Here is a 72089-nt window from a genome sequence, read left to right on the forward strand (position 1 = left end):
TGCTCATCTCCGCCTCACCACCTCTCATTTTCGTACACAAGTAGAGTGTGCTCATCTCCGCCTCACCACCTCTCATTTTCGTACAAGTAGAGTGTGCTCATCTCCGCCTCACCACCTCTCATTTTCGTACAAGTAGAGTGTGCTCATCTCCGCCTCACCACCTCATTTTCGTACAAGTAGAGTGTGCTCATCTCCGCCTCACCACCTCTCATTTTCGTACAAGTAGAGTGTGCTCATCTCCGCCTCACCACCTCTCATTTTCGTACACAAGTAGAGTGTGCTCATCTCCGCCTCACCACCTCTCATTTTCGTACAAGTAGAGTGTGCTCATCTCCGCCTCACCACCTCTCATTTTCGTACACAAGTAGAGTGTGCTCATCTCCGCCTCACCACCTCTCATTTTCGTACAAGTAGAGTGTGCTCATCTCCGCCTCACCACCTCACATTTTCGTACAAGTAGAGTGTGCTCATCTCCGCCTCACCACCTCTCATTTTCGTACAAGTAGAGTGTGCTCATCTCCGCCTCACCACCTCTCATTTTCGTACAAGTAGAGTGTGCTCATCTCCGCCTCACCACCTCTCATTTTCGTACACAAGTAGAGTGTGCTCATCTCCGCCTCACCACCTCTCATTTTCGTACAAGTAGAGTGTGCTCATCTCCGCCTCACCACCTCTCATTTTCGTACAAGTAGAGTGTGCTCATCTCCGCCTCACCACCTCTCATTTTCGTACAAGTAGAGTGTGCTCATCTCCGCCTCACCACCTCTCATTTTCGTACAAGTAGAGTGTGCTCATCTCCGCCTCACCACCTCTCATTTTCGTACAAGTAGAGTGTGCTCATCTCCGCCTCACCACCTCTCATTTTCGTACACAAGTAGAGTGTGCTCATCTCCGCCTCACCACCTCTCATTTTCGTACAAGTAGAGTGTGCTCATCTCCGCCTCACCACCTCTCATTTTCGTACAAGTAGAGTGTGCTCATCTCCGCCTCACCACCTCTCATTTTCGTACAAGTAGAGTGTGCTCATCTCCGCCTCACCACCTCTCATTTTCGTACAAGTAGAGTGTGCTCATCTCCGCCTCACCACCTCTCATTTTCGTACAAGTAGAGTGTGCTCATCTCCGCCTCACCACCTCACATTTTCGTACAAGTAGAGTGTGCTCATCTCCGCCTCACCACCTCTCATTTTCGTACAAGTAGAGTGTGCTCATCTCCGCCTCACCACCTCACATTTTCGTACACAAGTAGAGTGTGCTCATCTCCGCCTCACCACCTCTCATTTTCGTACACAAGTAGAGTGTGCTCATCTCCGCCTCACCACCTCTCATTTTCGTACAAGTAGAGTGTGCTCATCTCCGCCTCACCACCTCTCATTTTCGTACAAGTAGAGTGTGCTCATCTCCGCCTCACCACCTCTCATTTTCGTACAAGTAGAGTGTGCTCATCTCCGCCTCACCACCTCTCATTTTCGTACAAGTAGAGTGTGCTCATCTCCGCCTCACCACCTCTCATTTTCGTACACAAGTAGAGTGTGCTCATCTCCGCCTCACCACCTCTCATTTTCGTACACAAGTAGAGTGTGCTCATCTCCGCCTCACCACCTCTCATTTTCGTACAAGTAGAGTGTGCTCATCTCCGCCTCACCACCTCTCATTTTCGTACAAGTAGAGTGTGCTCATCTCCGCCTCACCACCTCTCATTTTCGTACACAAGTAGAGTGTGCTCATCTCCGCCTCACCACCTCTCATTTTCGTACAAGTAGAGTGTGCTCATCTCCGCCTCACCACCTCTCATTTTCGTACAAGTAGAGTGTGCTCATCTCCGCCTCACCACCTCTCATTTTCGTACACAAGTAGAGTGTGCTCATCTCCGCCTCACCACCTCTCATTTTCGTACAAGTAGAGTGTGCTCATCTCCGCCTCACCACCTCACATTTTCGTACAAGTAGAGTGTGCTCATCTCCGCCTCACCACCTCTCATTTTCGTACAAGTAGAGTGTGCTCATCTCCGCCTCACCACCTCTCATTTTCGTACACAAGTAGAGTGTGCTCATCTCCGCCTCACCACCTCTCATTTTCGTACACAAGTAGAGTGTGCTCATCTCCGCCTCACCACCTCTCATTTTCGTACAAGTAGAGTGTGCTCATCTCCGCCTCACCACCTCTCATTTTCGTACAAGTAGAGTGTGCTCATCTCCGCCTCACCACCTCTCATTTTCGTACAAGTAGAGTGTGCTCATCTCCGCCTCACCACCTCTCATTTTCGTACAAGTAGAGTGTGCTCATCTCCGCCTCACCACCTCTCATTTTCGTACAAGTAGAGTGTGCTCATCTCCGCCTCACCACCTCTCATTTTCGTACACGAGTAGAGTGTGCTCTCTCCGCCTCACCACCTCTCATTTTCGTACAAGTAGAGTGTGCTCATCTCCGCCTCACCACCTCACATTTTCGTACAAGTAGAGTGTGCTCATCTCCGCCTCACCACCTCACATTTTCGTACAAGTAGAGTGTGCTCATCTCCGCCTCACCACCTCTCATTTTCGTACACAAGTAGAGTGTGCTCATCTCCGCCTCACCACCTCTCATTTTCGTACAAGTAGAGTGTGCTCATCTCCGCCTCACCACCTCTCATTTTCGTACAAGTAGAGTGTGCTCATCTCCGCCTCACCACCTCACATTTTCGTACAAGTAGAGTGTGCTCATCTCCGCCTCACCACCTCTCATTTTCGTACACAAGTAGAGTGTGCTCATCTCCGCCTCACCACCTCTCATTTTCGTACACAAGTAGAGTGTGCTCATCTCCGCCTCACCACCTCTCATTTTCGTACACAAGTAGAGTGTGCTCATCTCCGCCTCACCACCTCTCATTTTCGTACAAGTAGAGTGTGCTCATCTCCGCCTCACCACCTCTCATTTTCGTACAAGTAGAGTGTGCTCATCTCCGCCTCACCACCTCTCATTTTCGTACACAAGTAGAGTGTGCTCATCTCCGCCTCACCACCTCTCATTTTCGTACAAGTAGAGTGTGCTCATCTCCGCCTCACCACCTCTCATTTTCGTACACAAGTAGAGTGTGCTCTCCTCCGCCTCACCACCTCACATTTTCGTACACAAGTAGAGTGTGCTCATCTCCGCCTCACCACCTCTCATTTTCGTACACAAGTAGAGTGTGCTCATCTCCGCCTCACCACCTCTCATTTTCGTACAAGTAGAGTGTGCTCATCTCCGCCTCACCACCTCACATTTTCGTACAAGTAGAGTGTGCTCATCTCCGCCTCACCACCTCTCATTTTCGTACAAGTAGAGTGTGCTCATCTCCGCCTCACCACCTCTCATTTTCGTACACAAGTAGAGTGTGCTCATCTCCGCCTCACCACCTCTCATTTTCGTACACAAGTAGAGTGTGCTCATCTCCGCCTCACCACCTCTCATTTTCGTACAAGTAGAGTGTGCTCATCTCCGCCTCACCACCTCTCATTTTCGTACAAGTAGAGTGTGCTCATCTCCGCCTCACCACCTCTCATTTTCGTACAAGTAGAGTGTGCTCATCTCCGCCTCACCACCTCTCATTTTCGTACACAAGTAGAGTGTGCTCATCTCCGCCTCACCACCTCTCATTTTCGTACAAGTAGAGTGTGCTCATCTCCGCCTCACCACCTCACATTTTCGTACAAGTAGAGTGTGCTCATCTCCGCCTCACCACCTCTCATTTTCGTACAAGTAGAGTGTGCTCATCTCCGCCTCACCACCTCTCATTTTCGTACACAAGTAGAGTGTGCTCATCTCCGCCTCACCACCTCTCATTTTCGTACACAAGTAGAGTGTGCTCATCTCCGCCTCACCACCTCTCATTTTCGTACAAGTAGAGTGTGCTCATCTCCGCCTCACCACCTCTCATTTTCGTACAAGTAGAGTGTGCTCATCTCCGCCTCACCACCTCTCATTTTCGTACAAGTAGAGTGTGCTCATCTCCGCCTCACCACCTCTCATTTTCGTACAAGTAGAGTGTGCTCATCTCCGCCTCACCACCTCTCATTTTCGTACACAAGTAGAGTGTGCTCATCTCCGCCTCACCACCTCACATTTTCGTACAAGTAGAGTGCGCTCATCTCCACCTCACCACCTCACATTTTCGTACAAGTAGTGTGCGCTCATCTCCGCCTCACCACCTCACATTTTCGTACAAGTAGAGTGCGCTCATCTCCACCTCACCACCTCACATTTTCGTACAAGTAGAGTGTGCTCATCTCCGCCTCACCACCTCTCATTTTCGTACACAAGTAGAGTGTGCTCATCTCCGCCTCACCACCTCTCATTTTCGTACAAGTAGAGTGTGCTCATCTCCGCCTCACCACCTCTCATTTTCGTACAAGTAGAGTGTGCTCATCTCCGCCTCACCACCTCTCATTTTCGTACAAGTAGAGTGTGCTCATCTCCGCCTCACCACCTCTCATTTTCGTACACAAGTAGAGTGTGCTCATCTCCGCCTCACCACCTCTCATTTTCGTACACAAGTAGAGTGTGCTCATCTCCGCCTCACCACCTCTCATTTTCGTACAAGTAGAGTGTGCTCATCTCCGCCTCACCACCTCTCATTTTCGTACAAGTAGAGTGTGCTCATCTCCGCCTCACCACCTCTCATTTTCGTACAAGTAGAGTGTGCTCATCTCCGCCTCACCACCTCTCATTTTCGTACAAGTAGAGTGTGCTCATCTCCGCCTCACCACCTCTCATTTTCGTACACAAGTAGAGTGTGCTCATCTCCGCCTCACCACCTCACATTTTCGTACAAGTAGAGTGCGCTCATCTCCACCTCACCACCTCACATTTTCGTACAAGTAGTGTGCGCTCATCTCCGCCTCACCACCTCACATTTTCGTACAAGTAGAGTGCGCTCATCTCCACCTCACCACCTCACATTTTCGTACAAGTAGTGTGCGCTCATCTCCGCCTCACCACCTCTCATTTTCGTACAAGTAGAGTGTAGAGTTTACCCGGGGGTTGGAAACAGCATATGCGCTGCAGAGGGGCAGCTCTCCTGCTGCAACATGCAGCTTATATGTTGCATGGCCATATGGGCTGTTTTTCTTTGTTTATTTCAACAAAACTCTCACTGGCCTATGTTTCTCAACCTTTTAGTCTCTCATTTTATGCACTTTTATTGATTTTTGTCATTTTTGTCATTTTTGCAGTTTTGTGCAGCACATATGCTGCACAAACCTGTCACAAATGCTGCTGCGCCCACTGCTCTTATTTTCCAGAGGATTGAACGTTGTGCTTATTTTCACATTATTCAATATTCCGTTAGTCTCTAATAAATGTAAATTGAGGACATATTTTTCATATTTCATCCCATGGCCTCAACCAGGTGCAGCATATGTGCAGCGGGCCTCCCTTTTAGGGTAATGTTTTCGTATTAAAGGGTGAGCTCTCTCTCATCTTCCTTGTCAACACGTTAGTCTGCGAACGTGTGCACCGCTGTGATACAAAATGGCATGCACTAGTCCGACCACTGCACGTGCAGCGCATATGCTGCGGTGTCTTTTCAACCGTATTTTTTTTGGTTGGAACCTGGATAAAACTATTAATCAAACCCGGACAAAACGGAAAATGTTATTCTAAAGACTAATCTGAAGACTAATAAGGGAAAATGTCCCTTATATAAAAAAATAAGGAATAAAATAAATGGGCAGTAAGGTGGTATGCTATTTATACTTTACAACTGGTTGATACCAAGGCAAACAGGGTATCACCTAACTGCCCATTCCTTTTATTCTTTATTTTATTTTATTTTTTAAAAGGGACAAATGCACATTTGCCTTTATTAGTCTTCAGATAGGTCTTTAGATTAACTTTAAAATAAACTGTGTAAAACACCTCTCATTACAATATGATTTTAGACTTTAGATAGGATCAATGTGGTGAAAATTAAGAAAATGAGTATGAAAAGATTCCATTGCTTTTCTTTTTAAGTTATTTTGTAGGTTTATATGTGTTCAGGTTAGTATTTGGTGTGTGGATAAACAACCAGAGCCTGCAAACATATACCTGTCCACCGTATGGCGATGTTGAGCTAGAATCCTAAAAGACCATGGAGGGAGTGGGGGGATGTTTTTAATTAGCATTTCCATTGTTTCTCTGTGTGTGTGTGTGTGTGTGTGTGTGTGTGTGTGTGTGTGTGTGTGTGTGTGTGTGTGGGGGTGTGTGTAGGTGTGAAAGAGAGATTAAGTTGGTTAGAGGTCAAGGCTCAAAATACATCTTTTTTACTTTACAGATGTATAACAGATGAAGTGATCCTGATTCTTGCGTATAAATCAAGTAATCTGTGAAATGATAAAGCAGAGGATAATTGCAATGGTAGGCTACTAATAAAAGAAAAAATGATATTATTTGGTTAAGAGAAATTGCATTTTATTAACAAGATTAATCAAAGGTTATATTACAAAACATGGAGAATTATACAAAACTAAAGCAGAAATAGCAAATACATGGTTAAACAAAGGATTCTTTTAATATTTAAATTTTAATTTTCATTAAACTTGTTTCTCAAAGTGAACAAAGGCGGTGGAAAAATTGAATACCAGTATAACAATGTTAAATATACATTCAAGTTAATAAAGTTTGTGTGTCTTTGAACAGTTAGAAAACATTTTGACACTGATCTCTGCCACCGATGTCCTAAAGGTTTTTTTTATATATTTATTTATTTATTTATTTATGTAGGAAATACATGGTACACGGATCTGTATAGGCACTTAGAATAGTACAGCTCCAAGCACTATGAAAAAACACCAAAGAGTTATTAAATGTAAAACAATGCTGGTAAGCTTCACAACAATCAGGCCTGAGATCATTCAGGTAGGAAAAACTCTGCAATAATTTTGTCTCGTCGTCCAGCGTGATGTTCACAGTGTCTTGTGTGACGTGAAAAAAAAACTGTCACCCAGCTCAGTCCTTCTCACCCACTCTGCATCCTGGAAAATATTGAAAAGGAGTTATTTACTAATGCATACGTGTGAAAATATGTGTAAACTCGTTAAAATAGATGAACGTACTGTCAAACCTAAATACACACATGTTACATGTACTTAGAACCTATTAATGACAGTAAATTAACTAAACTTAAATGCAAATAAACCTCAACCAATCCTACCCTTGTAACCTATTTTTTTCTTCAAAATGTATTGATTTGTTTTTCTCTGTATGTTTATGTGTGTGTGTGTGTGTGTGTGTGTGTGTGTGTGTGTGTGTGTGTGTGAGAGAGAGAGAGAGAGAGAGAGAGAGAGAGAGAGAGAGAGAGAGAGAATTAATTCACATTTTATTGTTACAAATGACTTATTACAGGAGATCTACAAAAAACAAACAAAAATTAAAATAATTACTTCCCCCTTTTTGTTTTTAAAACCTTAATATCAAATCATTATCATGCAGTGTACATAATACTTCATTTATTCCCCATATTTCTCTAAACTTTGGTAGAGAATCCACCATCTTGTAATATGCATACTCCACCCTAATTCGAGAAGCTACCAAACCTAAAAACATAGGCACAACGCTTATTGACCTTTGCCCCAGCAGTCTGTTTTTTCTTGTCTTCCAAATAGCCAATTTTGCAGTGCCAGATAAAAAATTAATTAAAACAGTCACATTTTTCTTTTGAACTGAATACTTTGGCCCAAAAATGAACAATTGAAAAGAAAAAACTACACCCAGGGACAAAAAACAACTGCTTAAAAAATCAAAAAGATTAACCAATCGTGAACACTGCACAAAGAGATGAAAAACTGACTCAGTCTCAGAACAAAAAGGGCAACCCACCCCAACACTAGGATTGAGGTGTACCACATGTCTGTTTGTAGCTATTGCCTCAAACCTCATATAAGTCTTGTCCAATAAAATTCCAAAAATGCTTGTAAAATTCAGAAGGCAACCCATCAATACCGGGAGATCGTCCAATACCAAGCTGACCAACTGCAGTAGTGAGCTCCTGAAGGGAAAGTTCAGTGTCCAAATCAGTCTTAGAGTCCGAGTCTATTTGAGGCAAGTCTTGAATTAGCTGTTCGGCACAGTCAGTATCACATTGTTCAGCAGCATAGAGGTTGGAATAAAAATCCACTGCATGATGCCTCATCTCTGTAATATTACTGGTCACCCTCCCATCAGGAAGGCGAAGACATGACATCTGTTTCTGTTGTGCCACTTTGTGCTCCAAATTAAAAAAATAAGCACTAGGAGCATCCATGTCATTAATAGAGACAAACCGAGACCTCACAAGAGCTCCCTTAACCCTTTCATTCAAAAACAAACCCAGTTCTCTTTTTTTTTCTTGCAGATTGTTAAACAGATTAGAATCATATCTATTAATTAGATCCACCTCCATATTTGATATGTCCTTTTCAATTGACTGAATAATTCCTCTTAATTTAATAGTGGAATTAGCAGTATGTTGCAAACAAAACATTTTAATGTTTGTTTTCCCTATTTCCCACCACTGTTTTAAATTTTCAAAAGTGCCTTTACACAATCTCCACTGTTGCCAAAAAATCTCAAAATGTTTACAAAAATTAAGATCCTGAAGTAATTTAGTGTTAAAATGCCAATAAGACGACTTCTTTATACACTTGGACATATTTATAATAAGAGAAACCAAATGATGATCTGTGTACCCTACTGGAGTGATAAAACAATCAATACTCCGACTACTAAGATGATTAGACATATATATCCTATCCAATCGAGCAGCACTGACTCTATTATCTGTCATTTTAATCCAAGTATATTGTCTCACTTGTGGGTGTTTGATCCGCCACATATCTAAAAGGTCTACTTCTCTAACTATTTTTGATAATTGAGATGAAGACTGAAGGTGAGGTTCTTCATTTGTGCGATCAATAGTGAAATTCTCAGTACAATTCCAATCGCCTCCCATGATTATATTTCCATCATCACAGAACATTAAAGCATTTCTTAACATGCTGAAAAAAATTAGTCGTTCATGTCCCACATTAGGTGCATATGCATTTACAAAGTAAAAAATAACTCCATCAATATCAGCCTTTACTACTACTAGTCTTCCATTTACAGGTTCCTCTTTTCTTAAAACATTAACTCTTAGATCTGGAGAAAATAAGATTGCCAGCCCAGCACTCACATTAGTTTTATGACTAAGTATGTATTGGCCTTTCCACCATAATCCCCACTCTAATTCATTAGCAATATCGCTATGAGTTTCTTGAAGGAAAATCACATTTAGTTTTTTTTGCTCTATTGTTTCAAACACAAGAGCACGCTTACATCCATCCCTTCCACCATTAATGTTAAGTGAGCCAACCCTCAAGACTTCCATAAAAAATACTGGAAGAAAGAGCAGACAGGCAGAAAAAAACAGAAATAAAGAAAAAGACACCATGTGATGCATGAAAAGATCAATAACTAAAGTACTTTTAACGTTCTCTTTTTCTCCATTTTCCGATTCTTTCTAACTGTAGTTAAGTGCTTCTTTAAACGAAACCGCTTCTTTTCGCTCAGGAGATCAACCCCCACATTCTTCTGAAGAAAAGTAACTGATTTTACGAATTTTTCTACATCAGGAAAGAATTCCTTCACATCAACCTGCTTTCCAAAAGTATTATCTAGAAACTGATCAATTTCCTCTAAAGTATATAGAGAGAGCTCCTTCTGGGGATCTTGAGAGCTCTCTTCAAAACCACCCTGTGAGCAAGAGTCCATATCCAGCACAGAAGCAGACTCATCTGACAGACCATCCTCTGCTGCTGTCACTGAGTCTGTTCGACTCTTCTCTGCACCACACTGAGCAGAACTAGTACTTGGAAACACATTCTCATCACATTTATTGTCCTGTTCAACAACTAAATGCGCTTTACTCTTAACCGCATCATCATCATCAGCAGCAGCAGCAGCATTTGAACTTGTTGCCGCTATCACCAGCATCTCTGAGGTATTCACTGCTACATTTAAAGCTATATTTACCTCTGCCTGCCTTACCTCCGTGAGGCCTGTATTCTCCTCCTGACCCGTCTGTATGGATGAAAACTGAGCAGCAGTCTCTATCACATTCACTGGGCCAACGTTATCCTGTTCGCGATCTTTATGCGGACACATCTGCCGTTTATGGCCAACATCACCGCATACAAAGCAGCATAAACTTCCGGTAGTCGCATAAATCATATATGCTCCCCCTTCATGTTTTATACGAAAAGAAACATTAAGTGTACGATCTGGTGATTCTAAAAACATGTAAACCTGTCTCCTAAAAGACATGACATGCTTCAATGCAGGGTTCTTACACCCCAAAGAAATCGCTCTGAACGGACTCGCAATCTTACCAAACCGCACTAGTTCACGCTCTAACACGTCATCAGAGATGAACGGCGGCACGTTCGAAATCACAACTTTACTAGATGCGTTATGCAGCGGTGTAACTTGCACTAATTCATCTTTAATGATAAGCCCACTTTCGATCACTTGATTTACAAGTTGTTGTTGTTTCAAGAAAACTACTACAGCTCTATTCATTCTGGACGCAGAGGAAATATTCTCGTGTCCTACCTTCTCTCCTACAGCGACTAAAACATCCTCCACCGTCACTCCGTCCTCCGGCATACACCTGAAACCATTGCGCAGAGAGATGGATGGCGTCTCCACGTGGAACGCCATCCTCCTCTCACACGAATCCCACTTTCCACAAAAAATACACTAATACCAAAAAATAAAAAATAAAAATAGGGGAAAAAGAAAAAAGGTAGGAGAAAAAAAAAAAAAAAAAAACAAAGAAACAGGTGAAACTTTCACAACTTCACTCCCGCCCAACACCACTCTCACCCACAACCTCCCAACATGCACCACGAGAGAGAGAGAGAGAGAGAGAGAGAGAGAGAAAAATTTAAGGTATCTTTTTTTTCTTATCTCAAAATCATGTCCAATTTCTGCATATGCTTTCTGTGAAGGATGATGTGACACTTTATCTCTAATAGGACTCACCAGAGCACTTTCCAGATGCTGGCTCCGTTTCTGGCTCAAAATGTGGCTTGCTCTCAGCATCTCGAGGAGCTCTGAGGAAGAGAAGATGCTGCAGGAAGGAGTGAAGGTATGTTTCTCACCACCAAGCCCATCCTAATCTTTTCCACTAACAACAGAAGAAAAGAAAAAGTGAATACACACACACTTGATGGAATTTTGAGTATTGTACGGCAACTGGAAATGACAAAGCAGTGAGGCACACACCTGACAATTGGATCATCAGCCTCCAAAAATGGGCTGAATCTTCTTCCACACATGCAGACACGTTCTCAGATGCCCAGGAAGAGAGCTCGGCGGCTTCCTGCAGTGAGGCCAGAGGGTGTAATTCCTGCTGTTAAAGATTCTAAATGAAAAATATATAAAAAAAATATGGTTAGTGTAATACATACTTTTCAAAAAACAACCACAAAAATGTTTTACAAACTAATCCCTCCAATATGAACTTTTACTAAATTGTGCAGGCAGGATGGATACATACACACACACACACACACACAAACACTGACTAGGAGGACTGTCAAATTAAAGAGCTTTTGGCATTGGCTACCCCTGTCATCATGTGTCGTCTTCACTGTTATTATCATCATCAGCATCTGTATCACCTAGATGTTTTCAGTTATTAATGTTCGTTACAAATGAAAAAAAAAGGCACTCACCTTCTCCCTAAACAAACCCTCCCGTGGGTTAGGCGCTGAAAGCAGGCTTCTGGCTCGGCGAAATATCTCGGCGGAAACACGACGTATCTGTCTTAGCTCTTTGTAAACGTCTCGTCTTGCTGAAAAGAACGGTACCTTGGTCATGGTTTTTGGTGCTGTTTTCGCGGAGATATTTGCCGAAAACCATCGGGTCCGATTAAAAATGGCGGCCGCGCTTCAGAACGCGAGAGTGTTGCTTCTCTATGTATTATTTCTAATCCAACAGAAATATCACCTAGAACGCCGCACACCTGAACGTGCATGGTTCTTCTTTCTGGAGTTTTTCTTGGCGGTTGGCACACAACTTGCTTAGTAGTATTCATTTATTCCAAAAATGAAATAAAAACAATGACTCACCACAAAATTCTGAATGATAGTGTTGATAAACTTTGATCCTCAGTACAGGCTGACTTTAGAGTGCACACCATTTAGAGGTGGCTGGTGGGGGCAGGGGTAATTTGCAGGTCAACTCTTGAAAATGTGTGAAACTGTGTGTCTTATAACAAAGGAGCATCTTTATGACAACATGAAGTATAAAAATGTTAACTATATATCTCGCCAGGGGATGCATTGTTATCCTGGTCTCAACAAATTTTACATAGTTTATTTTAGAACTATTTTATTTTCTAACTACCTATTCTTTTTTTATTATTATTTATTTTAAAAGGGGCAATGCACATTTTCTTTATTAGTCTTCAAAATAATTAATATAATTAGTATAATTTATTAGTCTTCAAATCTAGAAATTCTAATCTAGATTAGAAATATTACATAGAAAGGGTAATCTTTAAATGTGTGTACCATTGTCTCAGACCAAGAAGCTTCAAAGAAATGATTAGCTGTTTTTGTGCATAGAATAGAATCTTTATTGTCTGTTATGTACATAATACAATTGAAAACGGTGTAAAAAAATGTGCAAACAACATGTATATATTTTTTAAGAGTGCAAATATGTTTGTGGTCCGTATGGTCCATCAGTCTTGGCCTTGGACTTGAACTGGTGAATGAATGGCCTGATGTGTTCACTTATCCAGCCAGTCGAGGTTTGTTGCTTCTCCTCGAAAAGATTTGCGTTTGACGCCGTAATCAAATAGCAGCTCCTCACATAAATTAATGTCTCTTTTTGCCTGGAACAGGATGACATCCCTCTGTCCTTCAGGGAAGTTCATCACGCAGTGGACTGGCCTCAGGTTTGCTCTCTTGGAGGAATGATTGATCCTCCGGCCCATGGTGTTTTCTGTAGGGTGACACTCACAGGGGAAAGTCTCAGCATCCACACAGAGGTCCCGACCAGCAGCGTGGAAAAAGACGAGGTAGGCCATGTCACCCTTGATGGACTCGACCAACTTCCGGCCCTCTGCTCCTGTGATTACCTTGCCATGGTAATCACAAACGATGGAGCCCATGGCAAAGGGTTTGGTGGCAACAACTCCTGTGGTCAAAAGAAGGTGCAATTAGTATTCACTCCAGGAGTACAAATATCTGCTTACAAGACAAAAAGGGTATGTATTTTTATGTATTATGTCTACATACCATGTCCTTTTGTGCCAAAGTCCTTGAGGGCCAGGCCTGTCCACTTTTGGTTCTGGATAGCGGTGATGATCCATGGATCTGACTCCACCTGCACCCTAGTGACGGGCCTCCACTTTGCCACTACATCCTCGGGGCGAGGACAGTTGCCGGTCCAACCCTCTTTTTGGATCAGCAGTGACACCTTGCTGACAGAGGGGGGCCGTCTTGAACACTGGGCTGTCAAAGACAAATGTTAAATTAAAATTCTTGTCCATAATGTGAATTGTTACTTTGATTATAGAAATGTGTATTATTTTTTTTATAATAAAGCACACCAACTTACACAAGAGGAGCTCCTCCCGCTTGGCCAACTGCACAGACCTCCACCTGTCATAAAACATTCTGTCAGGTGGAAACCCCGCAGCGGTCCGCTTCTTCTTTGTGGGCGGGGTGCTACTCGCCTCCGCTGGAAACTTCAGGAGAAAAGCTCCAAAGTCCCGGTCATCCTGGATCAGCTGGGCCTCTTCCTCTCTTCTGCTTCCGCACCCCCCTCTCATCGGCCGGCTCATCAGAAGAAGAGCTGAAAGTTTGAGAAGATTTCATGTCAGCTACTTACAAGGTCTGTCTAGCTTTCTGTCAGAGTTTGAACAAACAGAAACTATATGGATGTTGTGCGTTTTGGATGATGACACATACCATGCCGTAGTAATTTGGGCTCTTCTGGCTTGCTGGCTCGAAAAGCTCGGTAAATCATACCTGCAATGAAGAACAAATCTCAGATTAATCCTCAATTCTTTCAGTGTATTTTTCTTACAGAGAATAATATTATTTGAACTTTATGTAGTACATAAGCCAGACTATCATCTTAATTATTTTATATTTCTCGGTACAGTGCGTATAAATGCATACACTATTATATATGATTCTGCTAAAACTCACTGTTCATGCAGACGCCTGAGGTCACTCGTGATGTTGCCAACTGGCAGCCCTTGTTTGGACAGGAAAAATCTGCCCTGGTCGTCCTGACTGTCCTGCAGACATCCTGGACGAATCTTCTGGAAGTATGCGTCCAGCATCTGTGGAGATCAGATATGAAGTTAATGCATACCGAAAACTTTAAGAGATCTGACCTCTGACCCTGATAAGATTCTCCCTATGTGTTGCATCCTTATCCTGCTCTCACCAAATTTGACCTAGTATAAATTGCATTCAGTCTGTAAATGAATTAATTAGTATAGTTTATTAGTATAATTTACTGGGTAAGCTTTAAACGTGTGCATCATTAACCATATATTTGAAAATGCTGGGCAGAAATCCTGTTAGAGAACTTACAGCGGAGTCTTCCTCTGTGAGGGAAAATTTTGCACTCTGCTTTGTGGACTGCACCTCCATGTCAATTCGTCCATCAACATTTGTCTTGTTGATCCAGTCTGAAGCCTGGAAAACAAAGAACACAGTGACTGACTTTATACACACTGAGGAAACACTGTATAGTTTTTTTTGTCTTGTTTCTAGTCAAAATATCTTAAAGTTCCTAATTAAAGAGGCATTTTCTTGACAAGTAAAAATTGTTGTTTTCAGAAAAAAATAAGTCAAAACTGAGTTTTTCCTTAAAACAAGCAAAATAATCTGCCAGTGGGGTTAGCAAAATAATCTTATATCAAACCAAAAATAAACTATATAATGTAGTTTATTATAAAATAATCTGACAGATTATTTTGCTTGTTTTAAGGAAAAACTCACTTAATTGAGTTATTTTTCCTAAAAACAAGAGAATAATTTGTACTTGTCAAGAAAATGCTTCTTGATCTAAGAATTTTTAGATATTTGGATTGGAAACAAGACAAACTCTAAGAACAGCATTTTTTGCAGTGTAAAAGTACTTACTTTAAATGCCCTCACTGCTTCTGGTCGCTGGAAGTATCTCAGGACCAGGATGGCTTCGCAGAAGTACCGGAACAGCGTCATCTGGTCCTCTTCCACATGCTGCTGATCCAGGAGCTTCCTGTGGATGATCAGCATGTCCGCCTCTGACACTCTGAGGACTCTCTGGCAGTCGTGGAGAGTCGGCTGAGCAGGCCTAGAATGATTAGATGGAACAAAAAACAAATAAGGATGCGAGTTAGAGATGTTTCTGTATGTGTGTCTGGCAGCGTTCCAATATTAAATTTACTCTGCATTAAATGAAAAGTAATACTAGTGAATAACAACTCACTTTTTGTTGTGCGTTTCCACTGCAGCGCCTGGTGAACTGGATTCAGCCTGTGCGTCCTTGGGGTCGTTAAGGATTAAAAAATGCCTTTCACGAAGGTCTTCCAGAAGAGCCTGTCTGCAAGCCTCATCGGGGTACCGCTTGACCATGGCGTTGTAGTCCCAGGTTCTGCCTCGGAGGGTCCAGGCCTTCATGGACTTTTTGGCTCTCTCCAGCTCTGCATTCCTCTCCTCAGAAGTCCGGTCCTTCATGCAGACCCTTAAGAGGTGGTTGGGCAGCATCTCCTGTGGCCTGAAACACTGCAGACAGGAAATGATGCGACGATCCTTGTCACTGAAAGCAAAAGAATACAGAGTTGACTTGTGAAAAATATACTTGATATTTGTTGACTTTGGTCCCACTTAACAAGTGGTAGTTACACAAACATTATAGCTGTAGATGCTATGTAAGCATACATGCCACTTAATATAAAGTGGGACCCTTTTTCTCACTTATCATGAACATGCATGCAAAGTTTCAACACTGCAAAAAAATGCTGTTCTTGGAGTTTGTCTTGTTTCCAGTCTAAATATCTAAACATTCTTAGATCAAGAAGCATTTTCTTGACAAGTAAAAATTATTCTCTTGTTTTTAGGAAAAAGAAGTCAAAATTAGGTAAGTTTTACTTTAAAACGAGCTAAATAATCTGCCAGTGGGGTAAGTAAAATGATCTTAATCCAAACTGAAAAAACTATATAATCTTGTTTTCAGTTTGGACTAAGGTTATTTTATTTACCCCACTGGCAGATTATTTTGCTTGTTTTAAAGAGAAACTCACCTAATTGACTTATTTTTCCTAAAAACAAGAGAATTTACTTGTCAAGAAAATGCTTCTTGATCTAAGAATTCAGATATTTAGACTGGAAACAAGACAAACTCTAAGTAAGATCAGCAGTTTTTGCAGTGAACATGCTGTTGTGTTTTGACATGCATACAAAATGAATATTACCTTCGTAGAATTAAATCAAATGTTTAAGGTTAATTCTGTAAGGTATATCAAATGATCTGAACTTACCACTTGGGAGGCATTCTTCAGATGAAAAAGCTGTTTTATCAAGCAGGAGGAATCTTCAGTGTTGGCTTCACCCTTTGTCTTGAAGAACTGACTAACTGGTTCCTCTGAGGCTCACCTTTATTGGCCACCTTGGAGAGTTTTAAACCTTGACCTGATTGGTAGATGGTTTAAGGTTGGGTGATCGGGCTATGAACAGGCTGAAAATGGGGCCCATTTTAAACACAACAACTCACTCCTAACTTCTGATTGACCTTCACACCTTTCCAAGATGGTGGGCAATGAGATTAGACCTTACCCCCACCATCCTGGAAAGGTGTGAAGGTCAATTACCCCCACCATCCTGGAAAGGTGTGAAGGTCAATTACCCCCACCATCCTGGAAAGGTGTGATGGTCAATCAGAAGTTAGGAGTGAGTTGTTGTTTAAAATGGGCCCCATTTTCAGCCTGTTCACCAATCAGGTCAAGGTTTAAAACTCTGCAAAGTGGCCAATTAAAGTGAGCCTCAGAGGAACCAGTTACTCAGTTCTTCAAGACAAAGGGTGAAGAAGATTCCTCCTGCTTGATAAACCAGTTTTCTCATCTGTGAAGAATGCCTCCCAAGTGGTAAGTTCAGATCATTTGATATACCTTACAGAATTAACCTTAAACATTTGATTTAATTCTACGAAGGTAATATTCATTTTGTATGTATGTCAAAGGTCTCACCCAAAAAATGAACTTTGTACTTGGTGACCTTTGATTAATCTTGTTAATAAAATAGTATAAAGTCAAATTATTAACACTTTCCCCACCAGCAGTTTATACACGATACCTTACAAAATTATCAAATTGAATATATAGTTAATGTTTTTATACTTCAAGAAAAAATAAATAAAAAAGGTTAAACCATAAATAAATAAAATAAAAACTTTCTCATTTGTCATAAAGATTCTCCTAGTTTGTTATAAAACACAGTTAACAATGGTCATTGCAGGTCAACTTTTGAAACTTTTAAGTAGGTATTCAAATGAGATAATTAGACCTTACCTGAATACCTACTTAAAAGTTTCAAAAGTTGACCTGCAATGACCATTGTTAACTGTGTTTTATAACAAACTAGGAGAATCTTTATGACAAATGAGATGTCCTAAAGTTTTTATTCTATTTATGGTTTAACCTTTTCTTTTTTTCTTGATGAAGTCAAGTCAATTGAAAATCAATACAAGTATATAAACGTTAACTATATATTCAATTTGATAATTTAAGGTATCATGTATAAACTGCTGGTGGGGAAAGTGTTAATTTGACTTTATACTATTTTATTAACAAGATTAATCAAAGGTTACCTCAAGTATAAAGTTCATTTTTTTGGGTCAGACCAGGATAAAATTCTCCCCAGGGGAGCATTCCTAAAATATTTTATACATTTAATAAATATATTCTTATTTATTGTTTTTTGTTTTATTTTTGACTTTAAATCTGACAGTGTGGTAAGTAAAACTACCTTAGTCCAAACGGAAAACAAGAGAATATAGTTTATTTTTGGTTTGAGAAAATAATTTTATTTACCCCACTGGGAGATTATTTTGCTTGTTTTAAAGTAAAACTAACCTAATTTTGACTTATTTAAGTTTTACTTTAAAACCAGCAAAATAATCTGACAGTGTGGTAAGTAAAATTACCTTAGTCCAAACTGAAAACAAGATTATCTAATTTATTTTTGGTTTGAGAAGATAATTTCCAGATGCTGGGTCCTGATAGGGCCCTTGATAAACAATAGCAATCAACCTGATTGGTCTGCTTGACGATGACATCACACAACTGGGGGTCTATACATACTGCAGGTAGTGAATCACACATTCACTCTGTTTTTAAATCAGACTACGGATACCACCTTTTGACCTCTGCAAGGACATCTTGGACTTGAAAATGGCATCAGAATCCAACATGTAAGTTCAAATTTCTTTTCTCTAGTTGATTTTTCCTTTATTTGTGTTGTGTCTGATCCAAACTTTTTTCCAGGTTATTGCCATGTTCTTGTTATATGCGGTTATTTGCCTATTTGTTTGTTATTGCCTATTTATTGTTATATGCCAGTTGACATAGTATGGATAAAAACATGATAAAACTAATCTTGAGCAAATTGTGAAAAACTAAAGGATAGGTTTCCCTCTTTGTTTTTCTACACTGTAAAAAAAAAAAAAATTGACTTAACCTACAATTATAAGGCACCTTACTGCAGTTTTTTTTTTTTTTTTTGAGTTTACTCAACTATAACATCAGTTAAATAAACTCTATACTTGAGTAAACTCAAAAAAGCTGTGCATCAAGTTGCCTTATAATTTTAAGTTAAGTCAACTTTTCTTTTCTTAGTAAGACTTGTTTCTCATCCCTAAAACTAAAACAGGTCAAGGGTTAGGTGTGAATTGGTCAGCCACTTTAGCACACACAATGGGCCTCTGTGGTAAGAAGGCTGAAAAACTGGTTCTGGTAGTATTACAGTAGCTTTATATGATAAGTTTTGCTGGTTAAGGGTCACATCAGGCCTCTGTGTTAAGAATGCTCTGTCTTCATTCATTTTCACATTTGTAATCTTTGGTGTGTCTGCTTTGTCTCACAGCCAGAAATCTGACCGTCGCATTGTGCACTGCCTGCTGTGTGAAAAACCACAGGACATGCTGACGACGCACCTGAGCAGGGTCTGCATGAAACACAGCACGCCCGAAGAACGGCTGGCGGAGGCGAACAGGGCCAAGGAGTCCGCCAAGTCGTGGACACGGGAAGCCAGAAACTGGGACTACAAAGAGATGGTGAAACGTTACCCCCACAGACCATCTAGGCTGGCTCTTCTGGAAGAGCTGCGCCAGAGAAAGTTCTTCGTGGCCAACGCTCCTAACCAGGCAGACCTGGAACCTGAAGAGCCGTCCAGCAGCACAGCTGTTGTTCCCACAGCCGGTGGCAGCTCTCAAGCGGCCGGTGGTGTCCTGGTTTCGGAGGACAGCAGCTCTGAAGGCAGCACCACCGATCCAAGTGACCGAACATGGCAAGGGTACGTTCTAAACCTCACACACATCAGTGCAAAAACTGTGAACAAAATGTAAGGTTGCTTTGAGCTCATTTTCTTCTGTCTGTATTTTTTTTTTCAGAGATCAAGCGCAGCCGAGCGCAGGAGTCCGGGTCAAGATGTTGAGCATGGGGCTCTATCAAAAATTCCCTGCGGAAGAGCCCATGTTGACAGACTTCAAGGGCTACCTGATCAACACCCTGCAGGTCACAAACTGCCAGCAAGTGGTAAGATACATCCCATTTCTGTTTCTTTTTAGTCTGTTCCGTATTGCTCTCGGGTGTGTGTGTGTGGCTTTTCTTCTCACTGCATCATCTCACACTTATCTTTTTCCTTATCACAGATAGACAACGTCTCCAGGATGCTGAGATACATCCAGCCGAGTGGGGATGTAGTCACCTTAGACTTCCTGCTGAAGTCCACTGAGACCAAGGACTTCCTCACACAACTCCGGCGCGCTGACATGGGCCCATCCACCATACTGAACTACATCAAGAACATGATCCGGTTCGTTCAGTATCTGAAGACCCACCTCAACTTGGTTGCAGCAGATGCTGACTTCTACAGGAAGTGCCAAGCATACATCGACCTCCTCACTTCCCTCAGAAAGCCAGTTTCCAAGTCGAACAGCAAGGTCACTTGTAAAATCAGGTCAGTTGCTAATCTGCCTTCCATTTTGTTTTCTTTCATGACTTCCTCCATGTTGATAGTACTTATGTGCTGGCTGTACATCTGGGGTTATGTGCTACAGACGTGTGTAATTCATTGTTGTCTTGTATGTCATTCTAGGTATGAACGGTTCCTTGAGGGTGAGAAGAGCCTTCAGGAGTGCCAGGCAGTCCTCCGGAAGGCCCATAAAGACATGCTGTCCGTTTATGGGAGGATGCTGGAAGGTGACCATGTGGCTTCAGAGGAAAAGACCATGTTCCGTTACTACTGTGAAGCAATCCTGATCCTCGCTCACTTCCAGAGACCAGGAGCGGTGGAGGGATTAACTGTAAGTGGTTTAGACCTCAGTTTTTGTGGGGGCATCAGCCTAAACAGATTGTATTAGGTAGTCTGCAAAGTTTATGTCAGTTATTCACTCTGTGAGTGTTTTTTTTTTCTTTTTTCAGACAACAGAGTGGGATGAGAGAAAAAATCATAGGGGAAAGGTGTGTGTGGCTGTCAGCGAACAGACTGCAGCAATGCAGATCGCCGTGTTTGCCCTATCAATGGAGGAGGCAGCAGTAAGTACACTTTATACAGGCTAAATTGCCTTACCATAAAATACAGTAACACCAGCAATGAACCAACAGATATTAACAGATTTTTTTTTGTTTGTCTCTGCAGATGCTGGACGCATACTACACCTGGATCCGCCCTGACTGCATCCGGCCGGATGTAGAACATGGAAACAGGTTGTTTGTTTCATCCTCGGGCACGAAGATCAGGAGTGCGACCAATGACCTCGCTCGTCTGCACGCACAGTAAGTATTAACAGCAGTCCATAAGTCCAAAAATATCTGTTGGATTAGCATTCAGCTAATAACGGATTTGTGCATTTATTAAACGAATCAGCCTCTAGAAAATGATATAATTCAAGTTTGGGAGTTTCATCTGATATTTCTGCCCCATTGCAGCTACAAACTGCCCAACATCAAAAGCCAGCAGGTACGCAGGACCGTGGAGACAGATGCGGCTGCAAACTTCACAGAGGAGCAGAAGGCGTCTGTTGCACACTACATGGCCCATTCGACGGCGGTGGCGAACCAACACTACCGCATGAAGACCCTGGACTCTGTGGTAGTGACCTCAAACCTGCTCACCTCCATGAATCGGTATGTAATTATCTGAAACAGTTATAATTATAATGTCTCTCAACGCTCATCCGTCAGTTTGTCAGTGTGTAACCGTGAAACCTTTTCAATGTTGCAGCTACTCTTCTGACGACTCTGGTGAAGAGTGCACCCAGGCAGAGAAGAGAAGGCGAGTGCAAGAGGAAGAGGTTAGCAGCCCAACACCCGACTTTGACGATTTCCTAAAGGCCTTCCCTGTAGAAATCTCTGGCCAGCCACCCAACAAAACCCAGAGAGCAAAAGCTGGGTTCCCCACTGACAGAGTCTTCTATGACAAGTGGAGAGCTCTGCAGTACAGCAAGCGGGAGCAACATCTTTTATGTAAGTGTAGATACTTTCTTAGCCAATGATTAGATCCGCTCCAACAGAAAAATTTAAAACTCGTAATATATTACATGATATTTTCCAATATACTGCAATATATTTTTGTTTCATAAGGGTGAACCTGAATTTTAATTTAAATGTTCTCTCTTTGACAGCAAAATGCTCAAGATGTGCCCCAACTGCAGCAAAGGTGGCTAAAGTCATAGAGGCAGAGGGCTGGACGGCCAATCATCCCCGGCCAGAGGACGTCATTGTGAAGTGGAGGCCGCTCAGCAGAGCACAGGCACAGAGTGACCCAGCCATCATCAGGGCGGTGACCAGTCAGAAATGGCGGGGTCTGGCTGTGAAGGATTTCGGGGGGCAGAAAGGTAAAAAGTGATATAACGTATAATGTCTTATGAGCACAGTAAAATCCATAAAAAAATGAATATAATAACATCATGAACAGCACATTAATGACAAAATGTAGTAACATAATTCCTGTTACAAATGTGTACTTACCGAAGTGGAAAACGTTGTTTTCGCCACAGGAGTTGTTGCAACCAAGGCCTTCGGGAAGGGCTCCATCCTGTGTGATTTCCACGGAAAGGTGATCACAGGTGCTGAGGGCAGGGAGATGGCAGAGATGCAGGATGAGCTGGGCCGCCTGTTTTTCTTCAAACACGGCAGCGAGGAAGTCTGCATCGATGCGGAGACCTTCCCCTGTGAGTGCCACCCGTCTCTGGAAACCCCAGGGAGATGGATTACGCACTCCAAGAAGAAGTTCAACGTGCAGCCACGCCTCTGCACAGTGAAGCTGCAAGAAGGAGACAGGGACGTCATGCTCTTTCAGGCCACAAAGGACATTTGCAAAGATGACCAGATCCGCTTCGACCACAGCATTAAGAAGAGGTGTTTTCGTGGGGAGGAAGAGGAGCTGGAGTGGCTGGATGACTGACAACCTACCCGAACAGACTCTATAATTGTATTATAGTGTACAAACACATAGGCTAATTTATCCTGCTGTTTATTTATTCCAAAAAAGAAATGTTGTTCTGATTGTCTAGTTTGAATACCAACTCAAGAGTCATTGTAGAGCATCTTTATGACAACATGTGTCAATAAAGTTTTTATTTGATATATTTATGGTTTATTCATTTTTTTTCTTTTATTGCGAGGTATAGGGGGTGAAATAAAAATCAATACAAGTGTAAAAATGTTAACTATATATTCAGTTTAATAATGTTGTAAGGTATAATGTATAAACTGCTGGTGGTGAAAGTGTTAATAATTTGACTTTATACTATTTTATTTATTTATTCCTTTTTTTCTTTTATTAGGAGGTATAGGGGGTGAAATGAAAATCAACAGTCTTCAAAATAATTAATTAATATAATTTATTAGTCTTCAAATCTAGAAATTCTAATCTAATTTATGTTAAACTTCTGAATGATAGTGTTGATAAACTTTGGTAGAGTGCACACCCTTTAGAGGGGGCTGGGCAAGGGTCATTGCAGGTCAACTCTTGAAACAGTTAACTGTGTTACAAACAAGGATCTTAATGACAACGTGTGTCAATATACAAAATGAGATGTCCTAAAGTTTTTATTTTATTTATTTATTCATTTTTTTTCTTTTATTAGGAGGTATAGGGGGTGAAATGAAAATCAATCAAGTATAAAAATGTTAACTATATATTCAGTTTAATAATGTTGTAAGGTATCATGTATAAACTGCTGGTGGGGAAAGTGTTAATAATTTGACTTTATACTATTTTATTAACAAGATTAATCAAAGGTCACCACAAGTATAAAGTTCATTTTTTTGGGTGAGACCGAGATAAAATTCTGCCCAGGTGATGCATGTGTTACCCTGGTGTCACATTTTTGGGTGAGACCACAATAAGATTCTCCACATGTGATCTTAGGTTAGCCTGGTCTAACCGAAGAGGGCAGATTTGAACGAAAGTCGGAGGTTTTGCCATACGCTTTTTAATGAAGTTAATGATGATTCAGCTTGATCTCTTAAAATTGCATATATCTCAGACATTAAAACTATTTCATTTTCTAACTGCCTATTCTTTTTATTATTGAATTTATTTTAAAAGGAACAATGCAAAATATATTAAAAAAATGTTTTCATAGTCCTTTAAAAAAAGGCCCTCTGCTCCTGTGATTACCTTGCCATGGTAATCACAAACGATGGAGCCCATGGCAAAGGCTTTGGTGGCAACAACTCCTGTGGTCAAAAGAAGGTGCAATTAGTATTCACTCCAGGAGTACAAATATCTGCTTACAAGACAAAAAGGGTATGTATTTTTATGTATTATGTCTACATACCTTGTCCTTTTGTGCCAAAGTCCTTGAGGGCCAGGCCTGTCCACTTTTGGTTCTGGATAGCGGTGATGATCCATGGATCTGACTCCACCTGCACCCTAGTGACGGGCCTCCACTTTGCCACTACATCCTCGGGGCGAGGACAGTTGCCGGTCCAACCCTCTTTTTGGATCAGCAGTGACACCTTGCTGACAGAGGGGGGCCGTCTTGAACACTGGGCTGTCAAAGACAAATGTTAAATTAAAATTCTTGTCCATAATGTGAATTGTTACTTTGATTATAGAAATGTGTATTATTTTTTTTATAATAAAGCACACCAACTTACACAAGAGGAGCTCCTCCCGCTTGGCCAACTGCACAGACCTCCACCTGTCATAAAACATTCTGTCAGGTGGAAACCCCGCAGCGGTCCGCTTCTTCTTTGTGGGCGGGGTGCTACTCGCCTCCGCTGGAAACTTCAGGAGAAAAGCTCCAAAGTCCCGGTCATCCTGATCAGCTGGGCCTCTGCCTCTCTTCTGCTTCCGCAGAGCGAGGGCATGAGTGAAGTACAGCCTTATACTGATGCACTATGTTTTATACACATCTTATGAGATATGGTGGACATTCATAGGCCTATTAAATTTGCATTATTTTCCAGTTTTTACATCATGATAAATCTATAAGACTTTAGTTATATGTGGGACATATATGACATATAGGATTGAAAATACATAAATATTATGCAATTTGTATATGCGTTTTTTGCAGCATATACGTCCCTTATAATATTCTGTTGGAACATATAAGAATCACAGATGTTTTTAACAAAACTTTTCCATATAGGTTTTTGCTAAAAAAGAAAAAGAAAAAAGAAGCTATATTATCTGCCATTTTGGGGTAAAAAAAAAAAAATTCTTAATCTGTATTGTACAAAGCACTGTATAAATAAAGATGACATGAACACCTTTTCTTTGCAGTTTAAATGTTTTATTATTCATACCACAATAGTAAATAAGTCTTTATAGACATTTTAAAATCGTCTATTCCTATTAAATGGACAGCAATATATTAATCATGTCTGGCAACTTGAAACGAACTTGAAAAATAAAAAGTTTTATTGGGGTCAACAAAAGTCAAACATTTATGTACACTAATTACATAAAACAATACTTTCACTACATAAAAACTAGCTAGATCAATGCATCTATTTCCATTTGATCAACAGAAAAACATCAGGCTTGAAAGATTTCTTATCCTGTGGCTCCCTCTAGTGGGCACAGCTTTTATCTCTTATTTGCAATGCCTAACAGGTTAGAATTTGCAGTTAGCATCATAAATTCATTCGAGATCCAATCCAAGACACTGTCTACACTGGGGAGAATTTTTTTTTTTTTCTATTTTTGTTTTGTTTCCAGTCCAAATATCTATAAATATCTATAAATTCTTAAATCAAGATGCATTTACTAGATAAGTAAAATGGCATAAGATATTACTTGTTTTCTGTGATGGGAAAAACAAAATTAAGTGAGTTTTTGCTTGAAACAAGTAAAATGATCTGCCACTTGGAGTAAGAAAAATAATCTTAATTCAAACAGAAACAAGATTTTTTTTCTTTTCTTCTTTTTTTTTACCCCATTGGCACACAATTCTGCTTTAAGAAAAAACTCACTTAATTTTGATGATTTTCTAGTCAATGCATCTAGCGCCTAGGTGGCCGTTTAAAGCTTGGGCATCGCTCTGACACGAAAATTTGACAAAGTCCAAGATGGAATCAAACTTCCACCCCCTCCGAGGCTCTGGGGCAAGCCGGGGAAGGCTCACCATCCCGGGCCACGGTCAGATTCGTCCGCGATCTGGTGGTTTGTCGGTAGCACAGAATCATATAGGAAATTTTATTTTATTTATTTATTTATTTAACAGGGACATTGCACAATACATATATTGTACAGACCAGAGATAGCTACAAGCTAATTTTCATCTGTGGTCCCTGGGCAGAAGCAAAGTAACAGCAGGTTCACAGTGCATTTAAATCACATAATCACCTATATACAAAATTTAAAAATCAGACAAACAACACATCCAACATTAACAAAGCCCCATCCCCAAATCAAATCCACACAGTCCAAATACATTACATTTGATACATTAGAGATTCTTCAACAAGTCTGCGCTAATGACAACACACCTGATTATCCTTCAACCATTTCTTTACATTAAATTTGAAATTATTCAAAGTATTGCACTCTCTGACAGTTAAAGGTAAAGAGTTCCACATTCCTGCAGCTTTGACCGAGAAGCAGCTCTGTCCAAATTTGGTTGATCTAAAATTGACATAACAGTCTCCTCTGGTGGACCGAAAGCCCTCATCACATGATTTCACAAACACTTTAAGAGGTGGTGGTGCCAGGTCATGTCGAATCTTATACACTAAACTGACATTAGCCAGGAGAATAAAATGATCAAGTGTTAACAATTTATATTTCTTAACAATGTTACAATAATGATAGGATACCGGTTTCTGATCTAATATTTTGAGTGCCTGCTTGTACAAACTTTGAAGTGGTTGTAAAGCTGTGCTGTTTGATTGAGCCCAAATTGTTATACAGTAAGTAAAATGGGAAAAGATCATAGAATGCATAAAAAGCTTGGCTGCATCCGTACTCATTTGATGACGAGTAAATCTGAACTGAGCTAAACTAAACTTAACAGTTTTAACAATTTTTGAAATGTGCTTTTTAAGTGTACTATCCAGAACAACACCTAAATATTTAACAGAATCTACTTCTTGCAACTTTTCTCCATTAATAATGATACCTGATGTAGGATGAGAGTTGTTTCTTATGGAGAAAAACATGCTGACAGTTTTTTTAAAGTTTAGAGTCAAGCATGAGTGCTCCATCCAATCTGCAATTTTTCCCACAGCACCTTTGAGTACAGATGCAGCTCTCTGTTTTGATTTTGCATGTGCATAAATAACGGCATCATCTGCATACAATTGGGTGTTAACCTCAGGGCATATGTCAGGGAGATCATTAATATAAACACTGAATAAGAGGGGGCCCAAAATGGACCCTTGAGGCACCCCCACCGAGCTGTCTAAAAAAGAGGATATTGTGCTCTTTATTCGTGTACAGTGTTTTCTATTCTTTAAATATGAATCAAACCATTGTAGTGTTTTTTTCTGAGATGTTATGAGCTGATCATTTTGATAAAAGAATGTTCAAATTTACTGTGTCAAACGCCTTTTTAAGATCTAAAAATATGGCTCCTACTACCCCCCCTTATCCAAACTACATTTTAGCTGTTCAACAGAATAATAAAGAGCTGTTTCTGTTGAATGGTTACTTCGAAAGCCAAATTGCACTGGATTCAGGGGGTGACATCCATCATTTAAATGATCCATTAATTGCTTGGCTACTACTTTTTCCACTACCTTGGATATTACAGGTAGGATGTTAACTGGTCTATATAGTTCGCAATTTCAGCCTGGTCTCCTCCTTTATGCAAAGGTGTAATAACTGCCACTTTTAGACAGTCAGGGAAGACAGCTTCTTTAAAGGATCTGTTTATTAACTGTGTGATTGGCTCACATGAGGTGAAATCATTCCTTTTAATCACACAGGAGTCTAACCCATAAGCATCGTGTGATTTAGAATTTTTTAAATCCTTGTAAAATTTTAAGGACCTCTTGCTCCGAGACCTCACTTAAATGTAAAACAGATTTGTTCACGTCTACAGGACTGATTTCAGTTATTCTGTTTCCAAAAACCACCGCAAGCTCCTGCACAGAATCTCTGAAACACATATTAAAAATGTTTGCTACTTTATTTTCTTCATGGGTTAATACATGATTAATGTTGATTTCATATTTTTTGTTACATTTTTCTTTGCGGGTAATCTCTTTTATATATTTCCAAACTAACTGATTGTTTCCTTTAGCTTGTGTAATCAATTCAATAAAGAAGTTTGCTTTAGCATTCCTGACTTGCCTAACTACTTTATTCCGACAGTCTTTAAATAGCCGCATATCAGTATCGATGCCAGTTTTTAGGGCTTTCTTGAGCAAATAGTCTCTTCTCTTCATCAAGTTCCAAATCTCATCAGTCAACCAGGGAAAATGTGCCTTTTTGTTTTTGTTACACATCTTTTTAACAAATTTATCCTTTACATTATTGATTGTATCTATAAACTGTGTGCAAAATTGGTTAATGCCATCATTATGAGATGGATCATTCCAGTTTACCTTTTGCATTTCTAAGTCAAAATGGACCAGATCTTTTTTTGGTATTGGTATAGAAAATGTCCTTCTTACCTTTTCTAAATATGAATCTATTCTTATTTAGCTTTCGAGCAATAAGAACTAAATTGTGATCTGAAATGCCTGTAATAAAATTGAAAGATTTAATTATTCTATTCTGGTTTATTTGAAAATACAAGGTCAATTTGTGTTTTAGAGGACTTGGTTATTCTAGTGGGCCCATTTATTAGCTGTGTGAAACTATATAAACCTGTTATTTCTTTTAATCGTTTTCTACAGTTTTTATCTGTCCAGTAACGTTAAAATCTCCCATTACAATCACTTCTTTACCAAAGTTATTTTGTTCTCTTCCTTAAAAGAAATGTAAACATTTATATCTGCGGAGGGTGGCCTATAAATACCAACTAAAATAAATGACATTTGAGGTGACAGAGGTATAGTTAATGCAATACATTCAATTTCCATGTCCAGTTTTTCCTGTACATATATCTGTTTACATTGTAAATTGTCCTTAATATAAAAGAGTAATCCGCCACCTTTTCCAGTCTTCCTGTCCCTTCTGAATATGTTGTAGCCTGGAATATTAAAAGTTGCCTGTGGGGATGTCTTTGTTAACCATGTTTCTGATAGACAAATAAAGTCCAGATTTGAGTCGGTGAGGAGTTTATCCACTTGGTCAATTTTTGATGCAATACTCCTAATATTTAAATGTCCCCTCAGCAAAACTTTTGGTTTTGATCTTGAGTCCCAAAATGACTTTAGCATGGTTAAGTGTCTGAAAAAAAGTCATGTCGTACCTCCGTTGTCGTGATATTGTGTGCAGTACTGTACCCGGTTTCAATCGCGATCAGATCCGCTCTGATGCACCCCTACTCCGCTGAATTCTCCGTACAAATCAGGTCATTCGACCCATTTGGGTGCTTATATCTCGGGAACCTTTTCACTGTAAAGCTGTTTTGAAACAATCTGTATTGTATGAAGCACAGGTGACTTGCTTTGACTAACTTTTGCTTGCAGTTTAAATGTTGGTTTTATTATTCAAACCACAATAGTAAATAAGACTCTTTATTGAAATTGTACAATCTATATAAAGATAAAATTGTCTATTCCTTTTAAATGGACAGCAATATGAAAAAAAATCCTTGGGAAAATAGGCTTTATTGGGGTCCACAAAAGTCTAACATTTGATAATCTATAAGCATTTCACAGATTCTATGTACCATAACTATACAAAACAACACTGTCAATACATGATACAAATAAGATAAATGCATTGGTTTCCATTCAAAGTGATAGAAATGATCAACAGAAAAACATCAGGCTTGAAAGATTTCTTATCCTGTGGCTCCCTCTAGTGGGCACAGCTTTTATCTCTTATTTGCAATGCCTAACAGTTTAGAATTTGCAGTTAGCATCATAAATTCATTCGAGATCCAATCCAAGACACTGTCGACACTGGGGAGAAAAAAACGTTTTTCTTACTCCCTATTTTTGTTTTGTTTCCAGTCCCAATATCTATAAATTCTTAAATTAAGATGCATTTACTAAATATGTAAAATGACATAAGATATTATGTCTTATTTTCTGGGGAGGGGTCAAAATTAAGGGAGTTTTGCTAAAAAAAAAAAAAAAAAAAGGGGGGGGAAAAAGCTATATTATCTGCCATTTTGGGGTAAGAAAAATAATCTTAATCTGTATTGTACAAAGCACTATATAAATAAAGATGACATGAATACCTTTTGCTTGCAGTTTAAATGTTTTATTATTCATACCACAATAGTAAAATAAGTCTTTTCTGCTCTCCTCCGCCTCACCACCTCTCATTTTCATTTTCGTACACAAGTAGAGTGTGCTCATCTCCGCCTCACCACCTCACATTTTCGTACAAGTAGAGTGTGCTCATCTCCGCCTCACCACCTCACATTTTCGTACACAAGTAGAGTGTGCTCATCTCCGCCTCACCACCTCTCACATTTTCGTACACAAGTAGAGTGTGCTCATCTCCGCCTCACCACCTCTCATTTTCGTACACAAGTAGAGTGTGCTCATCTCCGCCTCACCACCTCTCATTTTCGTACACAAGTAGAGTGTGCTCATCTCCGCCTCACCACCTCTCATTTTCGTACAAGTAGAGTGTGCTCATCTCCGCCTCACCACCTCTCATTTTCGTACACAAGTAGAGTGTGCTCATCTCCGCCTCACCACCTCTCATTTTCGTACACAAGTAGAGTGTGCTCATCTCCGCCTCACCACCTCTCATTTTCGTACACAAGTAGAGTGTGCTCATCTCCGCCTCACCACCTCACATTTTCGTACACAAGTAGAGTGTGCTCATCTCCGCCTCACCACCTCTCATTTTCGTACACAAGTAGAGTGTGCTCATCTCCGCCTCACCACCTCTCATTTTCGTACACAAGTAGAGTGTGCTCATCTCCGCCTCACCACCTCTCATTTTCGTACACAAGTAGAGTGTGCTCATCTCCGCCTCACCACCTCTCATTTTCGTACACAAGTAGAGTGTGCTCATCTCCGCCTCACCACCTCTCATTTTCGTACACAAGTAGAGTGTGCTCATCTCCGCCTCACCACCTCTCATTTTCGTACACAAGTAGAGTGTGCTCATCTCCGCCTCACCACCTCTCACATTTTCGTACACAAGTAGAGTGTGCTCATCTCCGCCTCACCACCTCTCATTTTCGTACACAAGTAGAGTGTGCTCATCTCCGCCTCACCACCTCTCATTTTCGTACAAGTAGAGTGTGCTCATCTCCGCCTCACCACCTCACATTTTCGTACACAAGTAGAGTGTGCTCATCTCCGCCTCACCACCTCTCATTTTCGTACACAAGTAGAGTGTGCTCATCTCCGCCTCACCACCTCATTTTCATTTTCGTACACCTCTCAGTAGAGTGTGCTCATCTCCGCCTCACCACCTCACATTTTCGTACACAAGTAGAGTGTGCTCATCTCCGCCTCACCACCTCATTTTCATTTTCGTACACCTCAGTAGAGTGTGCTCATCTCCGCCTCACCACCTCACATTTTCGTACACAAGTAGAGTGTGCTCATCTCCGCCTCACCACCTCACATTTTCGTACACAAGTAGAGTGTGCTCATCTCCGCCTCACCACCTCTCATTTTCGTACACAAGTAGAGTGTGCTCATCTCCGCCTCACCACCTCTCACATTTTCGTACACAGTAGAGTGTGCTCATCTCCGCCTCACCACCTCTCATTTTCGTACAAGTAGAGTGTGCTCATCTCCGCCTCACCACCTCACATTTTCGTACACAAGTAGAGTGTGCTCATCTCCGCCTCACCACCTCTCATTTTCGTACAAGTAGAGTGTGCTCATCTCCGCCTCACCACCTCTCATTTTCGTACAAGTAGAGTGTGCTCATCTCCGCCTCACCACCTCACATTTTCGTACAAGTAGAGTGTGCTCATCTCCGCCTCACCACCTCTCATTTTCGTACAAGTAGAGTGTGCTCATCTCCGCCTCACCACCTCTCATTTTCGTACAAGTAGAGTGTGCTCATCTCCGCCTCACCACCTCTCATTTTCGTACAAGTAGAGTGTGCTCATCTCCGCCTCACCACCTCTCATTTTCGTACAAGTAGAGTGTGCTCATCTCCGCCTCACCACCTCTCATTTTCGTACAAGTAGAGTGTGCTCATCTCCGCCTCACCACCTCTCATTTTCGTACAAGTAGAGTGTGCTCTCATCTCCGCCTCACCACCTCTCATTTTCGTACAAGTAGAGTGTGCTCATCTCCGCCTCACCACCTCTCATTTTCGTACAAGTAGAGTGTGCTCATCTCCGCCTCACCACCTCTCATTTTCGTACAAGTAGAGTGTGCTCATCTCCGCCTCACCACCTCTCATTTTCGTACAAGTAGAGTGTGCTCATCTCCGCCTCACCGTACCTCACCACCTCTCATTTTCGTACAAGTAGAGTGTGCTCATCTCCGCCTCACCACCTCTCATTTTCGTACAAGTAGAGTGTGCTCATCTCCGCCTCACCACCTCTCATTTTCGTACAAGTAGAGTGTGCTCTCCTCCGCCTCACCACCTCTCATTTTCGTACAAGTAGAGTGTGCTCTCCTCCGCCTCACCACCCATCTCTCTCCCCAGCGGAAATAGTTTATTCGTGCTGGTGGGACGACAAGCATATGGTAGCCTCTGGGGTGCCGAGCCCGCCGCTCGACCGCTCTGGTTTTAACGAGACGACCGTACCATCGAGGGTAGATGGGTCGGCCGGGGACCGGGACAACCGCGACATGGGCGGGGTTCCCCACACACGGGTCTCGCTCCGGCTCGGTCGTTTTGCACCAAAGCATCCATCAAAATAAAAATGCAAATACAATATGGCTTTGTGCACTTATCAAATTGTAAAAGGCCGTGATTTAATCAAGTATATCATCTGTTGTACTGCATGTTTCAAAGCAAAGAGGGGCACATGAGCAACTCTGTTCACACCTGGTATAATGATGTGTTTTGATTGATCAGATCACAAGTGGATGATGCTAAATACAGGTGTAAACGGGGTCTAAAACATTTCCGAAAACGATCAAATGTGTTTGAACAGCCACAAAAGACCGCCTACTGACCTAACGCATTAACATTATGGGAAGCGCGCTTGCCAGACAGATTTATACTTTGTCGACTGAAGACCGAAGTTTGTTTTGAAGATGAAAAATGTACCTAGCACAATGTTTTCTCACCATCCCTGATTTCTGACACACAATCATAGCGTCTAGTGTGGTCTTGCATCTATTAGAGTGAATGCAGTGATCCATATCTGCATGTGCTGTGAGTTTAAAGGATTAGTTCACCTTCAAATGAAAATGATTTTCCCCTGGATTTACTCGCCCTCAAGCCATCCTAGGTGCATATGCCTTTCTTCTTTCAGATGAACATAACCTGAGAAATATTAATAAATATCCTGATGCATCCGAGGTTTATAATGGCAATGAGCGAAGATCTGAAGTGTCTCCATTCACATCCATCCATCGTAAACGTGTACTCCACACAGCTCCAGGGGGCCTTCTGAAGTGAAGTGATGCTTGAAACTTGAAAGTGAACTATTCCTTTAAACATGCATTTAAAAATTGCACTTTAATGTTTCTAATGCATAAATAAGTTCACATTTAGCAGTATGAAACAGACAAAAAAAATGTAACTCCTTGGGGAAATCATATTTTGAAGCTTTATTACACTTCCTTGTGCTTAACGTAAATGCAAAGTTTATGTACATGGAATTAATTTTTAGTTTTATCTCCATCAAAATACTTCTATGTTATGCATATTTTTTTTCTCTCTTACAGCTGAGAAGATTGATCAAGAAACCCTCCTTCTTTTAGATGATATCACACTGACCTCTCTGATCCCCATTATTGGACTTTGTTTAAAATTCAAGAAGTACCTCAAGAATTTGCTTGACGTAAGTAAAAGGTATTAGGTGTAGAAGACATGGGGTACATCTGCTTTAAATGCAAAAGGTCTTTGGGACCTGATATCAGAGCTTTGTTTGCACATTTAAGGGTAGTACATCATGTATTTTCTACATCTAGTTACTTTCAGTGTGCTCAAGCTGGATGTCATCGCACATTCAGTCTTATTAGATCATTTAGAAGACACCTACTGGAGCACGTTGATGAAACTGGAGATGAAATGGAGGAAACCCCTTTAGTTGAGCCTGATGATGATTCATCAAATTCAGTTTTGGATGCTATGTTGAGCAGTGTGATGAGGACTGGGATGAAATTGCTGAGGAACAATGTGATGAGTTAGAGGAAGAAAATATACAAGACAGAGTAGCTTTGTTTTTAGCGAAATTAAGGTCAAATTCCTCTCAAACATTGAGTGCTGTTAATTTTGTGGTAGATCACACATCTAGCCTTATCAGTGATGTTGTTTGATCTCTACAGAGAAAAACGGTCTCCTTTTTAAGAGAAAAGAGTTGTCCAATCCTCTTGTGCTTTACAATGATGATTGTGAGATGGTCAATCCACTTGGATCGAAAACATCAGTTCACAAGCTAGGTTTTGTTTATTTTACTCTTAAATGCTTGCGACCTGAGTATCTTTCTACAAGACAGACGATGAGCTGCCAACCTTGGAAAAAATTTTCGAGTACCAGTGTGACGGGACGAGATTTTTGAGAATACAATACACAAAGCACACACACCCATCTTCGTTAATCTAATTTTGACTGTTAAAGTTTTTTTAATTTGACACAATTACAAATTTTACTACACCTGCTCAAAAGCATTGTTTTAATTCATGATTAATCTTGCATTGCATAATGTGTTCTTATACAAACTGACAACCACAAGTGAATCGCATTCATATATCTAATATGGACTAAAAAATTTTGTTTGCAATTTCAAGAAGGCTATATTTACATACAACTATCCTGACAGTTGAGTCGTTTACAGGTTTGTAAGGAAAACTAGTCTACAATTAAGAAACCCTTAGAAAATAGTAAACATTGAGTTTACATGTGATTCATTTAAAATACTTAATTTATTATTCCAATATCCAAATATGATACTAAATCCCACAGAAAAAAAGGGTTTCTATTTGTAGCGCTGTCTTTGAATCATTATACAAAAGACAAACATTCGCTGAATAAAGGTTAGCCAATACAAACATTTATAGAAAACAGTTGACAATGAATAGAAAAGACCAATAAGAGCAAAACGAATCGAGTATTCAAGAATATCAAGAAGTTAGTCATATAACGAGGGGTTGTGTTAACTAAAGCGTCCGTCATTTACCTAATCTTAAAAACACGGGTGGATAATTAAAAATCTTTTCTGACAAAAAAAAAAAAAAAAAAAAAAAAAAAAACAAGCAAGAACAAATTTTAAACCAAACACGGCAACTTTCATTTTACCTCTCTGTGTGCGCGCGCGCGTTTGTGTTTATGAGAGCTCGCGCAGCACTGAGACAACGGTCATTTTAAATGGATAAGTAACTAATGTGCTAGTTTTCATACAAAATAAGTAGGCTATGTAACATAAAGGTACTTTAGTTAGTATTAACACATTAACGCAACACATGTAGGCTATACGTTTCTCAACACTGAGAATAAATAAATAACGCCTGTTTCTCCAGACTCGCGCTTGTCAGTCAGTCACACATCACAACATTTTCATAATCAGCGATTTCAATTTTATTTAGATTTGTTGTTCAACATTACTTGAGCATTTTATATCCGTTTACCTTAAGGAGTTAGAAGTAACCTTACCGTGACTGCTGTACTGTCCTCGCTTGAGAATTCAGTCACTGAGACGGCGGGAGTGGAAGGAGGGGTTGAGCGGGATTTTGTGTTGCTGTCGATTTGCAGTCTCTTTTTATTGATAGGCCGTACGCATTTGTCAATCATCCCCGCTTGCTATTTGGGGAAATGAACCCAGCGCTGACTGGTCAAACTCTTTTTCTGGATTTGAGTACTAGTCGTGCACAGAGGAGTCACCGGGTTTTTGCGTAGTATAGAGTGACAAATCGTACCAGCGTACTTTGAGGTCAAAATGCGTACCTGGTACGCAAAATGCGTACATGTTGGCAGGTCTGCAGACGATGTAAAAACCTATGGTATAAATGCTGTCTTAGATCCAGTTGTGTGTGACATTAAGGATCTGGAATTTTGAAGGAATTCAGGTTGAGACAAAAATTTCAAGGGCACCGTCAAAGCAGGAGTCGCACAGGTTTGTGGGGATAACCTGGGTCTTAATGGCATCCTAGGCTACACAACGTTTCTCAGGGAAAACCGTGTGTCGATGGTGTCGGGTACACAAAGAGGTTTTGAGAGGACAGACAGTTGAGGATCTGTCAGTAATGCACAACAGGGTTAACTACCATTCTGATCTACTTCAGAATAACCCAACTCAAACTGGCATCAAAAGAGAGTGTTCACTCAATAAACTGCAGTTCTACCATGTAACTGACAATGTTACTCCAGAAGTCATGCATGACATTTTGGAAGGGGTTGGAGGTTATGAAACCAAGCTTGTTCTCAGTTCTTTGATTGAACAAAAACTCTTGACACTTGATCAGCTGAATAACAGATAGACAAGCTTTGACTATGGTTTTTCTGGTGGTCACAACAAGCCATCTGCTATCAAACCTCAGGATCTTAAAAACCCTGATGGGGCCATCAGACAGACAGCAGCACAGATGTGGTGCCTTCTAAGGCTGTTGCCTCTTACGATAGGAGATTTGATTCCAGAAGGCGAGAAACACTGGGAGCTACTACTTTCATTACTTAGCTGTATGGAGTTGATTTTCTCTCCAGCCTTGACTGCAGAGGCAGTAATATTTTTGCAGCATCTGATTGAGGAACACCATAGGCTGTTTTTGGAGCTTTATCCAGATAGGCATTTGAAGCCAAAACACCACTTTATGCTTCATTATCCTGGGGCCATCAGGAAACTTGGACCTTTGGTTCAGTTCTGGTGCATGCGTTTTGAGGCAAAGCAGGGTTTTTTCAAAAGACTAAGTCGCGTAGCCTGCGATTTTCGCAATATTTGTAAAACGCAGGCTTCCCGACACCAAATGATGTTGTGCTACACCCTGCTCTCTGGGAAGATGTTCTCGCATGACTTTGAAGTTGGTCCAGGATACACCACATTCCTGGGATCTATAGAGGGTTTTGAGAAAGTAAAATGTGGATTTGAGGGAATTCCATTGTTCTCAGATGTCTATTTGCCATCGTGGATTAAATGCAAGGGAACAGGAATGACTCTTTTTGTGTCTCACTCTGCTTCATTTTCAAGATGGCGGCAGAGTGAGTGAGTGAGTGGATACGTCAAAACTGTCTCTCCTTCCACATACCATATCTATACCATATCTATCACTCTGATTTTATTTCAGTGCCTGCAGTTAAAATAATAACGTAAAAGACTCACTGAGATGCCGAAACCATCAAAACAACAACGAACTGAGCGTGAAGACAGCACTGCTCAAGTAACAGACGCTAACAGTGATGCTAAAACTAGCTCCATAGCAAACTTTTCGGAACTTTCAACTGACGCTCTGTTAAAGATGATTTCTGCGGCTGTTGCGGAGGAGGGACAGCGTATTCAAACGTCTGTAAAAGAGTCTTTTGACAAGTTTGAGACTATGGTGGATGCCAAGTTGGACAACATAATAAAGCGCATCGATGATGTTGTAGCGGCAACTGATTCACTTAAAGTCCGACAGTTTGAATCAGAAACACGCATTTCTGAACTAGAAGATGGCATCGCGCCGATAAAAATGCGAATGGATGAGCTTGAGAAAATTAATAAGGACTTAACGAACAAAGTGATGGACCTGGAAGGACGATTACGACGTGACAACATCAGACTATTAAATCTAAAAGAAGCTACCAAAGGAAGTGACCCTATTGGGTTCTTTGAAGAATTTATTCCTAAACTGTTAAAACTACCGGTCACCTCGGTGACCATTGACCGGGCCTATCGGGGCTTTGGAGTACCTGGAGATAGACGTCCACGCCCAGTATTCATCAAATTACAACGTTCGAGAGATGTCAGGATGATTCTGTCGGCGGCCAAACGACACAGGAATATACCGTATGAGGGCATTAGCCTTCAGATTGTTCCTGATATTCCATCAAGCGTCCGGATGGCCAGGAGAGCGTTTAATATTGTGTGCTCAGATCTTATTGGGAGGAACATACGTTTTCAGATGGCGTATCCAGCAGTTTTGTCTTTTACCATCAATGGCATTAAAAAGACATATAGAGACTCCAAAGAAGCTGAAGCATTTCTAAAAACGATTACTTGATGTACGCCTCTCATTCTGCTGTATAAGTAGTCTGGTGAGTGCCTACCGTCCTCTGGACAGTTGATAACTATTGTTTCAGCTACTATTGTTTACAAGTATGCTTTCATAAACTGAGAAATACTTCTTTGGGGACTTATGGGTATGGGTATTAATTAATGTATTTAGAATTTAACTGAGAGACAGATTTTGACACAAGTTTATTTAGAGTAATAGTTCAAATGTTTTCGTTGTTTGTTTGTTTTTGTTTATTTTGTTTGTTTTTTGTGCAGGGGTCAGGGAAATGTAATAGTACATTTTTGGTCTTATATTTATGGAAACTATTGTTAACATATGGGATTGATAGACATAAATTGTTGCAGTGAGTATGAAAAATTTGAACAGCACTGCCTTACCTCTGGAAACCTAAACTGTAAATATTATAATCTTGAGGATATTGTGAATATTATGTATGATTGTACCTTCTCACTGATGCATTTAAATATTAGAAGCCTCAAAAAGCATTATGACGACCTAGTTTCACTGCTCGCTAGCATAGGTCATAACTTTGATGTTATAGGTTGTAGTGAAACCTGGCTGAATGAATATACTTATTTAGATATTTATAATTTGAATGGATACTCTTTGTATTACAAAAATAGATTTGGTAAAATTGGAGGAGGTGTATGTCTATATGTAAATTCTCAATACTCAGTAAAGGAACGAACGGATATTAAGTTGGACGATGGTTATTCTGATTCATTATTTTTAGAACTAAAAAATATAAATGCAAAAAGTATCATCATCGGAGTCATATACCGTCCACCTGACTCAGATTACGCCACATTCAGAGACCAACTTGATGGAGTTCTATTCCGTATCAACCAAATTAATACAAATTGTCTTATAATGGGAGACTTTAATATAGATATATCTAAAGAAGATAAAATTGAAACAGATTTTATAAATACCCTTTATTCCGCATCATTTTTTCCAACTATTAATAAGTATACTAGAGTTACAGAGAGAAGTCAGTCAACTTTGGATAACATAATAACTAACATGCAAGTTGATCATAAATCAGGGGTTGTATACTCAGATATCACAGATCATTATCCCATTATACAATGTATGAATGTGAACAAAAAAGCACCAAATCTATGTATGATGAGAAAAGTGAAGGTTCTTAGTCACAAAAGTCTTGCAAACCTGATACAACACCTTCAAACTAAAAGGTGGGACGCAGTATTTAACACCATAGATCCCGATTATGCTTATAATATTCTAATATCTGAAATAAATGATTCTATAGATAAAACTATTCCTGAAAAAACAATTAAACAAAATGGAATGCAATCAAAACCGTGGATAACAAATGGAATACTAAAGTCTATCAGAAAGAAGAATACGCTCTATAAAAAATATATTAAAAATCCGAACATCCATAATAAATCGGTATATACAAAATATAAAAATAAATTAATAAAAGTATTAAGAGCAAGTAAAAATCATTTTACTGCTCAACTTAAAAACGCTTCAGGGGATCAAAAGGCGTCCTGGAAGGTGTTGAATGAGGTACTCGGCCGCAATAATAAAATCTCAGTCATGCCTGACACTGTAGTGCAAAATCAACCAGGTACTGATAATTTTATCCAAATTTATCCAACATCTTTAATAATTATTTTTCTTCTGTTGGAAAAAATCTTTCTCAAAATATTTGTGTACTAGGGGGCGCCAATTATAAAGATTATCTCCAGGGTAATTATATAAATTCATTTTTCCTAAAACCTACTTACAAACTAGAAGTGATAAATATCATAAACAAATTAAAATATGGCTATTTTAGACCTTGTGGAGAAAATTAATGATGCTTTTGAAAGAGGAGAATATGGTATTGTTTTTTTTTTGGATCTTTCAAAAGCATTCGATACTATTGATCATGAAATTTTGTTTGGTAAATTAATGCACTATGGTGTCAGGGGAGTAGCACTCCAGTGGTTTAGGAGTTATATCTGTGGAAGAGAGCAACATGTGGATGTTAAGGGACTAAACTCCTACACAAAAAGCATTGAAACTGGGGTTGCACAGGGATCCATTATGGGACCACTTTTATTTATAATCTATATTAATGACTTTGTTTATTGTTCCAGCGATATCCATAAAATACTTTTTGCAGATGACACAAATTTGTTTATATCTCATAAAAATATGGACCAATTAGAAAAATGTCTAAATGAGCAATTGGTAAAGGTCAACATATGGTTCAAATGCAACAAATTGTCTTTAAATATTAGTAAAACTTCTTATATTGTTTTCAGCCCAAATAGACGTGATGACAGAAATTACAATATAAATATAATGATAGATGACAGAGCTATTCAAAAAGTAGATTCGACCAAATTTCTAGGAATCTTTATAGATCTCAAGTATGGAATGAGTTAGACAATGATATTAAATTGTCTGCCTCACTATCCATATTTAAAAGAAATTTAAAATGTAAGCTGTTGGAAAGTTATAGTAACGACTGATATTGTGGCTGAGGTATTACCTTTATTGTATTTTTCCTTGTACATGTGGCAGGGAAGTACGCAGTGCCTACATGATGTAATGATGAGTAACTGCATATTTACATTACTGTACTAGATCTATATAAAAACTACGACCCTTTATATTATATTTATTTATTTATTTATTTTTATTATTGTTTTTATTACTCTACTACTATATTATTATTTCAACTTAAAGTATCTAAAATCTGCCAAACCATCTGTTTTGTTTATACTTGGTGATGGACCCCGGCTATAAGCTGCATAGCTTTTTAGGATGTCCATTTTCCACAGTGTCAGAAATAATATCTGCACGTATGAGCATGTTAATGTTGAATGCCTGCGTGGTCTGATGTGTGTACGTGTGCACACATGTATGTAGATGCGTGTAGGGCTTATTATATGTACGTGTGGGAATATATGGGCACGCAGGTATTCGTGCATTTATGTTTATGTGTATGTAGATATGTGTATGTATGTTCGTGTGTATATGCATATATGTATAATTTGTGCTATATGTGTGTAGCGATGTACAGTTATTAATCAATTTATGGATGAAATATGAATATCATAATTCAGAAAGCTTTATGACGTTCATATATCGACCCAACGGGGAATTAACCATATATGGTGAATTAACTACAACGAATTATAATCAATCACATATATGATTAGTTCTGGTTTAATAATTATGTGGAAAACTATCAGTTCGTCCACCGAAACGGAAAATTATCCACAGATTATCACGACAGAAATGTTATTCTCGGGCCGGGAGACTAACTTTCTATCATAGCCTCCAAATATAGAGCAAGGATATTAGAATCAGAACGTTAAAGTGACTCGGTTGTTGCTAAAATGAGCAAGTGAACAAAAAGCATGGATATAATGAGTTTAATATACGAAACGGGTAATACACAGGTTATACGGCTAAATGGACACAAGTAAATACAAATACATACAAAGTAGAAGGAGAGGCAGAAACAAAAGAGATGATCAAAGCAGGTCAAATTGCAACAGTTCACCTGTAAGAGCCAGCAAGGAAACTCAGTATTTAAAATCGTAACAACGTTATACTTGCATGGGTTAGTCAGGGTGCTTGGAGTTTCGGAGCGCTCGGTTTGATAGTTGCTTCTTCTTCCGGAGGTTGTTTCGGCGAAGTTTCAAACGAAGGTTTAACTGTTGTAATATGACCGGAAAATAAAGAAGAGAGTCCGTCTTGACGGCAGGAACTCGTGCAGAAAACTTGTGCCACCAAAAGACGCGTGTCATGGTGTTTTAAAGACAACAGACCAGAACGCCTTCTTGATAACGTCCTCCAATGCTAGCGTTGCAATTTGGCGGGTTTCCACATTCCTTTGTCCTGTCTCCCGAATAAATTTATGGTATGTTGAATCAGTGCATTTTCTTCATAGTGTTATTAAACATTGAACGATGCATTTGACAGAAATGTAACGTACATCAGTGAATAGCTCGGATTCACAGCTTTACGGAGAAATCAAACTCGACAGGTGTCTCTCGTCATATAAAGAAGATACCCTTTACACTCTATTACTACAGTTTCACATGAAAACTAACTTACTACAGTCAATTCTACAATTCTACACTAGTAACACATACATGCAGCGAGCACTACAATGGCAGATACATTCATATTTGCAGGTATAATATTTGTGTATACAGTCTTTGTATGTGTGTGTGTGTCTGTGGGTGCGTGCGTGTATTTTCCTTTTTATGACCGTTTGGAATTCGGGCCTGTCTTTCGAAACCCGATCCGTGGCGTTCGCATCTCCTTTGAAGTCACAGAGGAGAGGTTTGGGACTTATCGAAATAGTCATAAAAAAAAAAGTCTCGTGATCCATTAGTGTCTGCCGGGCCGGAATCGATGTAAGATTTACAAACCAAAGTTCCGTGAATTGAGGCTTAAACACAGTTTATGGTGGGACCTGCTCATCCTTGAGACTGTGCAGACCCTACATGTGCATTTGTGTATGTGTGCATATGTAAACATGTAACATGTACAGATGTAGTGGAAATAAAAAATTTGTGATTGATTGATTGTGAGCCCCAGTTTGCAACCATTCAGATCATTGTGGTCATTGACTCCAAAGTCAGATTCATTGTGAAAAAATGGGATACAGTTGGATTTGACAGACATTTTTTTTCCTTCTCTGTGTCTCCTTCTTCTACACTTGATGTGGTGGACATTCATTCTGTTGATGATCACCACTGATAGATTGTGTATTTTCATTATCTTTAGTTAGATGCATTTACATTGTGACTGTGCCTCAGATGCAATCAACTGTCTGTGTTTGTAAGGCGTGAACCGGGACCGCGCCTCGGATGCAATCAACTGTCGGTGTTTGTAAAGGTGTGAACCAAATGGCCCATACAGACATATGGCCCCCACAAAAACTGCATTGAGCACACTCAAACAAACAGCATTGCTCAGAGCAGATCACAGGGTAGATCGATCTCCTGTGGGAGGTCTTAACAGTGTTCTATTGTCTGTAGCCCCTTTTGATGTCATGTATTAAGTTCTGACCCACAGACAGAACTTTGGGTTAAGATGTTTTGAAGGCTGACACGCTAACATCGCTGCTGAAGAACTGTGCTACACTACTACCTTCAATAAATTCTTCTCCCCACAAGAACTCTGGTCGAGCTTACTTATTTTATGTATTAGAGAAATCGAATACATTGGCGAGCCACCCAAACGACTGCACGGCCAAATACAACAAAATCTAACAGTACCCTCTACATGTTTTGATGTCCTTAAAAGAGAATGATCATTGCATTTCTCTGAGATACAGGCTATTTTAGGTGGGGGGGAACAAAAATAACATTAGTTTAAAGGGATGGTTCACTCCTGAATTAAAATGTCCTGATAATTTACTCACTCCCGTGTCATCCAAGATGTTCATGTCTTTCTTTTCTTTAATCGAAAACATTCCAAGATTTTCATTCAATTTCATTTTGACTGAAGAAAGAAAGACATGAATATTTTGGATGACGTGGGGGTGAGTAAATTATCAGGACATTTTAATTCTGGAGTAACGCAGTCCTTTAAATTATGCTTTCTACTCCTCCTACCAAATACTACCTTCTTGCAGGGCTAAACAATATTCTATTCATACAAAATATCAATGTATATCAAAGTCATCATGGGCACATCACAATACATGGAGAGGGTTTCTCAATTTGATGACATCATAAAAACTCTTGTACATTGACTGAAAATAATGGTTTAGTCAAATTGGCAGAATTGTCGTTGCTGAAACAATATATTGTGCAGACCTAACGTATTGTAAAAATGCATACATGTACGTTACCATTCGATTTTTCTATTCGATTTTAAGGAATCAATCAAAGAGCATGCAACTACACCTACTATACCAAAGGAGCAGCAGCATGGTCCAGAGCACAGAATATCTGTGCAGCAAGTTGCAGCATTTGTAAGTTTTTCTTTTTTGATTTATTTTTTTTGGACAAGTCTATTACTAGAAAAGGTTTTTCCGTTTTTGGATGAATTACAGAAACCTACATTTAATTGAGATGTTTTAATTAAGAAGCAATTTGTAGTATTTTTTTCTTTTAAGCAAAATAAATAAATAAATAAATAAATAAATAAATAAATACACACACACACACACACAGTGGGTACGGAAAGTATTCAGACCCCCTTAAAATTTTCACTCTTTGTTATATTGCAGCCATTTGCTAAAATCATTTAAGTTAATTTTTTTCCCCATTAATGTACACACAGCACCCCATATTGACAGAAAAACACAGAATTGTTGACATTTTTGCAGATTTATTAAAAAAGAAAAACTGAAATATCACATGGTCCTAAGTATTCAGACCCTTTGCTCAGTATTTAGTAGAAGCACCCTTTTGATCTAATACAGCCATGAGTCTTTTTGGGAAAGATGCAACAAGTTTTTCACACCAGGATTTGGGGATCCTCTGCCATTCCTTCTTGCAGATCCTCTCCAGTTATGTCAGGTTGGATGGTAAACGTTGGTGGACAGCCATTTTTAGGTCTCTCCAGAGATGCTCAATTGGGTTTAGGTCAGGGCTCTGGCTGGGCCATTCAAGAACAGTCACGGAGTTGTTGTGAAGCCACTCCTTCGTTATTTTAGCTGTGTGCTTAGGGTCATTGTCTTGTTGGAAGGTAAACCTTCGGCCCAGTCTGAGGTCCTGAGCACTCTGGAGAGGGTTTTCGTCCAGGATATCCCTGTACTTGGCCGCATTCATCTTTCCCTCGATTGCAACCAGTCGTCCTGTGCCTGCAGCTGAAAAACACCCCCACAGCATGATGCTGCCACCACCATGCTTCACTGTTGGGACTGTATTGGACAGGTGATGAGCAGTGCCTGGTTTTCTCCACACATACCGCTTAGAATTAAGGCCAAAAAGTTCTATCTTGGTCTCATCAGACCAGAGAATCTTATTTCTTACCATCTTGGCAAACTCCATGCGGGCTTTCATGTGTCTTGCACTGAGGAGAGGCTTCCGTCGGGCCACTCTGCCATAAAGCCCCGACTGGTGGAGGGCTGCAGTGATGATTGACTTTCTACAGCTTTCTCCCATCTCCCGACTGCATCTCTGGAGCTCAGCCACAGTGATCTTTGGGTTCTTCTTTACCTCTCTCACCAAGGCTCTTCTCCCCCGATAGCTCAGTTTGGCCGGGCGGCCAGCTCTAGGAAGGCTGTCCGGACAGTAACTAAATCAGCATATTATCATCTCAGAAATATTGCAAGAATTAGATGCTTTGTCTCCAGTCAAGACTTAGAGAAGCTTGTTCATGCTTTCATCACCAGCAGGGTGGATTATTGTAATGGGCTCCTCACTGGTCTTCCCCAAAAGACCATAAGACTGCTGCAGCTCGTACAAAATGCTACTGCCAGGATTCTGAGCAGAACCAGAAAACATGAACACATCACACCAGTCCTCAGGTCCTTGCACTGGCTTCCAGTTGCATTTACAATTGATTTTAAAGTACCGTTACTTGTTTATAAATCACTCAGTGGCCTAGGACAGTGGTATTCAACTAAAATTTTAAATTCCAGTTAGAGAAAATTTCTTGAAGCAAAGGTCCGGAAGATCATAATGTCTAACTAGTTAGTGTGATATAAATTATATACATTATAAGTAGCCTAGTAGTTGTATATCTGCATGTAATTGATTCCTGACTGTCAAATCAAATGAATTCAGTACAATTCAAAAACGTTTTGACAATATTTATTGTCACGTAAAATAGAACTGAACATATATGTAAGTGTAGATATGTTCTCTCATTAGCTAAATAAAATAGAGCTACATTTCAAAATAAGAGAAAATAAATAAACCAAAAATTGTGCATGTTCAAACTTAAGCATGTTCAAGTTCAAGTTCAAGTTTATTTGTATAGCACATTTCCAACAGCCCCCAGGCTGACCAAAGTGCTTTACAGAAGAGAAAGAATATCACACATACAACAAAATAAACCAGAAGAAAAAAGAAAAAATATATATATATAAAACCACCTATTAAAAGTTAACATATCATGGAGATCAGTACACTAAAGAAAATAAAAAAGGTTTTAGCAAGGACTTAAAAATAGGCAAGGAAGGGGCCAGCCTGATCTCTAAAGGTAGAGTATTCCAGAGTCATGGCCCTGCTACCGCAAATGCACGCTCACCTCTACGCTTCAGTCTAGTGCGTGGAACGACCAACAAAGCCTGATCACAGGAACGGAGGCTTCTGGGTGGAGTATAGGAGTGAAGGAGTTCAGATAGATAAACAGGAGCTTTGTTATGTAGGGATTTGTAAACGAATAAGAGAATTTTAAAGTCAATTCTCTGACAAATCGGCAGCCAATGAAGGGATCTAAGAATCGGAGTGATGTGTTCATGTTTGTGACACTTTAAGAGAAGTCTGGCAGCAGCATTTTGGACTAGCTGAAGTCGGGCAATTTGAGATTTAGATATACCGCAATATAAGGAATTGCAATAATCTAGACGCGACGTAACAAATGCATGAACAGCCATTTCGAGAGTTTTTGGGGTGAGAAAGTTTTTGATTTTAGACAGTAAGCGAAGCTGATAAAAACTGGATCCAATAACAGAGGAGATATGTCTGTCAAATTTTAAATGCTGGTCAATAATAATACCTAGGTTCTGCACTCGTGTCGATCTAAAAGCAGATAAACTTTCTAACTCAGGGCTTGTACACTGAGAGTTCTCATTGGGACCGAATACAATTACCTCAGTCTTGTCTTTGTTTAAGAAGAGGAAGTTTTGTGCTAACCATAGTTTAACCTCCTCTAAACATTGGAGAAGAGAGGTGATTGCAGTGGAATTGTTTTTCTTGACTGGAAGATAGATTTGAGTGTCATCTGCGTAGAAATGAAAGGACACACCATGCTTTCGTAGAATAGAGCCCAAAGGGAGCATGTACAGAGAGAAAAGAGAGGGAGCTAAGATAGAGCCTTGTGGAAGGCCACAGGTCAGAGGAGCAGGGGAAGAGGAAAAATTACCCAGTTTCACTAAAAATCTTCTGTCAGATAGGTATGACTGAAACCATTTCAGAGCGTTAGCTTTTAGACCTACCCAAGACTCTAGTCTAGCTAATAGTAAGGAGTGGTCTATGGTATCAAAAGCGGCTGATAAATCTAAAAGAATAAGAATCACAGAGTCCCCAGAGTCAGTAGAGAGGTAAATGTCGTTTAGCACTCTCAGAAGGGCGGACTCAGTGCTGTGAGCAGACTTAAAATCAGACTGAAAAACCTCATAAATAGAATTGCTAGTCATAAAATGTTGAAGTTGATTCAGCACAATTTTCTCTAAAACTTTTGAAATAAAAGGTAAAACAGAAATAGGACGAAAATTTTTCAGGACAGTGGGGTCCAGTGAAGGCTTCTTGAGCAGAGGAGTGACTGTGGCGACTTTAAGGTCAGCAGGAACAGAGCCAGTTTGGAGACACTTATTAACAAAAGATAACAGACCAGGCCCAATCGAATCAATAATTAATTTAAAAAATTTGGGGTGAATAATATCACTCGGACAAAATGAGGGTTTAAGATTGACAATCACCTCCTTCAATTCCTGGAGATTAATGGGTTCGAAAGCATCCAAAAATGCAGAGGCAGGTGACATAATTGGAGAATTGGTTAACGTTAAGGTGGGACAGACACCAAGTCTTAAGTTCGTAATTTTGTCACTAAAGTATCTCAAGAAGTTTTCACATAGAGCATCAGAGGCAACAGGCAAAGTGTTAACAGAAGGATTGGTAACAGATTGAATAATTGAAAACAAAACCTTTGGTTTAGAATGATTAGTTTCAATTAGGTTAGAGAAATATGCAGCTTTTGCAGACTTAGCTGCAGTCTGGTAAGATGTAAGTGAGTCTCTGAACATTTGAAGAGAGATATGCAGCCTGTCTTGTTTCCATGTTCTGACTATGAGTAAAGTTGGCCACATATTCAGAGATTTGAATTTCCCGGATCAATAACTTGTGAGTCAAATTACACAAATAACACCTCTTTTCAATTATTTCACACTCCACTGCTGGTTATACTATAACACTTATTTTGGAAAAATGTATTTTTGCATTTATTTTTTTTTAGTTATTTATTATGAAAAATAATGAATAACTTCACCGTAATACACTGCACTATTGACATTTTTCCAAAATAAGTGTTGTAGTATCTACTATCAAGACATCAGTGATGTGTGATCTGAATTTGGTAACAGTACAGTGTTTTACAATGAAGTTATTACATGTATGTTTCATAATGAAGTTCATAATTTCTTAGTAAAGTTATTGAATATTTTTCATTATAAAAAAAATTCAAAAATATATTTTTCCAAAATAAAGAGTTGTAGTATAACCAGCAGTGATGTGTGAACTGAATTTGGTGACAATGCAGTGTGTAACATTGAAGTTATTGACTGTTTTTGTAGTAACCCTTCGGATCCGTCTCTCAGCCGTCCGTTTTGTCCACTGCGGAGGAAAGCTTGTTTTGAGGAAAATTCCTAGCTCATCCATCCAGATAGCAAAATTCTCTGTTTTTACTGTTATTTCTATTCCTTATGTTCTATTTTTATTATTCCTCTTTATGTAAAGCACTTTGAATTACCATCGTGTATGAAATGTGCTAGACAAATAAAATTGCCTTAAAAGTCACCATGGCTTCATCGGTAGCTGAACAGTTTCCATGCCTTAAGGATTGCCACGGTAAAGGCTATGTGAGTACAGTGTCTAACACAGGGATTAGGGTTGGGCGATGTCCCCTAAATTGGCAGTTGACGATGTTTACAGTAAAACATCGTGATGGACGATGATATCGTCGGGGGTGGGTGAGGGGGGGGGGGGGGGGGGGTGGTACTTTAATTTTTCGTTATTATATAATTATTATTCATTATTTTACTTTATTACTTTATTTATCCCTTTGACGCGTACGATCACACCGGTGTGATTAGAACGTTCAGCACAGTGCATCACGTGATCAATTGCCAAATTCAAATGTGCGTGTGCGCTTTGGCTGGCGCTAAACCAGAGATGGACGCGCAGCACTTTTCATTATCACAAATATGCAGTGTTTTCAACCACATAATGTTTATTTTAGGTTTCGGATGATTAAATACATATAAGATGTTGTGAATCCAACAGAACCTGCGGCACAAAAGAAAATGGCGACGCCCATAACGTGTATAGCTCAACTAACGCAATCGTTATAAAGTTGTTTAAACAGCAAAACACATCCACTTTCACATATTTGACAATCGGAATATCAGATATTTAATGTTATAGTTAACAAATTAGTAAATATATTTTGAATAAAAAAGGAAAACTGAAATAAAAGCAGATCATCAGTCATACAGCGCTGCGGTGTGTGACATGACAAGCAATGACGCGTCACCATGGAAACAATAAAGTGATCGCCTTGAAAAACTCACGCTGGGGGGTCAGCCAGAATATTTTAAACTTACGTGCGAAAGGGTTATTTTATTTCCCAACTAATGACTCATCCGGGCTTTCCAATAGGTTGCACGTGAGGGGAATAAAAGGGGCGGAGCGGGGCGGGGGCGTGGCATCACGATGGTCGATGATATCGTCCATCGGCACAACCCTAACAGGGATGTGATTTCGCTGTATTTATATGGATTTCTGTATTGCGACCATTTTAGTCGCATATGCTCCCTAAATTTAATGTGTGCACCCTTAAAATATATTTGGGAGCATTTATGTGAGTGCATATAATTGTTGGGGTGCGACCCGTTTTCATTTCTCTACAAAATGTTCGCTAATTACAGCACAGTATGTGTCTGCTGTGAGCTGATACAGTGGCCGGTCCACTGTTCTATCACTCAACCAATTAAACTTCATCTTTATGTTCTTAAGTTTAAAGCAGACTTTAATGTTTGTTAATATCAGCCATCAATCACTCCCTTTCAATGCGCTTCATTGTCACGTGACAGGGAGCTAGAACACAAAATGCAAAGAGCTGAAGGGAGAAGATGAAAGAACTGTTACACACGACTCAACATTAGCACTTGAATTTTTATATTTAAAACATATGATAGCCTACAGTTAAGCAACATTTCACGACCTAGAGTAAGCCTAGTTTTCCTGAATAAAACATCACGATTGAAAATGTAACACTGATTTCATAACAGTTCAATGAACTGTAAAAAGTAGTTAAAATTAAATCACTTACATTTCAGATGCAATAGTGGCTGTTTTCTGTTTCAGCAGCGAAAATAGTTCCAAACAAAGTTCACAGCAGAACAATCGCGCATTTCATGACAACACAAAAAACAACAACTGCGTCATTATTGAATGAATCATCCGTTCGAACAAATCGTTTCAATGAATGACTCAATGATTCACTCATTAACACGGTCACCTGCCGCCACCTACTGGCAGTTTAGTTTCATGTTTAAAAGTAATCATTCTTTCTAACATTTCTTATTTGTATATGTATAAAAAATTAAAACAATCCCAAAACATAATTGTAATGCAGTTGTAATTTTTCAGTGTAAATTATTTAATTTGACTGGTAACAGCCCTATAGTATCTTATTATTCTAATTGCATTCATTGATCAAATTTAAAATGAAAGATGAAGCATTTAATAAGTGGTGGATCCAAAATGGTCAATATTCGTATTCATGCATTTTATTCATAATTATGTTAATCATTTATGGCTTATGATTTATCAATTTTAATTTTGATTCCATATATTTATGCACTCATACTTTATATATTAATTCTCATCATATTTTCAAGTATTTACTTGTTATTGTACCCTTATGGTTATTCTTATTTTATCTTTAAGAGTATGTATGCTTGTTATATTCAATTGTTCTTCAAGTGTTCCCGTGTGACAGGTCACGTCCACACGTTTGTGGTTAGATATTGGACGCCTGCCAAGTGCTGTATAAGTGATGTGTTTCAGAATTATTGCTCATTTGGACTTAATATGTCTGTTATTATTTCTGCTGACATTTGATCATGTGAGACTTGCAAAATTCCCTTAAGTGGGTCAAAACAACCCCTACAACTATTTTAGACACTGGACCAGTCTATGACATAATGGGTAAAACCATTTAACCTTTTCTTATTAGAACAAAAACATCAGTTTGAGTGGGATGTAAATTTCCCTATATGCTTATGGTATAAAACTGGCTGAGTCTTTGATAGTTTAGTCTTTTTCCTCCTTTGTTCTCCTTGGCTTCTGCTTCTTCTCTCTTACCTGCAAATGTCTTAATTATTTTTCTTTTTGATCTTCATCTATTAGATACAATACTCTGGATTTTACAAAACTCTAAAATTTTAATATTAACTATTAATTTCTTCTTTCTGATTGTTATTTTACCTTTTGGTTTTATTAAATATTTTCATTATCGATTAAAGTTTGCGTGTGAGGCTAAATTTAATTGAAATGAATAAATCATTTTTCTTCAACGTCATCAACAGCCTGGATCTCATTTTCTCAAGTTTTTGCATCAATAAGATTAGAGGAAAAAGCCCTTTATAAAAGGTAAAAATAAAATAAATGCCCTCAAATACCACAAATATGCAGATTTAAATGTCAAAGCTGAGTGAACACTGATGAGAATATTGCTTCAGTAAATTATATTTACAACACAAAAATCTAATTTTTTTCCAGAGAAGCAGCTTTTTTTTATTCGGACAAGCGAATGACAAGGCTTTTTAGTTGTGGTGCTCCTAACTTTTTGAGGTTGGGAGCACCAGTGCCACCAAGTAAAAAAGTTAATTTTGAGCCCTGTAATGTGTTTAAAGCATATACATACCTTTATTATATGTATATGTGTTTCCCAGAACTGCACATTTTTGAAGTCTCCTAAAGCTGCACGATTACTCGTTAAAAGATCGCAGTCTTGATTTAAACACCCATTCTTATTCCTAAATGTCAATGATTCAACTAAGTCTATTAAACCTTTGAAAAGTACAATCACAGAAGAACATTCTGAGTTTATCCAGAATTGTGCAGGTCTAATGTCTCCCTTATATCTGTGCTTCTCAGGTCATGTCCTGAAGGACCTCCCACCACTGCACATTTGAATTGGGTGTGTCTGATGAGGGAAGCATACAAAATGTGCAGTGGTGGGGGTTCCAGGACAGGTTTGAGAAGCCCTGCCTTATCTGAACCATGTATTTCTGGTCTTGAAGTCTCTATTAACAAGCTGATGAGTTGAATCAGGTGTGTTTGATTAGGAAGAGTTCAGAAATGTGTCAAGCTAATGTGCCACCAGGAACAGGGCTAGAAAACAATGCTTTATTCACATTCATGTACTCATGTAAATAGGGCAGGTATTGCATTTTCTAATACTGTTTTCTTTTTCTTTAAACACAAGGAAGCATGGTTCAGTCCAGGGCTGGGTTTCCCAATAACGATGTAACCTAGCTCTTGAGAGCGCTTTCTACGTGCGAGGTTATGAACGCTTGCTGCAATTCCATGTGCGGTTCCCAAAAATGCCCTTAACATGAACGCGCGAGAAAGGGTCGCTGTCCGTTTCTCAAGTGCTGAATATCACCTTATAGCAGAGGTGTCCAAACTACGGCCCGCGGGATGAATTTTAAGCGGCCCGCAGCTTGTCTATTAAAATATATTATGTGTGGCCCGCCATGCATTATTTACAAATCGTGCAGTTTCACAATGTCAACACAAGGCGGCAGTATTAGATTTTAGGCAAGGGAAACATTAACGCAGCAAAAGCGGAACGAAACAGCGCTACTTGTGCGCTGCGCGACTCACGAGCTCACAAATGTGTTTACTTGCTGAGCGTCTCGAGACCACAAAGTTCGGCGTAGAGGTCTCAGGTACAAGCTGCAAATCTCTCTGTGATTTAATTCAGTTTAAAGCCAGTTGAAACAGCGCTGACTATCAACAACACTAACGTGCAAATCAGGAGAAACATTGAGCCGATCCAGTTAGAATACTTTTAAACCAACAATTCACCATGGATTTACTGTGGTAACACTAACTGTAACCATGGAATATTGACAGAAATTTAAGATAACTTATTTTATTTAATTTTTAATGTAGACTTTAAATGTCAATAAGGCCATATTACAGACTATTTATGTCATAAACTTGCAGTTTTGTGCATTCGTATTTATATTAAATGTGTTTATAGACTAAATACCTTAAAGCCTTTCTAGATATAGAAACAATATTTTTACTTTTTACCATGTAGTGAAGTGCCATGTGTGGTTTTACCTGTGGTGATCTAATTAGAGTACTTTTAATTTAAATAAGAATAGAGTTCTAACTCAGTAATAACATTTAAATTTCACCCTTTAAATACGAGGTTAAGTTTTATAGATATAGTTTGTGTATTAAATTTGCATCTGTGTCCTATCTCAAACTACTCTACTGTCAGCTCAAGCTTTTGTCAAATCTGTTATGTTTTCAAGAAACAAAACATGTAGGCCTAAAGGGGGGAAAAAAAATTATATATATATAAAAAAAAACGCTTCTTTCTCAGTTTGCTCAATAGTAGTGCTGCCGACTTGTGTCCCTGGTTTCCGTGACGGGTCACATATATATATATATATATATATATGTGACCCGTCACGGAAACCAGGGACACAAGTCGGCAGCACTACTATTGAGCAAACTGAGAAAGAAGCGTTTTTTTTTTTCAAAATTGGTGATTTTCGTTTTTTTGCAGAATCTGTTAGTTGAGATCACGAAGAAGCATCTCTGTGTTTTAGGTAGCAGTATTGGTATATTTTAAAGCATACATTTTGAGGTTGAAATCGGCTTGTTTTTCTGGGATTCTATCTCGCAGTAAGGGCGTGTCATTGTCTGTTTGTACTTCCATACTGGAATCGGATAGGCCGGCTTTTGTTTCTTTTGTTATTGCCGCCGCCCTCCAAGGGAAGCGTGGCTACTTATTTATGCAGCGCTCTGGCCGGCTCTAGCTGATATCAAAATTTAATGAAGATGGACGCCGCAAAGAATATCGCAGACGAGCTGAAACGTGGCCGTTACACCGAAAATGTTTTGAAGTACAACATACGGCTGGATTCTTTAGCTGTGGAAAAAGAGTGGCAGGATATGCGAATTATTGGACATTTAGAGGCAAACAGACGCATAGTGCAAACTTCGGAGATGGTTACATCCACAAAGAAGACCCCGACAAAGAGAAAGTGTGCCCGAACAACTTATTTCATTGGAGGCAACGAGATCTTTTCTGTTTCTTATGGGGTAAGTTTCCATGAACATCAAAGTTTGTCGTTTTGTGTTCATTCTAAGAACACGTAGGCTACACGTTATCTCATGTGTCTTTTGCTATTAGCTAGCTCAGGACTGTCGTTTTATTTGTAATCGTTAGCATCGTATCACTTGCCAAAAAACCCCATTACTATAATGGGCTTTTTAGATGGTAATGTTATCATCTGCTATTAATTTGAATAACGCTTCAACTGCTTGAATTGACTGGTGTGAATGACTTAGCTCATGTAAACCTTACTTTTCTTGAATTGAATGTGACGCTAATAATTTTAGCCAGTTACTACTTCTTAACAAGGATTTACTAATGTAATAGTAAATGTATCAGATTAAATTCCTACGTAAGTAAAAGTATAAAGTATCCGTAGCCGTAAAATGTGCGTTATAAGTCAAAAGTAAAAGTATTGAAGAGTTTAATGTACAGGATTTTTTTTAATCCTTTGACTCAAACCAGGTCTAACATAACTAGGTCTAAACCAGGACTATACGGTATACATATCCTGTTCAAAAAGTCCTATGTCAAAAAAGATAAATTACTGACATACAATGCACATATCCTTTATTATTAATAGTATGCGGTCCGATTTTTCCCGTTGCGTCTGTCGTTGCTTTGCAACCATATACAGGGGGTATGGCTTATCTAAATGAGACGTAAATGAGCCCTATTGTCACTCCCAGCAGGTGAGAACAGGCGAGAACTAAAACTAGAAGTATTTTTCTGCCCTTTGATATATATATATATATATATACACATCGTTGGAATTGGAGACATATATAACATATATATATATATATATATATATATATATATACATATATATATATATATATATATATATATATATATATATATATATATATATATATATATATATATATATATATATATATATATATATATATATATATATATATATATATATATATATATATATATATATATATATACAGGGCTTGACATTAACACCCGCCAACCCGCCAAATGCGGGTAGATTTCAGCTGTGGCGGGGAAGACAGCCACTCCCACTAGCCACTTTGGCGGGTTGAATATAATTTTACAGCCAAATGATGTCGAAGATCGTCGTAGCACAAAATTACAATCCAATCACACAATTCGTTATTTACGTGCAGTTAGCGAAGGAGGGATAGGCGGAATTGCGCTGAATGACACACAACAGAAGCGCTCTCTCGCGTGCGCTCTCTCTCTGTCGCGGGCGCGATCAGTTCTCCTCGCGCCTGAATAGTAAAATACACGTGCACACAGATGTCTAAATGTCCATTGTGTGGAGTATCTCGCGTGAATACAGTCAGTTATGGCTTAAGTGGACGTAAACAGGTGGGTAATAACTGGATATGTGTCAGTTACGTCCATGCATTCAGCAACCCAATTAAATAGGCCTACCTGTCTGTCATTAATGTTAATCAAACAACAAAAGATGTTAAATAAATGTAGGCTAGGCTATATGTTAAATAAACCTACTGTATCTGAAAAAAGATTATTTTTAATGTACTATTGTTTTTGTAATTTGCTTCTTTGTTCTTTTATATAGCCTAACACAAATAACTTATACAATTTCTCATATTAGCCCATGCTCATATTGTCCACCTCTTGCCCACCTGTACATACCAGCTGATATACAGTGTAGTCTTGATTTGGGTGGTCAATCTGCATTTAAAAGTTTGAAAGGGTTTTAAATCTTCTAAATCAAGTAAAATGACTCAAAATAAAGTAATTTAAGCATAACAAAGTCAACTTTAATCATATAAAATGTAATTTACCAAAATTGTGGCCAGTGAAAATGCTGAGTGGCTAGTAACTTTGGAAAACCACTAGCCACAGTGGCTGGTGAGCAAACAAAGTTAATGTCAAGCCCTGTATATATATATATAATAATTTTTTTTTTTTACCGGCCCCCAGATGTGTCCACGACATCGAATCTGGCCCCCTTTTAAAAAAGTTTGGACACCCCTGCCTTATAGAATCGTATACTTTAACTTTTAACCTAATAATCGTCACTTCATGTGGATTAGAATCAGGGACGTGCACAGGGGGGTTGCTCAGGTTGCCCGGGCAACTGCCCATATGCCCTTCTCGACTCACGTTGCCCTTCCGAGGTGGAAAAAAATAAATAAAAAAAATCGTACAATGGATGCAGAATTTCACGTAGGCCTAGATAAAAAAAAATATATATATAATAATAATAATAAAAAAATAATAAAAATAAATCGCAAAGCCTCATTCACTTCCATATTCGGGCACCGTGTATACTACATTTAGTTAAAGAGGCTAAACTGCCTCCCTGCCATAAATATGGTAGAATCATCACTGCTACCACTAAAGATCACTTTATAAATAATCTTCCTGATCAGTTTCATCGCCTTAGCATACCAGACAGCTTAGAAGACCTCGATGTTGCAACAGAAACTATTGCCTCAGTCTTTTCCAGCACATTAGATTCAGTCGCTCCTTTGCGTTTAAAAAAGATTAAGGAATTTAATCCAACACCATGGTACAGTGAGCACACTCGGGCCCTAAAAACTGCAGCCAGAAAAATGGAGCGTAGCTGGAAGAAAACAAAACTAGAAGTATTTCGCATTTCGTGGAGAGAGAAAATGATTGAGTACAGAAAGGCCTTAAAAACTGCCAGATCTGCCTATTTTTCAAAACTCTTAGAAGAAAATAAACACAACCCTAGGTATTTATTTGATACAGTGGCTAAATTAACAAGAAATAAAGCTTCAACTTCTGATGTTCCCAAAGAGCACAGCAGTAATGACTTTATGAACTTCTTTACTTGCAAGATTGATAATATTAGAGAGAAAATTATAACCATGCAACCGTCTACTACAGTATCGTGTCAGACAGTGCATTGTAGTGTCCCTGAGGAAAAATTCATTTCATTTACTGCTTTAGGACAGGAAGAATTGTCTAAACTTGTTAAATCATCAAAATCAACAACATGTTAGACCCTATACCGACTAAGCTATTGAAAGAGATGCTTCCAGAGGTCATAGATCCCCTTCTTAATATTGTTAATTCTTCTTTGTCATTAGGATACGTACCAAAAATCTTTAAGCTGGCTGTTATTAAACCTCTTATTAAAAAACCACAACTTGATCCTAGAGAATTAGTCAATTACAGGCCGATCTCAAATCTCACTTTTCTGTCAAAAATACTAGAAAAGGCAGTTTCATCACAACTATGTTCCTTTTTAGAAAGAAATAGTATCTGTGAAGATTTCCAGTCAGGATTTAGACTGTACCATAGTACTGAGACTGCTCTCATCAGAGTTACTAACGATTTGCTCTTATCATCAGATCGTGGTTGTATCTCTCTATTAGTGTTACTGGATCTTAGTGCTGCATTTGACACTATTGATCACAATATTCTTCTAAATAGACTCAAATTATGTTGGCATTAGTGGAATTGCATTGGCATGGTTCAAATCATACTTATCTGACCGTTATCAGTTTGTAGTAGTAAACGATGAGATGTCATATCGATCACAAGTTAAATATGGAGTACCTCAAGGCTCAGTACTAGGACCGTTGCTTTTTACTCTGTACATGTTACCCTTGGGAGATATCATTAGGAAGCATGGCATTAGTTTTCACTGTTATGCTGATTATACTCAGCTCTATATTTCTTCGCGCCCTGACGAAACTCACCAATTCGCTAAATTAACAGAATGTATAGCTGATATAAAAAACTGGATGACCAGTAATTTCCTACTACTAAATTCAGAAAAAACAGAGATTCTAATTTTTGGACCGAAAACTTCTTCACGCAATAATCTAGAATACTGTCTAACACTTGATGGCTGCTCTGTTAAGTCTTCGTCGTCAGTTAGGAACCTGGGTGTGCTCTTTGATACCAATCTTTCATTTGAAGGCCATGTTACTAGCATCTGTAAAACTGCATTCTTCCATCTTAAAAATATATCTAAACTACGACATATGCTCTCAATGAAAAATGCAGAACAGTTAGTTCATGCGTTTATGACCTCAAGGCTAGATTACTGTAACGCTCTACTGGGTGGTTGTTCCTCCCGCTTGATAAATAAACTACAGCTTCTACAAAATGCAGCAGCTAGAGTCCTTACTAGAACTAGGAAGTATGACCATATTAGCCCAGTTCTGTCGTCACTGCATTGGCTTCCTGTTAAACATTGTATAAATTTTAAAATCTTGTTAATTACTTACAAAGCACTAAATGGTTTAGCCCCCCAGTACCTAAGCGAGCTCTTAATACATTATAGTCCTTCACGTTTATTGGGATCTCAGAATTCAGGCCGGCTGATAATACCTAGAATATCAAAATCAACTGCAGGCGGTAGATCCTTCTCCTATTTGGCACCTAAACTCTGGAACAATCTTCCTAGCATTGTTCGGGATGCAGACACACTCTGTCAGTTTAAATCTAGACTAAAAACGCATCTCTTTAACCTGGCATACACATAACACATTATCAATTTATATTTTCAAATCCGTTAAAGGATTATTAGGCTGCATAAATTAGGTCAGCCGGAACCGGGAACACTTCCTATAACACCAGATGTACTCGTTACATCAGAAAAAGAATGGCATCTACGCTAATATTAGTCTTTCTGTTTATCCCGAGGTTTACCGTAGTCAACCGGATCTGGGCCGTATCCAGATGAGACCAAGGACCGGCGCCATGACACGACCACAACGCAGCCCTGAAGTATCAGCAGAGATCGAGTCGACTAGATCATCCATTTGAAGACATCATTAACACGACGGCCAGTGCCACAGTTCCTCAACAGCAGAGGTGGGTAGTAACGAAGTACATTTACTTCGTTACATGTACTTGAGTAGTTTTTTGGAAAATTTGTACTTTTTAGAGTAGATTGAAATGTGGGTACTTTTACTTTAACTTGAGTACATTTGTAATGAAAAATCTGTACTTTTACTTCGCTACAATGGGCAACGTTCCTCTCGTTACTTTATTTTAATTCAATACTGTAAATGTTAAGAAATGCGTAGTTTATTCCATGCGCACTGTCTCTTTTTTCATGAACGATGCCCCATTCACAAATGAATCACTCTTTTGAGTCGATTCTGTTCAAAGACTTGATCAAACAAGTTGGTAAAGCTGTCTAAATTGATTCGCGAATCAGTTTGAATGATTTGTTCAGTTCCTGCACGCGCTGAATCGTTTGAAGCGGTTTCTCACTCGGAGCGGATGAAGTGGCAGTGGACCTACAGTCAATTAAAAGCAAATCTGCAAATGCATCCAATTGTTTGCCAGCGATGAAGACCTTTATTAGTTGAGCTGCGTATGCTGTCTGTGAACAATTCCACAAGTAGGCCTATCGATTTCATTTGATTTTACTTCATGATACAGCCAATAGCCGACATTTTACAACCAAACAGATTATTACGTCACTATAACAAAAGTATGTAGTATTTCTTTACCGTTTTTATGGGCATATATTTTAATTTATACATTAATTTATACATATACTATTGCGCAATGGCGGCGCCAGCGACCTGTTCGTCTTGAAAATGAACGCTTTGCGTTGACACAGTTAAGCAGTTTACACGCGCCTGCTGAAATATACATTTGATTACATTTTGGAGAACAGACCGAAGAAGATCCGTCAATGTGTATTTGATCATTGTTTGTGTCAAGTTCAGATATGAGCGCGAGCACATGTAAAGAGTTTTCTCTCTTCTTTAAAATGTAACGTTAGCTGTATACGTTATTAATATAGTAACGATACATTCGGGTTACAGATGCTAGAAATAATGCTTGTCTCTTCTATGTTTGTTTGTTGCAAAGATATCTAATTATGATAATAAATTAAATATCTATTTAAATAATAAACATTAAATAATAACATGCTATTGTGTATATATATATATATATATATATATATATATATATATATATATATATATATATATATATATATATATATATACTTTTTTTACTCTTTTTTACTCTCTGGATACTTTTTAACTGTTAGGATTATTACTTTCACTTTTACTTTGAGTAAATATTTCTATAAGTACTTGTACTTTTACTTGAGTACAGTTTTTGGATACTCTACCCACCTCTGCTCAACAGACTGTCCATACCGGCGTGATGAATACGATCCTCAACTGGATGGAACTGAAATATATACTTTGATTGTTGCGATCCTATCAGACTTATGATAGCAACCTGATTGTAACAAAGCACTGTTCGCCAGAGGAGAACTGGCCCCCCGACTAAGCCTCGTTTCTCCCAAGGTTTTTTTTTTTCTCCATCTTAACAACTATCTGCCACCTGTTTGCCACCTGATGTCACCTGATGGAGTTTGGGTTCCTTGCCGCTGTCGCCTTTGGCTTACTTCGTTGGGGACACTTGATATTTGATATTCAATAGTATTCTTGACATTTATTCAACAGTGCTTTGATCTGCCTGCATTGACACTATTATTTAAGAGCTGCTGTAATATATATATATATATATATATATTCGTGTTTTGAAAAGTTCATTTATGTAAGTGAGGATAACAAAATAAAGTAAATTATGACATATTATACCCAATATTATATATATATATATATATATATATACACACATGCATTACTCTGGCTCTGCCCCGGCACGGGTTGTGTCGAGCTATTTATTAGTCTGGCTGTTTGATGAGAATGAGATTAAATGTAGTTGCAATAAACTCTGTAATAATCCGTACAAATGTATCGGATATAATAGTCTACTGTTGCGCTGATTCTGGAGCTGAGAACTGATGGCGCGGCTTGATCTTTGGTTGACCAATCAGCGGAAAGGGGCGTTTTATTCCCGCCCATGTAGAGATCGAATATTCAAGCCGTTTATCCATTTTAGTTTTATTGTTTCTCCATTTGGCGGATTAGAACAAAAATAAAAATATGAAAAAACTACTCGAGATTTGTTTATTTACAAGTATTTACAAGTCTGGGATATGTGGTGCCGTTATCCGTTTTAACAGTCGTCAGAGAAACCCCGAACTACAATTTTATTCGATCCCAAAGGAGTTAGATCGGCGTAATTGTTGGCTTCACTCAGAAAGGACCACACCACTGGCAGCCAAACAGCAACGCACAACATTAATAACAGCTGGGACTGTCATTTACATTATAACGGGAACACTATTGTGATCAAACGTTGTGAATTCTCTGTTGTTGTTTCGGCGTGTTGTTGTGGGAAGAGCGCGTCTACTGGGGTTAAACATTGATTACGTACCTCAGTTCAAGCTTCACTTGTGCATTCGCGTCATTTTGTGCAGATAAAACTCGTAATATTAAATTTATGAAGTATAAGTATCTGATTAATCTCTCTTTTGTTGACGTAAATAACCCGCAGAGCTGATGATCATCTATAGCAGGGGCCTCCAAACTCGGTCCTGAAGGGCCACTGTCCTGCAGAGTTTAGCTCAAACTTGCCTCAACACATCTATCTGGAAGTTTCTAGCATGCTTAAAGCTCAGAATCTTCCTGAAGCAGCGTTTTGAAATCGGCCATCACTATATAAGTCGTTATTTTGTTTTTTTGGCGCACTAAAATATTCTCGTGGCCTTTATAATATTAATATTGAACCACTGTACTCACATGAACTGATTTAAATATGTTTTTAGTACATTAATGGATCTTGAGAGAGGAAATGTCATTGCTGGCTATGGAGGCCTCACGGAGCCATCGGATTTCATCAAAAATATCTTAATTTGTGTTCTGAAGATGAACGAAGGTCTTACGGGTGTGGAACGACATGAGGGTGAGTAATAAATGACAGAATTTTCATTTTTGGGTGAACTAACCCTTTAATTAGACCTTAATTAGCTGTTTCATTTGTGTTTATTTGGGGTTGGAGCTAAACTCTGCAGGACAGTGGCCCTCCAGGACTGAGTTTGGAGACCCCTGATCTATAGCTTCAGCGCGAGCGCTAAAAAAGTAAGGCAATACATTAATATGATCGGGACTGTCTTCTTATACATGATATTATAAGCGTATATACACATGTAATATAACGTTGTGAATTATTTGGGCCTATTTGCTGTGTTTCGCAGTTACAGGAAGAATGCATCCACAACAGGAGCATTATTGACTACATTACTCAAGTTCATCTGTGCGTGATTTTGTGCAAATACTAGTAAATTTTATAAACATTCTTTATAAACCATTTTTATTCTGTATAAATATCATTTATATAGGACGTGTTCCGTTGAGTTAATTAACCTTCGGTTTATGGGTTTTGGTTCTCTTCAGCTTCAGCGAGCGCAGCTCAAAACAGCAATGATTAAGTCACTGAAAATGTTTACTACTGTAAAACTTTCATATTGTTTCAAAAAAAAGAATGCATTATTTTTTAATAACTAGCACTTATATTGTTCTCGTATTATTTTCATAAACACATGGTTTGATTAATAATAAGGATCACGAACAATAACAGATTTTTTCCTCAAATCATCTCATTTCGATAACATTACTGTTTGAGCTAACGTTACGCGCGCTGAATGAACACCCGTAAACTGAAGCGCTTTGATAGAAGGTCAGTTAACTCAACGTAACACATCCTGTATAGGGTAATTCATAGATTTATACAACATAAACATAACATTACACTTATATTTGCACAAAATCATGCACGCATGAACCTGAACTAGTGACGTAGTCAGAATAGCTCCTGTTGTGGATGTGTTCTTCCTGTATAACACGCCGAAACACTAGAATTCACAACATTTTAATACAATAGCATATACAATTAAAACGTTATTAATATGACAGCCACAATCGTAGATAATGTTTTGTGTTGCCGAGCGCTCGCGCTGAAGCTAAAGATGATCATCAGATCAACGAAGCGCTGTTAGTTGCCATCTCCGACACAAAGATGGCGGCGGGAATTGCGGAAGTGACGTCTTTGAAACCCATGGATAAATATTCTTTTAATATCTAAAAACCAAAGCAGCACAAACGATTGAGACTATTTTGCCGACGTTTCGCGTTGGGTGGCGGGCCAGCTTCACAGGTTCAACACCGCCTGCGGGAAGAAGAGAGAAGAAGAAACTAGGACAAAGACCCACAGCCTCAAGAGCACACACACACACACACACACACACACACACACACACACACACACACACACTGCACAGATGCTGAACCTCACGCCTCACGCAGTGGAGGAAAGACCCAGATGACTGCAGAAGAAAGCACTCCCACACAGACTGGCTCCTGAAAGATGGAAAGATGGGTGAAAAACTCCTCTTATGCACACATATAGGGCCTTAACGGTTGGTACAAACAGAGTTCAATTAACAAAAATAATCTCAAAACAAACATCAATATATAACAATCAGCTTAAAACTTATGTGACACAAATAAATAAATCATAAGCAAAACAGCAGGGCCTAGACATCAAAGGTCCATACACAACTCCACAAAGGAAGATCTATCAAACAGAAAAACAAAAACATAAAGCACTTTCATCAGTCTTTAACAAACAATATGAAATCAACACAAATAAAACACCCGTCACAGTGCAAATCTAACAGTGTTGTGACCACTCAAAACACACAGTCCTCCAAATCACTCAATAATTACACAAAGATTATAACTATAACAAACCATCTATTGCTAATGCCTCGTTTCCACTGAGCGGTACGGTTCGGTTCGGTACAGTTCGGTACGGTTCGGAGCGGTACACCTTGATCAGGCTTGCGTTTCCACCGCGAACAGTACCCTTACTTGATAGGCGTGGTGTAGCCGGAAAATAGTGATCGATGTCATTCTCGCGCGAAGAAGAAGAAGAAAACGATATAGTAAACAACAATGGAGGACATACTACAGCAGATCTTGTTCTTGCTTCTCGGCTTGAGGCTGTCTGTCACAAGAAGAAGACGAGCTTTGCATTCGGCGTTTCAGAATACCAAGATCGCAAAGTTCAGACGTCCATGCCGCAGCACCTACCAGCAAGCGGAGGAGAAAACCCGCGTAATTTAAAAACTATTTTACGGTGTCATGAAATGTTTTAAAAGTTTTTCAGGCGAGAATGTAGTTGTTTAAATCTCAAATCTGTGGTTAATTTATAAAGATAGCGCCTATTTGAAAATTTGATCTGACGTTGTCGGAGTTGTGAGATCCAGGCGATCACCGGGTGCTCGGTGCTCATGTACCCAGCCGAGAGCAGCTGTACCTCGGCTAGTCCTTCTGACATTCGCCGCTGGCTCTGATGTCTCTGTAATGGTTAAAAACAAGATATCATTCATCTTGTGTATAACGGGCATTCTTTGGTCTCATGAATTTATAACTTGTTCCCGGGCAAATCGTTTTGGCTGAGGGGAAAGTGAAGTTTTATAACTTTATATATTTATTTAACTTTACCGTTGTAGTGCGCTGTACGTTTGACTGAATTGTTTGCTTGTCTTTATTTCTTATTGTATAGCTTCTCATATTTTATTTATAATGATTATTATTGATAATTAAAACTGACGTTTAACAAAAAGAGAAGGTTGTTTTGTCTTATTTCATTTTATTATAGGCTACATACAGTGAAGATAATCAGAGTACATATGCACATATTGCCTGAACCACACATTAATAGGTTTCATATTTTTTTAAATAAAAACGAAAAGAGGCAGGGTTGTGTTTTATATTTTTTTTGTTATATAGCCTACATGAAGTGAAGATAATTAATGCACGCGTTGCCTGAAACAACATTTGTGTGGCGCCTCTTGTGTTGTCATTCCCCTTGTAGCACGCGCAAGTGACGATTCTCTGTCAACCAATCAACGTTCTGCAGAGCATATCTCCACCCTTTTGGTACGGTACTGTTATGCTTGGTACCGAAAGGGTCCCAAAAAAGTGGTGTGGTACGGTACGGTTCGGAATTAGGGTACCATTCACAACTTTTGACAATGGAAACGGAAAAAAATACGTACCGTACCGTACCGTACCGTACCGTACCGTACTGTACCGCTCAGTGGAAACGAGGCATAACATTCCTCTGACGGACGTAGAGTATCCAAAAACTACTCAAGTAAAATACAAGTACTTAATATTTACTCAAAGTAAGAGTTAAAGTAATAATCTTAATAGTTACTTGAGTAAGAGTAAAAAAGTATCCAATGAATATATATGAGCAATATCACACTCGTAGCCGTGCAATATGGCTGTATATCAGCACGGCTGTGATTCGTCCGTAGGCACGAGGCCGCAGGTAATCACAGAGTGCTGATATACAGCCATATCGCACAGCTACGAGTGTGATATTGCGTTTATACAACAGTTCGACGGCACGAGTGTGTAAATAAATAAGAAATAACAACGGAGCGTCTTTAAAACCCTCTTTTGTGCAGCACTACTTCCTACTTTTTAAAATTCAATTTACCATTTGAAATCAAGCAGACCAAGTAAAAAATTATTATTGCTTCAAACAATGGAATAAAGCTATTCAAAACATCATTCAATGTAAATTGTGATAATCGTAATTAATAAATCGCAATTACAATTTCAAGGGAATAATTGACAATTATGATTTTTGTCATAATCGTGCAGCCCTAACTAGTACACTACCTGTTCTGTTGGAAGGGCTCTGTAATTACTCTGTGGCAAACCCTGTCCCATTTTCCAAGTCATGTGACTGATGCTGACGAACACTGAGACTTCAGGGCCATCTTCACTTCATTTATCAGATTTGGTAGCTCTAGCGACAAAAATATAGCAAAATAAAATATGATAAAGCACTCTCTTACACCCGTTTACCAACTTTCTTACTTTTTTGTCATCATTTCTCAATTTTTCATTCTCCTCCATTTTTTCCAGCCTCTTCTGAGTCTCTGTCAAGGTTGTGTCTTGATACTCATCAACAGACATTCATTCATTTTTCACTGTGGTTTGGGAATCACTGTCCTTTTCCTTTGGGTCTGTCAAGGAACAAGAAACAAGAGATGGAAAGATACGCATTAGATATTGATGGATCCGAAATGGTTTATATTCATTTATGCATGTTCATTTATTCATATTCTATGTACTCACTTAATCATTAATCATTTTTAATCTTTTTATCATCATTTATTGGTTATGAATTTTTAATATTACTTATGATTTCAAGTATTCATATCATCTTACTCGGGTTGCTCACATATAATCACTTATATTCAAGAAGAACCATATATTTACTCCATATTATGCTCTTTTGTTGTTTTGATCTCTATTGTGTTATTTCACCTGTTGAACTGTATGACTTTGATGTTCCAAGTGAACTTAAGTTTCTGGGTAAAAGAGGGTTTGTTATTTTTGTGGTTGAGTTGGGTTTCTGCCAAAATTTTACCAAAGCGTAAATGTTCTAGAATGGATCACATGATGTACTTTTTCTGCAATAATATTTTGTATCTTTGTATTCAAATGAAAGGGAATTTTTCGTCAAATGTTAACTTGTTATTGTAATATTCCGAAGAAGGTGTTACCCCACCCATTTAGATGCTATTTTGGGGTGTTTATGCTCTGTTTGATAATGTCAATTGTCACGAGATCACAAAATTATCCAATGACTGTCAGAATAGCAGGAAACCATCAAATGTCATGAATTTCTTTAAAAATTCCGAGCCATGGAAAGGTTCATTTTGACCTTTCTTATCTATCCAAAACAAGACCTCCGAATGTGATGTAAGTTTTTCCAATCTTTGGGGTATAAAACTTGGCTCATCCTCTCAATTGGTACCTTTTTCCTGCTATCTTGATTGCATCTTGCTGTCTCGTTGGCGCCATTTCTAATGATTTTCTTGCAAATTACTATACTCAGATTTCAGAATGTTCTTATCGTAAATGTTCGATTTCACATTTTAACTTTTATCTTTTGGTTTTATTAAACATTTTCATCATTGATTGGAATTTGCGTGTGAGGTTAATTTTAATTGGAAATGAATAAATAATTTTTCTTCAACGTCATCACGGCCTGGACCTCATTTTCTCCTGAAATCGCACCAGATATCCGTCTTCTTATCTCATTAAATGTAGACAGATGAACATAAATGACTGTACCCTTTAAGGGGAGAGAGGCAGATCTCAAAGGAGATGTGTTAATACATTATTATAAGGATCCACAATTATGCATGTTATGCACATACACACTGGTAATTAATGATTAACTTAACATATAGGCTAGTAAGGGCATATTAACCATTATTTTGCAAACCATATTATTTTTGAGTAGTAAGGTACTTCACCAATTAAATAAACTGAACAATAGAAAGCTAGTAACTACGTTTAATTAGTGCTGGTTTTATTTATAAATTGCTAAAAGTGTGTAACAATATTTGCCCCCTGTTGTAAAGTGAAAGATATATTTAGGTTTATTGACCAGAATAAACTATAATTATCACGTTCACACATAGAAAGATAGGCCTTGCAAAACACGACAATTAACTTTTGATTCAGACATTTCCATAAATCATATGAATATCTCAAATTGACACAATCAAATTAAACATTAACAGGCAGTTATTAAACACACTCACACTCATATATCACTCTTTACCTCATTTCATGACACAATTATCATGTTTACGCGTGTTAGCTTTAGCCCATGTGCTAATCAGTTCAGCTCGCGCTGTGCGCACGCGGCCTACTCAAAACGGCTCAGAATCAATCATTGTAGAAACTTCGACATGTTATTGACATTATATTCGGATTAATATCTGGAATTTCACTCACTAAAGCAAAGTATAATCATATCTTTATTCACACAAGGAAGATTATTACTCACAGCGCTGATGCACTCTGGGATCCGCTCCGTCTCTCTCTTCAGGCTGACGCATCGACTTCAAAAGCTCCGCTTTCAGTGCACTCAATCACATCTCCAGTTAGATGAGTGGATTTTCTGGAGAAACTGTCTGCTCTGTGCTGATCTGCTCTGACTCTCTCTCTCTCTCTCTCTCTCTCTCTCTCTCTCTCATCTGCTCACGCTGAAAGCAGCGCCGGCGCGACCAGTGGGCGGGACTTATGAATGCGCCGCTACTATTGGCTCTTAGGGGTGTCTCTCACTGCAGCACGATCAGTGATTGGATGAATCTCTTTTCCTTCTATAATTTTCTTTCTTTTTCTTAACTTTTTTTCTCTTTACTGGTAGCATAGGTTAACCCGGTTTACATCAATCCATCTGGGCCAGGCAGAAGCAGATCTGATTTCAACCTCTTTTTTGAGTCTTTTGGCTCAGTGTTACCATAATTGTTACAGCCACACCAGTTCATTTGTGTGCGTGTGTAAACTTCTATCTTGATGGTTTTTTCTTGATTTTCTTGATATTTAGCATTTGCGAGAACTTGCTCAGTTTTATAGTCACTCTAGTGTGGGGTGGATGTGTCTGTTTTGCTCTTGATATTTTAGATATTGCTGTGCACTTTTTTCTGCACAGTGGTTGATTTGTAGTTTGTACCACCAAAAGATTCTCAGAGTTTTCGTATTTCCTATTAATTTCCTATGGGGCCATTTTTAACCGCAGAGGAGCAAAGTGTGACTTTTTCTCCTGACCCTTTAACATATCTGAATCATGTCCATGATTTTTGTGTTCACAGAGCTAATGCAACTAAAGTCACCAAGTGTCATCCCATGTTAAAACGTTAACCTAATGAATTAGTTTTGTAATTAAAATGTTAATTTTGTAATTAATATATGTGCTTGTGTGTAGTTTATAAGCGTTTCATCTAAGATTGAAAGTCTATGAATCTACTTTATATGATTGTGACTGACAGGCGTAAAGCTCCACTTAGGACAAGATAAGAGCGAGGGCATGAGTGAAGTACAGCCTTATACTGATGCACTATGTTTTATTCACATCTTAAGAGATATGGTGGACATTCATAGGCCTATTAAATTTGCATTATTTTCCTGTTTTTACATCATGAAAATCTATAAGACTTTAGTTATATGTGGGACATATATGACATATAGGATTGAAAATACATAAATATTATGCAATTTGTATATGCGTTTTTTGCAGCATATACGTCCCTTATAATATTCTGTTGGAACGTATAAGAATCACAGATGTTTTTAACAAAACTTTTACATATAGATTTTTGCTAAAAAAAAAAAAAAAAAAAAAAAAAAAGCTATATTATCTGCCATTTTGGGGTAAAAAAAAATAATCTTAATCTGTATTGTACAAAGCACTATATAAATAAAGATGACATGAATACCTTTTGCTTGCAGTTTAAATGTTTTATTATTCATACCACAATAGTGAATAAGTCTTTATAGACATTTTTAAATTGTCTATTCCTATTAAATGGAAAGGCAATATATTAATCATGTCTGGCAACTTGAAACTAAAAGAACTTGAAAAATAAAATGTTTTATTGGGGTCAACAAAAGTTAAACATTTATGTACACTAAATACATAAAACAATACTGTCACTACATAAAAACTAGCTAGATCAATGCATCTATTTCCATTTGATCAACAGAAAAACATCAGGCTTGAAAGATTTCTTATCCTGTGGCTCCCTCTAGTGGGCACAGCTTTTATCTCTTATTTGCAATGCCTAACAGGTTAGAATTTGCAGTTAGCATCATAAATTCATTCAAGATCCAATCCAAGACACTGTCTACACTGGGGAGAATTTTTGTTTTTCTATTTTTGTCTAGTTTCCAGTCCGAATATCTATAAATTCTTAAATCAAGATGCATTTACTAAATATGCAAAATGACTCGAGATATTATGTCTTTTTTGGGGGGGAGGGGTCAAAATTAAGTGAGTTTTTGCTTAAAACAAGCTATATTATCTACCATTTGGGTAAGAAAAATAATCATAATCTGTATTGTACAAAGCACTATATAAATAAAGATGACATGAAAACCTTTTGATTGCAATTTAAATGTTTTATTATTCATACCACAATAGTAAATAAGTCTTTATAGATATTTTAAAATCGTCTATTCCTATTAAATGGAAAGGCAATATATTAATCATGTCTGGCAACTTGAAACTAAAAGAACTTGAAAAATAAAATGTTTTATTGGGGTCAACAAAAGTTAAACATTTATGTACACTAATTACATAAAACAATACTGTCACTACATAAAAACTAGCTAGATCAATGCATCTATTTCCATTTGATCAACAGAAAAACATCAGGCTTGAAAGATTTCTTATCCTGTGGCTCCCTCTAGTGGGCACAGCTTTTATCTCTTATTTGCAATGCCTAACAGTTTAGAATTTGCAGTTAGCATCATAAATTCATTCGAGATCCAATCCAAGACACTGTCTACACTGGGGAGAATTTTTTTTTTTCTTACTCACTATTTTTGTCTTTTTGTTTCCATTCCAAATATCTATAAATTCTTAAATCAAGATGCATTACTAGATAAGTAAAATGGCATAAGATATTATGTCTTGTTTTCTGTAGTGGGAAAATCAAAATTGAGTGAGTTTTTGCTTGAAACAAGCAAAATGATCTGCCACTTGTAGTAAGAAAATAATCTTAATTCAAAGGGAAAAAAAAATATATATATATATATATTATATATCGTCGCTGCCCGATGAAACTCACGTATGTCCAAAACGGTTACTTTTCAGGAAGTGAAAAAAACACCGTATTTCAAAAGCAGTTGAATGTAGCGTTGTCATACTTGGTACGGCATCTTTACATGTAACCATATTCTTGCCAGTGTAATGATATAATCCACATTTGACCAAAATTGAGTTTAAATGGACATACGTGCATATTTTACAGTAACGGTGGTCGATACGCGTTCTTCCGATCATTAATTAGAATGGCCAAGTCGCGTTTCATATTGACAGATGAATACGCTCAGTTTATTAAATAGCCTACGTCTTAGTTTATTAAATACGCTTAGTTTATTAAATACGCTTAGTTTATTTAATATTAATTATAAATTTATTAAATGTCTCTTGCAAACTATGAAGGGACAATGAATCAATACACTGACATGGTAATGCTAGACAGATACTTTGTTTGCACAGTCCTAGCGTAATTTTGTCACTCCTAGACGTACGTCTGGCGTCAGGGGGGAAACGTTTACTTGAGAACAGTTGTCAAAAACAAACGTTTGCTGATACTTTACCTCACAGTGTTATTCGGCTATCCAGTGCTGAGCTTCGATGAAACTTCACGAGACCGGCGAGATGCTTCCACAGGGCGGGAGATACGCGGCGTGATTGACAGCTTTGACACCAAATGGATATACGTGAAAATCAGATGACATGATTTCACAACTTTTCATTGGCCATTTAGATATGTGAAGCATACTGTATACGGAAATGAACCTGGACATTCAATCCGTAGAAAAATCTCAAAATCGGCAAAATGGACATACGTGGTTTTCATCGGACAGCGACGATATATAGATTATTTTCTTATATATTAACCCCATTGGCATTTTCATTCAACGTGATGGATTTGATCAACATAAAAACATCTGGCTTGAAAGATTTCTTATCCTGTGGCTCCCTCTAGTGGGCACAGCTTTTATCTTTTATTTGCAATGGATTGAAATGTGAGGAATGTACAAAATTTAAAAGAATCTTACAAATATGTGCACACTCAGCATTAAGTTGCATATTTTACCACCCACTTCAAATTCATTTTGCTCCCTCACTCTTTTGTAACTAGGAATTTCAAATATCTCACAAAAATTAACACAGTGAGCATTAAGTTGCATGTTCTTGCTGCCACGTTAATTTATCATGCCCCATCAATCTTTTGTGACTTCCATGTGGACCAGTCAGCACTCACATGTACCCATGGGTCTAGT

General features: G+C 38.7%; 1 protein-coding gene and 1 long non-coding RNA gene across 4 annotated transcripts; one reads left to right on the forward strand and one right to left on the reverse strand.

The window, feature by feature from the left end:
- Positions 1-19298: 19298 nt before the first annotated feature.
- LOC125247939 lies at positions 19299-22836 on the forward strand. The gene is made up of 10 exons (XM_048159492.1): positions 19299-19540; positions 19638-19782; positions 19899-20206; positions 20345-20552; positions 20671-20784; positions 20888-21024; positions 21178-21375; positions 21473-21714; positions 21873-22085; positions 22248-22836. The coding sequence occupies exons 1-10, from the start codon at positions 19299-19301 to the stop codon at positions 22652-22654; spliced, it is 2214 nt and encodes a 737-aa protein (XP_048015449.1). The 3' UTR covers positions 22655-22836.
- Positions 22837-62116: 39280 nt separating this feature from the next.
- On the reverse strand, positions 62117-68916 carry LOC125248012. 3 transcript variants are annotated; one of them, XR_007180217.1, is made up of 5 exons: positions 68505-68916; positions 68080-68428; positions 66090-66238; positions 65889-66018; positions 62117-63548 (listed from the first exon to the last, which is right to left on the reverse strand). It is a non-coding gene; the product is annotated as an uncharacterized LOC125248012 (long non-coding RNA). The 3 variants fall into 3 exon arrangements; XR_007180218.1 differs by having other exon boundaries at positions 62117-63357; positions 63491-63548; positions 68080-68916; XR_007180216.1 differs by having other exon boundaries at positions 68080-68916.
- Positions 68917-72089: the final 3173 nt, after the last annotated feature.

Source organism: Megalobrama amblycephala, linkage group LG15 (genome assembly GCF_018812025.1).
Source record: "Megalobrama amblycephala isolate DHTTF-2021 linkage group LG15, ASM1881202v1, whole genome shotgun sequence".
In the NCBI taxonomy this organism is placed as follows: Eukaryota; Metazoa; Chordata; class Actinopteri; order Cypriniformes; family Xenocyprididae; genus Megalobrama; species Megalobrama amblycephala.

Coding starts and splice junctions, on each gene's coding strand:
- LOC125247939 (XM_048159492.1), top strand. CDS start 19,299: ATGGTGAAACGTTACCCCCACAGACCATCTAGGCTGGCTCTTCTGGAA. Junction 20,207..20,344: donor AAGGTCACTTGTAAAATCAG/GTCAGTTGCTAA, acceptor ATGTCATTCTAG/GTATGAACGGTTCCTTGAGG. Junction 22,086..22,247: donor GGATTTCGGGGGGCAGAAAG/GTAAAAAGTGAT, acceptor TTTTCGCCACAG/GAGTTGTTGCAACCAAGGCC.